This window comes from Mytilus trossulus, chromosome 12 (genome assembly GCF_036588685.1).
Source record: "Mytilus trossulus isolate FHL-02 chromosome 12, PNRI_Mtr1.1.1.hap1, whole genome shotgun sequence".
Taxonomy (NCBI): Eukaryota; Metazoa; Mollusca; class Bivalvia; order Mytilida; family Mytilidae; genus Mytilus; species Mytilus trossulus.
The window spans coordinates 53,193,455-53,265,543 of record NC_086384.1 but is presented as its reverse complement, the minus strand read 5'-3'; the positions used below and the strand labels follow the sequence as shown (position 1 = coordinate 53,265,543).

At 31.3% G+C, this 72,089-nt stretch overlaps 2 long non-coding RNA genes across 2 annotated transcripts; both read left to right on the top strand.

Annotated features, from left to right (window-relative positions):
• The first annotated feature begins 3,772 nt into the window (after positions 1-3,772).
• Positions 3,773-6,323, top strand: LOC134693369 (uncharacterized). Its single transcript, XR_010102393.1, has 4 exons — positions 3,773-3,874; positions 4,427-4,444; positions 5,138-5,161; positions 6,291-6,323. It is a non-coding gene; the product is annotated as an uncharacterized LOC134693369 (long non-coding RNA).
• A 40,257-nt stretch (positions 6,324-46,580) lies between these two features.
• LOC134693160 (uncharacterized) lies at positions 46,581-50,695 on the top strand. Its single transcript, XR_010102347.1, has 3 exons — positions 46,581-46,703; positions 48,964-48,987; positions 50,597-50,695. It is a non-coding gene; the product is annotated as an uncharacterized LOC134693160 (long non-coding RNA).
• The last annotated feature ends 21,394 nt before the right edge of the window (positions 50,696-72,089 follow it).

Below are 72,089 nucleotides of genomic sequence, written 5' to 3'. Positions count from 1 at the left end.
CTTTTTATTAAATATGTATATCAAAGCTTTTTAATAAGCTTTGAAAAAATCAATTCAGCACATGTTCTTGTGTTTCTACATATAGACTGCAGTCCTAATCCATGTGTTCGTGGTCAATGTTACAATTTATTAACCAAATTTGTTTGTACCTGTCCAACTGGATATATAGGGACGACATGTAATCAGGGTTTGTATATATCGACAGTTAACATGGTTAATTACAATATATTGGGATTGTTTTATTGATGAAAAAAACAATGGTAAATATTTGATCAGTTATTTACCGATAAAAGGATATAATAATTCATGACAAACAATCCTAGCACGTACATAGAGACAAACTTTCATTTCTGTTTACATAACAAATCCAAAGAAATTTGAGAATCCTTGTATTAATCCCCCACCTATCTGCATGCCCAAAATGTTTAAGAAGATGGTTCGAGTGGAAATAATAACGGATACAGATAAATAAATAAAGGATAAAACACGAAAAAATAAATAAAGTAGAGAATAAAATACAAAAAATAAATTTAATAAACAATAAAACACTATAAATTAAATAGAATAAATAACAAAAAAGTATATATTGATGCTGATGATACTGGTAATAAGTAGGATTAATTCTGCTGACTCATCATCTCTCATTCATATTCTTAATTAATAGATTTATTAAAAGCTTTTTTTTTCTATTTCAGTAAAAAGTCGTAAGTATAAGATCTGTTAGTTTTTATGACAATATACCTGGAACGTTGATTTTAAAATCCGGAGTAATATAAATTCATTTGACTTGCTAGATTTACTAGATTTTTCAGAAACAAGCATGACCACTCTCTTGCTTTGTTCAAAAAGGAATTGCATATTGAAATAAAATTATCACGCATCCTTTTGCTCTTGAAAAAGTCGTATTCTGTTTATATTCAATCAGGGTTGAATTATCATGCTCTGATTACTTTTAAATTAATTGCACCTCAACAAATTGATGTGAACGACATATTTTTTTCTGTAAATTGTCACACTATTGTCATAATGATAGTTTTAAAACACGTGGTCATTTCAGATTGCAGCCCTAATCCCTGTGTACGTGGTAGATGTGTCAATAGATTTTCTAGCTATAATTGTTACTGTGAAACAGGATATACAGGTCCAAAGTGTGATCAGCGTATGTTTTGTTTTTCATTTTTCTTCTTAATTAGGATTTGCTGGTATCCTTTTTCATTGTATTTATTCCTGAGTGTAATATTTAGTTTTATTCTGACAATTCAAATATCTTTAAAAAAATATTGATATTAAAACTGAGATTAGGAAGTATTCAGAGCCCCTATTTGGACCGAAAGCTACTATAAAACAATAAAACGGTGAAATGCTGTTTTCCTTATAAAGACATGGTATTGCTTCAAATGGATGTCTATAGTAACATTATGTAAACCCGTAAGAGCATACATTTAAGGTTTGAATTAAATTTGATGTCTCAAATTTAATGACATTAATATCTGACCTAAAGTAACAATTTCAATCAAAGCTTATGATTCAAGTTATTTATTCACGATTCAAGATTTTATTATCCAGTCATAAATCTTCAAGAGGTCAAATTCAGAAAAAAAAAAAACATTACATGAATATCAAATAAAGGATATGTCTGACAGTATTAAAATAATTTGATATACGACACATTTTTTCAAAACAAATTATAGAATTAGACTTACACATTTGACAATATTTGGAGTTTTGTATAACATAAAATAAGTTTCAAGAGAAAAACAAATGAAATAGTAAAGACAAAATTGAATAATGTAAATACTTATTTATAGTACATATCTTGTAACTTGTCAAACGTTGTGATATTTGAATGCAAGGGACAGAAAGGGACATATTGTTACATCCTTCTATCATTTTAATTGTAATAAGCTTCATCTATTCAATCAATACAACGAACAGATTCAATAGTAGTTGTAATCTAATAATTTATGTGTGTTCCAATCAAAAGAAAAAATACATCATCCATAATGATTATTATTGGTTAGGTAAATTGCAAAAAAAAAAATTTTGTATATCTAGTTATGATTATTTCATTAGATAAATAGTTTATAGAAATATTAATGTTTTTGTATTATCATTTGATTTTAGTGAGAGACTGTGAGTACTTTCCTTAATACTACGTTTCTCTCTTCAAATCGGTACCTCGCACATTATAATACATAATAATAACAATTATTATACCTCAGATTATTTTTTCTATATAAAAAGTAATTAAATAGTTGTGCTATTTCATTCAACAGAACCATTTGCCAGTCAATAGTTTTAAAGACTATTGCCCCGGTGAAGAGTTTCATAATCATCTTTCCCGTACTTTTTCATGCTTATTTTTCATTGGACGGTAATGTTATCGAAGCCATTGACTACTTTGCTTGGTTACACATGCTTTGCAACGTCAAACTCCCACTAATATGGTAAACAGTGGAATATGTGTGTGTTGATTGTAATTTAACTTACAAGAAGCAATTATAGAAATGAAAATAAATCGTCAAGGGATTTTTTTAAAGATCTAAAATATAGTACCTCATTCAAAATATGAGTTCTCTCTTTGTATATTAAAGGTGAATTTTCGTTCGGTAAACTTTAACTAAAATTTATTATAAGCACGGAAAGTTTAACACAAGTATTTCTAGTCTTGATTAAAATTAATGAAATATTTATAAATACAAAACGAATTATAAAAAAAGTATAGTTCATCATATGCATATAAATGTATGTTACATTTTTCATGTTTTTCAGATGATATATATATACTTTAATATAGAAAATTAGTTATTTGGTATATATATAAAACACTAAATGGCTGTGTTGTTCAGTATAATAAAACACCTTATTACTGGTTGTGCAGGGAATAGCAAATTTCTTGTCCCTTCGCACATCAACTATTGCTCTCGGATTTGCCTTGAGCAATAGTTGGTACCTCAGGGACAACAAACTTGTTATAACCCTCACACCCAGTCAATAGGTGTATAATACCTTATTTAAAGAGGGTAAAATCAGTTAGTACAATACAAAAGTCCCCTGATGCCCTCTGAATAATCAAAATATTACAATAACGTAATATATACATATACATACATACATACAGGTTTTTATGCGAAACAAATGTCATTCAATTTTATAAGTCAATTACCGAAACCATTCTGAATCGAATTATCTCATTTTATGGAAAATGTTTAAAAGGCTCAATAAAAAGTAAAACCACAAAAAAAACAGAACTCAGAGGAAAATTCCAAATGGAAATTCCCTAATCAAATGGCAAAATCAAAACTTCAAAAACTTCAAACGAATAGATAACAACTGTCATTTTTTTATGTAGAAAATGGTGGATTGAACTTGGTTTCATAGCTAGCTAAACGTCTCAATACATCAGTAAACCTATTTCAGATTGAAAAATCTCTATGCGAATTATGTAATTCTTTGAAAATTTAGTTGATATAAGAACCGTACAATTTCATCTGAATTCGTTGTGTGCTCTTTATAGACATATTGTGTAGAAGTTAAATATCTTTTAAAAAACACATTCGATAGAAATCAAATCACTTTTTACACTGTACCAATAAAGGGATTACAAATAGTTATTCAGACAATTGTGCTTTCTGGCTCTATATTGCTTGTATTTACGAACTATGTTATTAGTTTTTTATAAGAATGTGTACTGTGTTTTGGGGTTTGTAATGTGTCAAGTAGTACTTTTAATTATAACATCATATAAATAAGAATCAATGCATACTTTCAGACTGCAGTTCAAGTCCATGTGTTCATGGCAAATGTATCAATATGTTGAATGTCTTCGTTTGTGTATGTTCTACTGGATATACAGGGAAAACATGCACACAAGGTTAGTTCTACTACTATTATTTACATGTACCCGGGTCTATGTTTCCAAACTATTATCAATTTAACGCAATGGTAATCGAAATATTCAAGAATTGAATGCTTCTATTTGTAAATTTATTGGGGTGTAAAAGCGTTGACCGAAGTACATTTTGTATGAAGCGCGGAAGCGCTTCCTACTAAAAATGTGCGCACGGTCAACGCTTTTACAACCCAATAAAGTTACAAAAAAAAAGCATTCAATACTTATAATCCTTTTTTTTAGACATGATCATGAAAACACGATTTTTTTAATTTTTGTAATTTATTCACCTGTGCACTTTATTGTAGGACCACGTGTTTTCATGAATGAAAAGTGTTATTGAGTGACGCAATTGCTTACGGAATAACACGTGAAGTGCATTTAGCCAATCAAAATAAAGTATTATAATGAAACATGCATCTAATGTAATTATTTGAAGATATTCAATATATCATAATGGTTATCTCGGGTTTTAAATGTTTTTTTTAGATAGCATTGCGATAATTCTTTTTAGTGAAACGCTTCCTTTTTCAGCACTGACTACTACACACGGTAAGCTTCCTATGTGTTAATTAATGTAAATGTAATCATGTTACGAACATAGAAAGCCACTTAATTTTCATTTTTTTTTCATTTCGTAAGGATAAAATAGAAGTAAGAAATGTTGTTAATCGATATGCAATAATTCGTACAGGAGTAAATCCATATGCGTCTTCAGATAATATACACCAATTTCCAGAAGAAAAAGATACATGAATACAAAAAAAAAGTCTTGACAAAAAAAAGACTCATCAAAAATACTTTCTGTCTCATCATTTTGTTTACAGATGCGTAACGTGCGTTCATCGTTACAAGACACAGATATCATCACCAGTTGCGTTCCCACAAATACATTTTTTTTTCTCCAACATGATGATGTCGGAGAACTTTTATTGACACCTCAATGCGGTAACTTTCTTAAATCGGTTGATTGAAATTATGTCTTTGTTCTAACTCACAAGAAATATTTTTCGAGACAGACATCTTGACGGAAAATTACCGATGTATACTATGCAGTCAACAATTCAACGATAGACGTTCTTATAGTGATTTTGGATTTTAAAAATGAATATAAGAGCTTTTGAATATCGGTTACTTTTGATAACTTTTCTTTTTAAAATAAAGGTCGATAACTCGCCCACTTGTCACAAAGATGTTTTATCTTGTTACTTGGTTACTAAGGTTATGTATTTACACGTTTTACAGCAGCATTAACGACTGGAGCTGGACGTAAGTTTTTCATTTCTTAATATTTGCAATGCTCAACAAACTAAGTTATTGAGTTTCGTCCCCTAGGGTATCATCAGCCCAGTATTCAGCACTTCGGTGTTGACATAAATATCAATCATATGGTCATTTTTATAAATTTCCTGTTACAAATCTTTGAAACTTTGGAAAAACTAATGATTCTCTTACCCCAGGAATAGATTGCTTTGGTCGTATTTGGCACAACTTTTAAGAACTTTGTGGTTCTCATCAACCTGCATTGCTTTATATGTTTTGCTTATGTATACAAAATGCGCGTCTGGCGTATGAAATTATAATCCTGGTACGTTTGATGACTACTAATAAACCAAGACATTACCTTCATAAAATAAATTAACCTGTTACACACATACTAGAGCTAAAATTCACATTTCTTAAGTTAAATAAAAGTTGCATGTCGATATATCGAGAAACGAAAAATGTTTGTTGCTTCGTCACGATAATTAAAAGTGCAGTTATTCACAAAAATGCAATTAATGTATGATTGTACATTCAAATATAGCATGAATAAAGAAAAGAAATCAGATTCCATAGGGGATATTTAAGATCAGAATGCGAAAGAAAACGAAATAACACATCAATTAGAAAAGATAAAAAACTACAAAATGACGATTTAAGAAAAGTTTAACATTAATAATAATATTAACCTATTTAAAAACTTTAAAATGTATTTGACGCATCCCAATTGTTAATACTCCAAATTCTAGTTTTGTTCAAACTTAATCTACCTTATTAAAATAAAATATGGTTGTTAAAAAGAAAGAATCGGTATTAAAACCATTACCGATTGAGAACAATTTCCAAGATATTTGAAAACCAGTTATGTTTCAGAATTGATGACCTGATGATAGATATGTTGCCATCAAATATGTGTTCGTCTTTATTTATAAATTGTTGACCTTTGCACAACAATAAATTTGAATTGCAATGTCTCAAAAGTTATTTTATTGGTTAATTAGAAATAGAAAAATATATTCTTAAATTGTTATCGAAAGTATTATATTTCATTTTAAATCCATCTTTTTCTTCATTCTCAATCTTGATTTGTTATCTTTTGACTATTTTATTATTATTATTTTCTTACTTCTTTCAGCATTGTTGCCCTTAAGACCTAATGCACAACCACCAAGTACGTAAACTTATAGAGAGTATCCAATCAGCCGATAGCCGCACGTTCAATTACGATATGTGTTATAAAAAAAACCTAGTGTAGTTTGAAAAGTTGAAAAAACAATGAAATCATCATTCAGTCAAAAAATCTAAATGATTAATGAGACAATCGATAAATGTACAGATTAGACAAATGTTCTGGTATATCGATGCCATTGGTTTGATTGGTTTTTTTTCAGTAGATAATTGTTAAATTGATAAATGTGCAATGATGTGTATGTCTGCGTTTTATGAATCATAAATTTACGTCGGTTGGTAAAATTTGCTTCCAACTTTCAAAATGATTTGAAGTAATCATAACCGCTAGTAGCACGATTTCAGTCTGAAACGGTCATTTTGGTCTGATCACATCTTGATTGACTGGATTTACCGCTAGAGGAAATCGTCGAGACTTTTTAGACCGTTTAAGACTCCGTTACGATCGATAGTCACATCAGGTAAATCAGTCCGTTAAGGCATGTCAAGATTATCAAGACTGAATCTCCTAGCGAGCTGTTAAGATCCGTTACGACAGTGTCAGACCGAAACAGACCATGGGTACAAAATTACGTTAAGATGTTGTCAGACCGTGTTAAGTCGTGTTCCGATTTTATTAATTTGGACAGAAAACGGGTAAAACTTTCCCAGTGTTTATCAGGGGTTGCTCCCCTTTTAAGAATAAAATTAAAATTAAAAAGAAGACGGTTTATGTTAACTGAAAGTCTGCCATGTTTTAATTAAATAAAGAAAATAATCAATTCTAATTCATACCTCTTCCTATTTTATTATTAAACATTTTCTATATTAAAAAAACATAAGTGGTTCAAAGTCATACTGCTGCGCAAACCGTCACGGGTGAATTGAGTTTAAAATCAACAGATTGCCGAAATTCTATTTAATAATTATTCATTGAATATACACATCAAAAACTTTATATTTAATGGTTTACAAGTGATTGTAAATAAATATTTATGCAATTACAGACTGGTGCCGTGGGGAAAATGTGTCAACTTGACGTTACAGATAATTTGTATACCCTTAAAAATTACGGATGTCGAGATTAACACTTGAAAACGTAATCTAAATATGTTTAATTTATTAAATTGTTGATGTAACTTTTCTTTAATATTGTAAATAATATGCATTATCATTTAACTTTTCATGTTTTCTATATAAATTTCATTTAAGTTATTGTAAACTTAAGACAGGGAAAACTATAACAGTACAGTACTATGTATGTCTTTTGTCGTTTTCTGTTTATTGTCATAGCATTGTCCGTTCATTTTTGTCAGACTTGTGCGTTTGATTTCCATAATTTTTTTATTGTGTCTATAATCCAAAAGCCATTTATAACTTTCTTACATACCAGATTTAGAGGCGTTCGTTAAAAAATAAAGGTTTAATATTATTACAAAAGTCTGTGAATTATTGAAAATAAGTAAGTAAGTAAAGTAAGTAAATTGTTTATTATAGTGACATGTGTAAGTCAGCATAAATATATAAATTTGTACAAAATATAGTTACATATATAATACACCCGGCCCAATGGACCAATAAGTCACCTTTTACTTTTAGTTCAATATAAATGTTCTAATATCACGTGTCAATTGCCAATTTAAATTTAAATACAGATAATTATAGATTGAGAATTAACGATTGTAATTATATGACGTTCCGAAAACACAAGTCGCTATATTAAATGCTTGTAAATCTCCATTACATGTGGTGCGCTTTTATTCAAATACCTTTCTGTTACATAAAAAAGTGTGAAAACAGTTATTGAAATCCAGCTGAAAAAAAGGGAAAACGAATAGTGTCTATCTAACTTATTTTTCAAATATCGAATACACAAATAAATCTCTAACCATCAACGCTTGCAATTTGTTTTTACTGACAGGTGTCTGCTGGCATTCGATTGGATTTCAGTTTTATGTAGGCGTCACAATTCATCACACTTATCCAATCAGCTGTCTTGTGTGCGATCTCATAAGGTCCACATAGTTTAGTTTTTTATACATGTAATGGTAGCGATAAAAAATATTCGTGCAGAATATACATATACTATGAAACAAACAATATCCTGTTCAAAAATGACTTACGTGACACCATATTATACCAAATAACTATTTAAAAAAAAAATAAGACAGCATACATACATGTATAAAATATTATCATTCATAACAATTACTATTTAAAAGTGAAATATTTTACTATTAGTATCATGGTCCTAGCAATTTTAAAAAAAATATCATAAAAGGACGTTGTTGCAATGGTGTGACAGGGACTTTACGGTGCGTCTAAAAACAACCTTGGTCGCCGTGGTGCACTAAGGTCTCGAAACTGCACTAAGACCATGATGGAACACTATAGCGAACTTTCTATACTAATGAAATGTCCATGTGTGGAAAAGAGATCTTACCAAACACTGTACGGACATTTAGACTTATTCACTAGCTGTGATATACAGTAAAAGATTTAGCAAGGATAGCAAGGATACAAAAATTACGATTTTAATAATGCTAGAAATTAAAAGGAAAGTGTACGGAATTCGCCAAAAAAAAAAACGCGTATTTTAGAATCACGAAATAATTGAAATCGAATTTAGATTAGATTTGTGATCGTTGGAATTTATTAAGACTGTTTAAAATATCGATCTCTTTATAATTTTCTTGTTTAATCGAAATTAATGAGGTTCATAATATCATATATATATATATATAAGTATATATTAGTATTAAATTGGTCTATACTCATGCAAATAACCCTTTCAATTATAAATACCTATAAACTGATTTTAAAGTAATCAAACGGAACACATACTACAGGAGATGTGGGATATATTTCAATTTGACAGCAACCAAACGACAAAAAAACATAGATGAATCAAGAGCGCATGTTAAGTCTTCAAAAAGAAACAGGTGTCTATGCAAAAGGTCACGAATGATCAATCGTCATAAGTTTGTATAAAATTTGTAAATAAAATAATTAAAAAAAATTATATGAAATAGTCTTAACAACTGAATATTCATTATTTACACAAGTTCGAATGATCTAAATAATCTACATTGTTTTTATCGTTAGAGACACGTTTGTAAAGCTCATTTTCTGTTCTCTTATTTTTTTTACGGTCTTCTCCTTTTTCATTTATAACCCACAAAAGTGGCTCAACCTTTCATTCTGACAGCGTGAAAGATCAGAACCAAGGTAACACACTAATATAAGTTTTCACAAACCTGTAATTTCTTCGCCCAGGGATATGAATTTGACATTTAAAGTCCCTCAACAGCTTTACAATACCCGGCCGTGTCACTTCCGCGTATATTGTAGATGGAACGGATAATATACACAATGAATTTCATACACCAGACATACTAATACAGGGGAATTTTACCTTTTTGGAGGACTCCGAAGAGGTGGTGTATTACATGTGCGCTAATTTTGAAAAAAAATCAAAATTTTTATTTGGGGTACGTCTGAACACCGCTAATGACCTCCTTAGTGCACTCAGGACATACAATGTGCACTCAGGATCCTTCATTTTCATCCTATTTGCACACGGGACGGGATGGGTGAATATATTCATTACACGCTGCTTATTTAAGAGTATAATAGATTTTTTTTAACATAAGATGACCGATAGTGCTGTCTCAATTCAGAGATTGAACATTAAAAAACATTATTAAGTTTGTATATAGTACAGAATAGTATAGAACGTGAAAGCGATTCGTTTGATATAAAATTTGCAGCAATTATCCAGTATAAAATGTCTGTCTATCTATAGCTACATCCAACGCTTTACATGTCATGATATAATGATATTCGTCAACTCTCAATCATTTTTACAGCCTTTTTTTTTTTTATCATAATATAACTTCTATAATAACTTTATGGAATTATACTGAATATAAAAGGGAATTTAACGTATGATTTTTTCAAATTGTTGAAGGCCGTACGTGACTATAGTTGTTTATTTCTGTTTCAGTAAAGTTAATCTCTTTTCATGCTTTTAGAGAGTTGTCTCTTTGGCAATCGTACCACATCTCGATCTTTTTTTTTTTTTTTATATATTTAAAGACTTCAACACCCACCCCCCCCCCCCCCCCCCCCCCATTTTTCATGAAACTCCTCATAGATTTATAATAGATAGCTTACATATAACATATGTTTCGATAGCTAATATAGATCTTATTTTAGTTTAAAAACTTTACGAATGCTCAGCAAAGATTAAACGTGTTGCCGCATGATTCGAAGTGATCAGACTATCGATAGGCCATTTCAACTCAAAATATATAAAAATATCGTTGCATCGGTAAAACTTTGAATCTTTTTTGACAAAACTATTAGAATTTAAGGCTGCCCTGCTTTTATAATAACTGTTAACTTGTTATCATTTTAATGAATATCAAGTAATATTTGTTGATGAACGGTTGTTGAGTTAATGCACGGTATTGTGATTTTTTTTCACAATTGAATTTATAGAACCTTTGTTAAGATTCATTGTCCTATGTATCAAATTAAAATAGCTTTCTATTATCAGTTCTTTGGCGTTGCAACACCACTACATGGTCATCCAATGAAAAAAGGAAAGTCATAATATTTATTTTATTAATAATATAATCTTTTATTCGTAAGCAATACAACTTACAGAAAACAATTATTACAAATATTCAATTACATCAGTGAAATATATTTACATTTAAACAATTAGTCAAATAATTATATAAGTAAGTATACCCATTTATATAACAGTACAGCACAGTATAATCAAATATAACACATTTTGAAATGAATTTAATTTTGAGCCTTCACAGTCAAAAATAAAAATTTCCCTTTAATTGTTAAGTTGCTTTACATAATGAACAGATACTGGTGAGCACCCTGCCACTTTAAAAGGGGGTCACAACCGAGCATCAAAAAAGGGACGAACTATATGTCCCTATACAAATGCATTGATCGTCTAAAAAGTCTAAGATTCGACGGTTTTCTTCAACAATATGGTTTGATAAATTTCTTTCGAAAACTCATTTTACTTTTCACATACTAAAATAAAATGATATTCATCTCCAAATACTTGTTTATCACACATATTACAAAATTTTGGATATCTCTCAATATTATAAAATCGACAAGTTTCTATATTCAAACGGTGAGCTGATGTATGCGGTATTTTCAAATAAAATGATTCTATAAATATAAAGTTTTAATACAGCATGATCTAAATAAAATTGTTGGGGTCAAATACATCTATGCAACAAACATTTAGGCGAGTCTTCAAAAAATTAGTTCATTTCACTATTAAAGCTACCGTCTTTGAATTCAATTAATAACAAATTCACATTTTTTACACCCTGATGTAACCGTACTTTAAAGCGTAGTCATCCGTATCAATAAATTGTTTAATATCAAAATTGAAGTGCATGAGTATTATTAACGTCTGGGATGAGACTGAGAAATCTCTGTTGATGGGAATAAACAAAATTTAGCTGAATTTGTATTATTCAAATTAATGAATAGGAAAAGTAGTGTGTGTTTAAAATGATATTGTTGGAATGGATTTATAACATGAAAAATGTGTGTAACCGATTTAACGTTGACTTGGGCTGCGAATTTGAAAATAATATATTTGTGAAATAACATTCTACAAGATGACATATTTTGTAAGTATTTTAACCTTTGATTCTAATAATTCTAACACTAGTATCGTTGACATGCATTTTATAGCTGACTATGCGGTATGGGTTTTGCTCAATGTTGATGGCCGTACGGTGACATATAGTTGTAAATGTCTGTGTAATTTTGGTCTCTTGTGGACAGTTGTCTCATTTGCAATCATACCACATCTTCTCTTTTATATTTATATAGCTATTACTTAAAACTGTCATGTGTACATGTTCCTGGCTCGTGCCGCTGAAAGAGGTCTCCTTTCAAGTTTGAAAATATGTTAATAGGTCGGAAAAACTATCAGAAATATATATGATAAAAAAATCAGTAAATTTCCCAATACTCTTTTTGTGAACTTTCTTTCTATTCCCGAGTGTGTTTTAATCGAAGAATTTTCTCTCTAATGACACTATGGTTATGTTAACCAGGATTGCAATTTAATATTTACGGAAGACTTGCGTTTCGTCTTTAAAAAAAAAGGCTCATTAGACTAGTGCGCTCGAATCAAAAATTTAAAAAAAGGCAAAATATAGTACGAAGTTGAAGAGAATTGAGGACCAACATACCTAAAAGTTTTCCCAATTTCATCCTCCGTAAGGTTATCTATTCCTGAGATAAAAAGCCTTAGTGTTTCAAAAATACAAAATTTTGTTAACTATAAATTTATAATTATGAACATATCAATGATAACTCTTCCATCCTACTGTTGAAAACCACATAAAACATAAACAATTCAAGTGCACTTATAAATTAAATGATGAAATGATGTAAAGCAAGACTTTAGTTAGCGTGCTTGCTTTGATTTTTTTTTATTGTACAATCATTATGATAACACCAAATTTAATTCAAATATAATAATTATATAAATACAGGTTAAACTATGCCGATACATATTGTTTAAAGATGTCAATCGCATTAACAAAGTTTGTATAAGCAATTATACAAACAAAGCAAGCAAGTAAACCAAAGTTTTGCTTTACATGCATTAGGAAACTAGCTGTAAATCCTTAATTTAGCCGACTTGCTCAAACAATATATAAAGTAAGAGACGGATTTGATAAAATTTAACATATGGAGGAAAGTTTGGGTTTAAAACACTCTAAATAAATTCAATAGAAATTTCATTTATTTCAAATGTATTCCATTTAATTTCTTATAAATCGTATATCCTTGGTTTTTTTTATCCATTTCCATATCCTTGTTTTTTTTTATCCATTTCCATGACACTTCACCACTAATTACGTACATCTTGATATAGATTGAATCGTTGGTTTTCCCGTTTAAAAGGTTTTACACTGGGGCCCTTTATAACTTGCTGTTCGGTGTCAGCCAAGACTCTATGTTGAAGACCGAATTTTGACCTATTTTTATTATATCACGGTGGGTATGGTTGTCCTGCGAGAGAACGTACTGTGCTGGTGATTCGGTCCTGACGGGTGCTGGTGATCAATGAAAAAATGTAAACAAAGACGAAAATGATGATTTTTGACGTTTTCACTCATAAAAAATGGAAAAAACAGTTGAGATTTTTCAATTTCGTTTCTTATGGGTTCATATATAAACCATTAAAAAAATGACCCTCTAAACTGTTTCAGTAAGCGTAACACAAAAATGCTCATTTTCAGAAAATCTCGAACTGAAAAAATAAAACAAAAATGCTCATAGAGTCCGCTTTCTATACCGCAATCCGCACGACAAAACAATTTTGTGAAAAAACATTGCAATTTATTAAAATTTAGCATTTTCACAATTTATTCATGTCCTGATACTGTGCTGGTGGGTCCTGTCATTGTGCTGGTGGGTCCTGATACGGTGCTGGTGATTTTGGATAAGAAGTTGGTCATATTTGAAACAAATGTTACAAAATCAATAAAATTAGCCAGATAATTGTTGCCAACAGGATCTATCATAATGACTCATATTTTAGCTCTTGTGCATCCATTTGGCTGTTTAATATGTGTTTTCAAATGATCTGAACTTGTATTACATAATAACATAAAAGGGCAACGTCTTTCGTCCAATATCAGATAACAATATATAGTATCTATAATAAGTTAAAAATTCCACACTACTATTTAATTCATTTTATGTGTCCATTTGTTCGAAAAAAAGTCAAAAAGAAGAGACTTTTTTTAATGTCATGATTATATGTCGCTTTCTAGATCTATGCTTAGCATTTATTTCAGATGACATGGACTCCTCACCCTGATGACCCTGCTGCCTTTCATAACTTTATCCGTATACATATATTAATAGATAAACAAAAGGCTGCAGCATGCAACACGTATTTTTGTATTTAAAATGATTCGTTGTAACGAGAATATTTGTGGTGAATGGAAACTGTGAGGGTCACAATCTTAAATTGTTTATAGATGTTGCTGGAACCAGTTTTGTTATCTGATCTGAAATGTGCAAGGTAGATAGACATTTTGATTTTTTTTACTCGGTAATGAACCATTGTGTTGATCCCATGCTAAACATAACAAAAATCTCTGTACAAAGGTCTGTGAATTTTCTACAAAAATAGTGATTTTATTTTCACTAAACTCTCTTTTTAATACTAAATACAATAATGAACTATAATTAATAATGCTTTGCCCTTGATATATGTACAAAATTATATCTCTATTATTCATTGTCTGTGCTGTTTTGATACTATTTCAGTTTGCACATTTCGGAATTAACAGGCCACAGGGGGGTCATAAACCGTACACGAAAAGATAAAATATTGATATAAGTACTTAATTTGCATCTTTGAACCCCCACCCCGGCTTGTTTTTTAGGAGCCTGGGTGTCTAGAAATGGTCGATTACAGACAGCCGAGTACGCATTTTACTTTCCAGGCGTGTTATTGTTGATTGTTAAAGTCCTGAAAACGGATAGATGGAAACAAAAATGTTTGATATATCTGGCTTTAGATTCAGTTTTTTTTTAAACATAAATTAAGGCTACATTTAAATATAATAATTCTATGAATTCACAATATAAAAAAACGCAGAAAAAAAATGAATGAAGTGAAATATAATATAGTAAGGAGTCATTACTACAGAGATGGTGGGTTTGACACACAAAACTTAAAAGCTTAGTGATATTACCAATATTAAAATAAAAGTGTATTTTAGTTGGGTATTTTTTCCATTTACTCATTTTCAATTATAATCAAGGCACATTTTATTTTTATTCATGAAAAATATTTATTTATAGAAAAGAAGGACACATTGTTCACTTCCTCCCCCGTAATTCTTTATCAAAAATATTTATTTTGAAATGAAAAAAAGCTAAGAAATCTTAATTTTATTAGTGTTCTCTAGGTTATCTCGTCTTCATTCTCTGACATATTCTAGCCTGCCCTTTCATAAAATAGTGATTTTTTTTAGTGTTCTATCGAACTTTCGATTTTTTTTTACCTAATAACCGTTTAGACAAAAACAATTGTTGGAAAAATCTTACAGCAAGTGATTCTTAATAGCTATAAGATACATTTTCTTTTACAATACAACTTTTAAATCTTACGGGAAACTATTCCAAGCTTTCAATGTAACCTCGCTTTAACTTATCGCCACCCCCCCCCCCCCCCCCCCAAAAAAAAACAAACCCAAAACACACCAAACAAACAAACCCGCAATACTATCGTCATTCTTATAGTCAGCACTCAATTGTTCACAAATAAATGTGTTTTAAGCTACTAAAGACATGATTCAAACGCTCAGAATGTTCTTTGTTCTATATTTTTGTTCTCCATTTTTATGCAAAACCTTTTACATTTTTATTTTATGGGTTATTGTTGAAGGTCGTACGATGACGTATGGTTGTTAACACATACTTCCTTTGGTTTGTTATGGAAATTTGTCCATTGACAACAAACATACCACATCATCTACTTTATATAAGTATTGTATAAATTACAACGTATTTTGGTGATCTTGCAAAATGATCGTAATCCCGAAAATCGTAAACATATTTTCTTATCTTAAAAGGGGGCAAGAAGGGTTCCATTAACAGGCCAATAAATAAGATTACAGTTAGTTTAAAAAAGAAATTAAAAAATAGGGGTATTTTTTCTCTCATAATAACAGTAAACAGATTCACAACAATGTCAATTTCAAGAAAGCAGACAACAGCTAATAGGTCAATAACAGTACAGCATCAATGATCTTGAATGTATGCCACTTTTTACTCAAATATAAAAGCACAGAACCAGGACATAGGAGCACAGAACCAGGACCGTTTTTCTTATCACCAGCACAGCGTCAGGACAATTCCGTTTAACGAACTTGCACGACTTTTGCAATATAATATTGTTGTAATATACTTTGCATGGTACTTATGACACATCAGAGAAAAATTAAGCAACAAAACAGTCGTTTTATTGCCGTTCTGATACAATGTAAACAAACCCACCAGCACAGAATCAGGACCCACCAGCACCCGTCAGGACCAAATCACCAGCACAGTACGTTCTCTCGCAGGACAACCATACCCACCGTGTATATACTATTATAAATTGTGACTCGGATGGAGAGTTGTCTCATTGTCACATACGACATCTTTTCTATCTATGGCTCAAACCGAAACGAAACGGGACAAAAAGGGATAAAAACACACTTTTTTTATATATTTATAATGGGCTTAATATGAGTCATATATCAAATATCCTCGAAAATAACTTTGAGTTTGAAAGCTTTTTTTTTATATATATTTTACACGTATATCGAAATGTGTTCATACCAATTGTACCGCTTAATACCGAACCCGCGTAACCTTAAAAATGTGGACATTACACGATCAAAACATTACAGTTTTGTTCATTACAGATAATTTATCATATTCACGGTTGAATGCACAATATCCCCACCAAGAGAACCGTCTACTGTTAGAGGAGGGACGACAGCCTAGATGTCGTGTGCAAAAATAATAATCACGGTTTTAGCTTGCATATTGCAATTTTGAATAGTATAGAACGATTCGTGTTTTAAAATCAAATAAACGCTAAGTACTGCATTCCTAGATATCAGAGATATGCAAATTCTGTAATGAGATTGAGGACGAAAAACACTTCTGTCTCAAATGCTCTAAATATAACTTTTATAGAAAAACAAATATTTTAACTTAACGAAAATCAATTCGGAGTGGAAAAACACTGCTAAAGATGACACATTTAAACTTAGAATATTACTAAACCCCTCATTTCACAGTCAAATCAAAAATACAGTTTCCTTAATATGAGCCATTAGAACTGAGGACGGGAGACCCAAAACAATAATTTGAACTGCTACATTTTGTATTTTAATATTGTACTGTATATTTTTGTATATATGTTATGTTTGTTAGAGATCAGGTTTTTTTTTATTTATTATTAGAATATTATTCATACACACAAGTCATTATATTAATATTGAAAATGGAAATGGGGAATGTGTCAAAGAGACAACAACCTGACAATAGAGAAGATGTATATATTTTATGTTTGTCAGAGATCATTTTTTTTATTTATATGACAATAAAAGTATTTGATTATAAAAATACAAGGCAAACGTTTTGTTAATATTTCGTTAGAAATCATTGAAATATAGAACAATTATAAAGAATATTATTCATACACACAAAAGTCTATGAAAATGAGTGTTATTTGTGCAAAGGTCGACTTCGTTCTCTATTTCTTTTTTTTTGTGTGTGAAGAATTAGTACAATACAACTGATTTTGTGTCAAATACAGGTGGGTATGCAATAATAGCTTAAAACCTTTCAAACTATTCTAGTAATCTCTCCTTGTCGTATGGCATAGGTTATGATTAGCCCTCGGGAAAAAACAGTCAAATGTAGGGATAACTATGACAAGTACGTGTATTCCCGACAAACAATGAAACTTACCACATTCGTTTATTACGTGTACATGAATGCATTTTGTATAACCATTAAATATGTATCTATATATATATACAACTCGTCTAAACATCAACCCAACAATGTTAGATCTGTAAATTTGCTTTCGCAAATTTTTGGTTCTTCCCTCACCGGGATTCGAACCCATGCTACTGTCTATATATATATATATATATATTTAGCTGATCTGTAACAATAACATCTTCATGCCTTATATATCATGTACTGTAGTACGCCGCTAGATTAAAACTGACGTGGAAAGGTAACATATGCCCACCGAAAGCTCTTTTTTTGAGAGCCCAGGTGGTCGTGTGGTCTAGCGGGACGGCTGCAGTGCAGGCGATTTGGTGTCACGATATCACAGTAGCATGGGTTCGAATCCCGGCGAGGGAAGAACCAAAAATTTGCGAAAGCAAATTTACAGATCTAACATTGTTTGGTTGATGTTTAGACGAGTTATATATATATATATATATAACTGTATAAATCACCCATGCAGGAACATATTTATAAATAGTTAGATTAACTGTTACCAGATTTACCTTTTATATTTCTTGACACGTGTGTTTTGAGGTGGATTTATTTTGAATAACTAAATAGATAAAAAAAAATTAACGAATACATATTACATAATTGTAGATAATACAAAACTTGGCTGTATGACATTATAAGTAATAACACGGGCAATGCTTTTAAAAACTGTGTGATAGTGGTTAGTTCGTATAATAAGTCAATGTTCGGTATAAGACAGGGACTCACTGTTTTACACCAGGAATGGTGAAAACTAAAGACATCCGAAACCTTTGATTTCAAAAACATGAAACTATTTTATTGCCAATCAGCCAACTATTGTACAACTAAATAATATTTTTGACTCATTGGCACTCATACCACAAAGTAAAACTTCTTATAAGCGTGATTTTTTAATCAGCGTGCGCCACTCGGCACGTGATCAACGGCTTAATGCAAATTCCCAATCATCACAATAAAAAGGGTGAAACAGCTTGTATACTTTGAGCTTTCGAACTAAATGGTAACCCCAACCTCCAACATAGAATGGTTCAAATTTTGAGTTGGAGCCGTTAGACTGCTCTATAATTTGATATAATTGTCTCGGTGGATCCAGGGGTTGGAACCCCTTTTTTTAGCCGATCAATGCATTTGAATAGAGCATATACTTGGACCCCCACCTTTACTCTGGGCTGGGACCCCCTTTTTTAAAATGGCTGGATCCGCGCCTGATTGCAGTACACTGCACTGTGAGTATTTGTAAGATAATCACGCGTGATTTTCTCATTTAAAGGAAATGCTTCACGAAATAACTAAGATCAGTTTATGTGTACTCGTAACAAAAAGAAGAAAAGATTGGGCTGACTCTCTTCAATTGTGTCTAGTTACCAAAGTAAAATCACAATTTATAATTCTCTGACAATGCACCTGGTGATATATTGTATATGTCATTCCAACACTTACACTTGTTCTTTTATTTGTGTGGCTATTTAATGACCATTTTAATTCAAAGCTTGGTCAGTTGGATTTGCATCCTTTATTTTCCGGTACTCCAGAATTTCTACATACATATCACAGTAAGTAATTAAAGTTGTGTGTTAAACGTCAATGCGAAAGCAAAAAATCCATAAAAAATTTTAGAGGACACATATATGTTTCTTTCGTCTGACAGCAGGTATACACCACAGTTATCGTAAATTATAAAAACATATTTAAAAAAAAATCGAAAAGAAAACAATATTATTTTTTAACACAAAACAGAGAAAAGAACTGATTAGTGCGGGGAATCCATGCGCCTTTCCTCCCTGATGTTTCGATATTTTAAAAAAATAATTATTCTTTTATCCATGTTAACACGTGAAAACTACACCAGTGAGTTCCATATATGTCATAAACTTACGGCTGGTCCTGAATATGCATGAAGTATTTGCCACTGGACTTTAAACAACCAACAATCAATCACTCCACAACTTTTAGTATATATAGTTGTGAAATACAAAATGTATATTATAATTATACAATTAGCCAAATAAATAGAATACAATGATACACACTACTTTATATACTAAGTAACTGACATAATTTAAAAGAATAATCTCTAAACTATACAAGTAGAGAAGCGAAAAGTTTCTTTTGAATAGTAAACAAACTTCCGAACAGTACATGTTTTTTAATGATTTTCCCTGCGGCGCTCAAATATTTTGCATGGTCTTTTAGTGTGTAGACATATATGACATTGTAAGAACCTTTAACGTATAATACATTCAAATTCGTTATTTTGCTCAATATAAGAAAAACAAAGACATGTATATTAAAAACTGACGGTCAGACATCACTATTTAAATACGTGTATACACAAATTCATTAATTCTTTATTAACGTTTAGCCCTACGGCACCTTTTTATTAAGAATGATGATGAGAGTAATTGTAAAATATAATAGGCATGTTCTTTCTTACGTTATGGATCATTGATTTTGTTACCTGTTGACCCGTTTGATTACTAGCACGTGCCATTGAACTCGACCATTTTAACTAACACAGATTTTTTTGTAAATTAACGCCATACATATATACTAAGTACTATATACATATTATATGAATTAGAAAATAAATCTATAAGGATACAACATGGTTTGAATGAACATATTTATACGGTGATACTTTAACACGGTCCCGACAGAGACTGAATGCAGTATCATGATCAGCTTTCGGGATCCGGGAAGTCTTTTTTTTTTAATTTCCGGATGTCGAGAATATTTTTTTCCAAGTTTAATAGAGTAACTCGCACGAAAAAAACATAAAAAAAGCAACAGCTTCCACGGTAAACTATGACATATATCAACAGATAACGAATTAAAGTAACTGTAATACATAAAACAAAAATATGCATGTGTCAATTTGCCTCCGTTCCATTTCTGTGGATTGTCTCATTGGCAATCATACCACATTTCCTTAACTTTTTAAGGTAACGTTTAGGATTTTCCGTTACTTTTTAATCTTCAAATACGAAACACATTTTCACCGGTGTTCACATTTTAAGGTTAAATTGATGGCATACATTTTGGTGTGTATACAATAAACATACGTCCTTGCATTTAATTATCAATATATATATTCATATAAACTAACATTTATTAAAAAATAAACAATTATATAGACGAATAATTTAGTAGTTCCTCAACAAAACAAGAAAAGAAATAAAGAATCAACAGAAGATTAAATCTTTATTTATCTTTTTAATTAACCAAAATATACTTCAAATTATAATATTGAAATACATATATATATATTAATCTAAAATGCATTATCGAGTAGAAGGGGCGCAACTCGTGGTATCAAACCGATATACTGAACGGATCTAAACAGGGTCTGAAAATTTTGAACGTAATTTTGTATCCATGGTCTGTTTTGGTCTGACACTGTCTTAACGGGTCTAACCAGCCCGCTAGACGATTCAGTCTTTTCCGTCTGGACATGCCTTACCGAACTGATTTACCTGATGCGGCTATCGATCGTAACGCAGTCTAAACGGTCTAAAAAGTCTCGACGATTTCCTCTAGCGGTAAATCCAGTCAATCAAGATGTGATCAGACCAAAATGACCGTTTCAGACTGCAATCGTGCTACTAGTGAACGTGTTGGTAAAACAAATATGCATCCATAAATTCAAATTCAAAATCTAAGGGTCGATAACTCGTCTACTTGATAAAAAGGTAGTCTTATCTAGTTAACATAGTAAAGTTATGAATTTACACATTTTACAGCAGCATTAACGACTGGAGCTGGACGTAAGTCTTTCATTCTTAATATATTCAATGCTCAACAAAATAAATAATTGATTGTACTAAACAAAGACATTACAGATCATGAAAAAATCTACCTGTAGCACATACACAAGCTGTACATTTCTCAAGATACTTAATCAGAAAAGTATCGAGTCGATGTGTTATGAAACGGGAAAGGGCAGTTATTCACGAAAATGCGATGAATGTATGATTGTACCTTTAAATATAGGATGAGTAAAATAAAAAAATGTCATAAGGTTCTGTAGTGATAATTAAGATCAGAAAGTGAAAGAAACTGGTATAACATAGCAATAAAAAAACGACGAAATGACGTTTAAATAAAAATACAACAAATTATATGAGCAATTCGATTCGTGTTGCATTTGAACTAACATAGACTTTTAATGACCTGCAAATGTATAAATACTGTCCGTCGTCAATCTTATACATCCTAATAATATTTAATCATAAAACCTCAACTTTTTTTTACAATTTAAAATTTTTGACATTCGGGACATCCAATATTCCATAAGGATAATTAATATCAGAATGCAAAAGAAAACAAAATAAATGGCAATTTAGATTTAAAAAAACGACGAAATGACGGTTAGAAAAATACAACAAATGTATAAACTGGTCGGTACGATTAACATTAATAACAATATTTACCTATTAAATTTCAAAACGTATTTGACGCATTGAAATTTAAAAATCTCCGCAAACACAATCTTTTATTTCCGTTCACTGTCAAATCGTGACAATTATTCTAAAAAAAATGATTTTTTCTTTTGAGTTTTTTTTTTATTATTTTCTGCCTTTTGCAGCATTGTTGCCCTTCGGACCTAATGCACAACTACCAAGTACGTAACATTATACTTTCGAGAGTAGTCAATCAGGTGCACATTCATTAACATACGAAATCAGTATAATTTACTGTATTTGTTACATTCAACTTTACATGACTGAATTATACTGAAATGATTTGAGTATATTTATACGAGTTACCATAAAAACAGAGTGCATCGTTTTGTTTTTGATGATTTTTTTGTAGATGAGTTTTGCGTTTATTTGCGTATATTTGGTATTACAAACATGTATTGGAAACAGCGATCAATTATTAATAAGTGAAATGAGGTACACAATTATAGATAAGTAGCACTAATAGATTACCGATGTTTACTTCTTGTAAATTCATTGAGAAAATACTAATCACAGGGGAAAACCAGTAATGTTAACTGGCAAAGTGTCTCATGGTTAGAAAGTATCTATCACAGTTCAAATGGTCATTCAATAAGTCAAAATCAAAAAGGGAGACAATCGGTTTAATTACAGATCAGACGAACGTTATGGCATAAAAGGATAGACACAAGGTAAACATATCGCTGGATTTTTATTGATTTTTTTTTGTACTCCCACAATTAAAGAAGATATAATCATAATAGTTTTGTTTTGTTATTTCGTTAAATTCACACGACTAAAAACACACAAATATTGGCTCAAAAATGAAAATAACAACATTTTTTATTAATATCATGCGTCCCAAGCGACTTTTTATATTTACCTTTATCAGGAAAGCAGTTCAATAATCAAAATCCAAAGATGTATTAACACCAAAGCAGTTAAAGATATATATATACCAAAATTGACCTACAAAAAAATAGAAAAAGTGTCAATATTATTTGTAGATTAAAGTTAGTTCTGCGTGACCTCATTGCGACCTCACTTTAATGATTTTAAACTATATCAACCTCATCTGTAAAGTAATTGTCAACAAGATGATAAATAAATTCATCATAGATACCAGAAAATGAAATATTTACACAAGACGCACGTTTCGTCTACAACACGCTAGAATCAAAAAAGTTTAAAAGGCCAAATACTAAGTAAAGTACAAAACAGTTCGTTGGATTACCAAGATCGACGATTTTTCACATCTTTTTGAAAACATTTTTTTTAACGCTCAATGATATCAATATTTAGAAAAAAATATTCTTCCCTTAATAAAAAAGCAAATAATGATATAAGAATGAAGTTATTATCACTGTTGTATAATTACACAGCAACAACTGGAGCTGGACGTAAGTCTGTTATTTATGATTAAACAAAAGGATCAAATATAAATAAGTTAAGACTAGTTGTAAAATAAATAAAGGAAAACCATGTATATATCCATAAACAAAAGCAACAGTAGTAGACGGTTCATTAATTGATTAAGCGAAACCTGATCCGGGTTCCAAATCAAAACCGAAGAAACACATTAACTATAGTAGAAAAACAGCGAAACTATAGAAATACTGAAACAACAAAAAGAAACGACAACAAAAAAACAACTACAATATTTCATACTTGGTTGAGGACTTTTTAGAAAATGGCGATTGTACCTTATGTAATGTCTACCAAAACATCCCGCTTATATGTCAATAATGGAAATATCGCTATAATGAAAAGTTTCGTGACAGTAATACAGTACAAATAAACGTAAGAACACTAAGGACAGAGCACACAGAAACCAATAATATAATAGTTCATTACAACATGTAAATCACAGAATAAAAACCTCTAATGAATTTACAAACGTCCACCAGGACACTAATAAAAGACATAACACTGGAAAACAACCATAGAAGCATATTTACTACTTTAGGAACAATTGTAAAAGAGTAATCACAAAAAACTAACCTCCGAGTAGAATTTAAAACGACAAGTTTTAATCAACTGACAAAATATAAAAACTCAAACACATAAAAAGAATGGATAGCAACTAAAGACAACAAGAATGGTATACCTCAATAGTTTTGCAATATACTATTATCAGTCCCCTGCAAATAATAGTTATATTTCTAAAACTTTGATCAAAATGTAACTTTTTCATGAATGAATTGGAAACTGTCAATTCTTTTCGAAAATGTTTGAACGAAAGTTAGAGCTTTGTTATAGTATAATATTTGTCTAACAATTTCCCTTTCTAGACAAATATTCTAGAAATCATTTGACATGTGGTTTTCGATAAAATCAGATATAAGCAAAAGTCTGACAGCATCGGATACTTCATTAAAATAAGATAATGTCAATATAAAACAATGTCTTTTGACATAATCTTAATTCACTGTTTTAAAGGAGGACAAAAGATACCAGAGGCATAGTCATATTCATCGAACTAATCTGAGATATTACCTTACGGTTTATATTTCAACACTGTACACCATAGCCTAGTAATCGACTGATAACGACCTAAAATTTCATTGAAGCCAATAACATATTGGTATCTTGTATGTACAATCAAAACACTAACAATCAGTTTTATAACTGTGCCTTTTAAACAAAAATATTAAATCAGTAATACAACTGTAGTTGAAATGTCGAATTTAGCATTACATTTAGCTTTTGCTATACATTTTGTATTTTTTCTTTGTCAGATCTTCTTTTTTAAATACGTTTTGGGACATTTGAATACATTGGTGAAGAGACATGTATGGTCAAAATGCATATTGTAATCAAATGTACCAGGATTATAATTTAATACGCCAGACTCTCGTTTCCTACATAAGACTCGTTAGTGAGGCTCAGGTCAAAATTTGTTTATAAAACCAAAAAAAATACTGAAACAACAAAAAGAAACGACAACAAAAAAACAACTACAATATTTCATACTTGGTTGAGGACTTTTTAGAAAATGGCGATTGTACCTTATGTAATGTCTACCAAAACATCCCGCTTATATGTCAATAATGGAAATATCGCTATAATGAAAAGTTTCGTGACAGTAATACAGTACAAATAAACGTAAGAACACTAAGGACAGAGCACACAGAAACCAATAATATAATAGTTCATTACAACATGTAAATCACAGAATAAAAACCTCTAATGAATTTACAAACGTCCACCAGGACACTAATAAAAGACATAACACTGGAAAACAACCATAGAAGCATATTTACTACTTTAGGAACAATTGTAAAAGAGTAATCACAAAAAAACTAACCTCCGAGGAGAATTTAAAACGACAAGTTTTAATCAACTGACAAAATATAAAAACTCAAACACATAAAAAGAATGGATAGCAACTAAAGACAACAAGAATGGTATACCTCAATAGTTTTGCAATATACTATTATCAGTCCCCTGCAAATAATAGTTATATTTCTAAAACTTTGATCAAAATGTAACTTTTTCATGAATGAATTGGAAACTGTCAATTCTTTTCGAAAATGTTTGAACGAAAGTTAGAGCTTTGTTATAGTATAATATTTGTCTAACAATTTCCCTTTCTAGACAAATATTCTAGAAATCATTTGACATGTGGTTTTCGATAAAATCAGATATAAGCAAAAGTCTGACAGCATCGGATACTTCATTAAAATAAGATAATGTCAATATAAAACAATGTCTTTTGACATAATCTTAATTCACTGTTTTAAAGGAGGACAAAAGATACCAGAGGCATAGTCATATTCATCGAACTAATCTGAGATATTACCTTACGGTTTATATTTCAACACTGTACACCATAGCCTAGTAATCGACTGATAACGACCTAAAATTTCATTGAAGCCAATAACATATTGGTATCTTGTATGTACAATCAAAACACTAACAATCAGTTTTATAACTGTGCCTTTTAAACAAAAATATTAAATCAGTAATACAACTGTAGTTGAAATGTCGAATTTAGCATTACATTTAGCTTTTGCTATACATTTTGTATTTTTTCTTTGTCAGATCTTCTTTTTTAAATACGTTTTGGGACATTTGAATACATTGGTGAAGAGACATGTATGGTCAAAATGCATATTGTAATCAAATGTACCAGGATTATAATTTAATACGCCAGACTCTCGTTTCCTACATAAGACTCGTTAGTGAGGCTCAGGTCAAAATTTGTTTATAAAACCAAACAAGTAAGAGTTGAAGAGCATTAAGGAACCAAAATGCCAAAAATTGTTCCAAATATGGCTAAAGTAATCTATTCGTGGGATAAGAAAATCCTTAGTCTGTCGTATAATTTAGGGTTTTGTCAACAGAGAATTTACCAAAGTTACCATATACTTGAAATTTAAGTTCCATTAACGATATGAATAATAACAAAATTTTCTATTGATGTTCCGCTATAATGACCTAAAAAATATTTAATATTATATTCAAATTCCACTAATTTCAGCACTGTTACCTTCTGGACCTCACGGAAAACGATCCAGTACGTGTATGTCCTTTTGCAAAATTGTTCGCTTAGAAATTTAGAAGTTATAAACAAAGTTTCAAATCCCTTAAGAATAGATAAACTTGGATTGACATTGCTGTCATTTAAAAAAACCAGCACACTCAGCTTTTGCATGTTGCTTTGGGTTTTATAGCTCGTTATATCTTGCGGCTTTTAATACAGCAATAGCTTTCGAATATTATGAGCGCAACTGGTGAGATAATAGGCACCAAATAATTTTATCTATATTACGTTTTACTTCTGAGGGTCACATTATGAAAATACGTTTTCGATTTTAAACATAAAGATATTTGTTTTCGTGTTTATTTTACATTTTAACTTAAGGGGATTATTTGGTACATAAAATAGTATTTATCAAAGAAATGTAAAGACAGATGTTTCTTGGGGGGGGGGGCCTTAAATTAACAAAATATAGTCTAGATATAATCGGCATAAACATAAACTTGACTTCAACTATTATCCTATAAAAAAAATCTAGAAAAGGAGACAAACTGACATTTATATTGAAAGTCAGTGTCATTGAATGAATTTCTTTTGTAAAATCATCGTACTGTGGATTATATAGAGGAGATATATCATAAGTGAAGTTTTCTTATATAAAGAGTTATTCTGAAGTATCCTTACCAATAAAAGTTTTTTTATATCATTTTTCATTGTATTCTTGTATCATATAAGTTAGTTTAAACATATTTATTTATAGTGGATTAAGGGAACAAGTTTATTGCCACTTAGATTGACTTTTTTATTATTAAGGTGAATGGTACCAAAGTTGAACAAAGGTATACAGAAAACATATTAATCAACATTGAATTGCGTTGTTCATTTAAGGAAGCTTAAAATACGATCATATTATAACCGTATCAAGAGCAGCACATCTGACAGCTTAACATGAGAGACAATCCAGTTTGTCATTTATAATTCTTACAAATTGGCAAAATTTTCGAAGTTTGGATTTCTGTTTTTTATTCATAACAGCTTTAATTTTTTTTTATATCTTGTCAATAAGCAGTGCTTTATCTGCCAGTAGTTATCACATTCAGTTAAATAGTGTCACCGATATCAATTCTGCACAAAGGACACTTGCTCTGTTCTTGTCACAAAGAACCTAGCTATATAGAACAAAAAATCCGGCTTGATTTGGTTTTAATGAAGTTCATTGTAAAATAGTAAAAAGTAAATAAAATATGAACTGCAACCGAATTGAACAATTCAAATAGACTATTAAAATCACATAATTTATAAAAAAAAATGGATAGTTGTTTCATTTGAAATGATACCATAACTGTATTCATGGTACTCTCCCATAAGCGTATTGGTTGTCCAACGGACCAGCCCATAACAACACACAGTTCTGATGGCATGCTTATACTGATAATGTTGACTAAAAAAATATATATATATTATTGCACTCTTTAAAAAAACTACGACTGTTTTTATTCGGGTTTCTTTTACTTAGTTTGCAATAAAATTGAGAATGGAAATGGGGAATGCGTCAAAGAGACAACAACCCGACCAAAATAAAAAACAACAGCAGAAGGTCACCAACAAGTCTTCAATGTAGCGAGAAATGTATTTGTGTCTTCCATCGTTCTTAAATATAAGTAAGTGATGCTGAAGTGTAAACTGAGTTCGATGTTAAAATTGTTGTATGCGATTGATATGTTTGCAATCAGACCTTTGATTACGTTGTACTTTGTCCAAAATATGTTTGTTGTTATAAGAAAAAGTTGTAGCTATATTCCCCAGACCCATATTATGGCACTGCAGGTAAATAATCACGTTATGATTTGTTAAGTGCTGTCACGTGAAGACCCCTAATTGATCCGTAGGGGGCTAAACATTGCATAAACGGTTCATGGCGTCATGTCTTGGTAATGAAAACGTCATCTATTAATGTTGTTGTGTTTCATTGTTTCATTTTCTACAAAATAAAGCAGAATAAGTCCCGCGTGCTATATATTTGTTATACGATTCACTAATAACCCCCTACAGACAATACAGGGTGAATAATATCCATAAGATATTCGGCCTTCAGCCTCACCCCCTTTGGATTTTACTAAACCTCTAGAGGTCAGAAGCGAACCATATAACTCAATATATTGTTACTTATACCCGTTCAATCTAAAACAGCTTACAAAGTCCACAAGAATCCTCAAATTGCTCCTCGTTGTTTCTGTTCAGCTTTATATAATTGAAATAAGTATTATGTTTATATTATCTTGATTCTTGTTAATCAAACTTTTAAATTGCAACGGTCTGCGGAAGCAGTGTAGCTGGGCAATTTACCGAACAAATGCAAAATAAAACAACTCTTTAAAGAAGACATATATTAGGTCAAAGATGAAAACCTTTTACTCTACATAATTGGCCATAAGGTGCCGAGTTGTGCATTCATCTGTCTTTTATAGCGTTTATTGAGACGATTATAAAATAATTTGTTAGCATATTCACTAAGAAAACATTTTTCAAATAAAACTGTGCTTAGTGATAATAAAAAGAATCACAATATTAAGTACAGTGAAAACTGGGTAAACCGAACCCTGATAAAACCGAATTTCAGTTTTAACCGAACAATTTTCAAAGTCCCACAAAATTTCCCTATCATTTAACGTTAATCTAACCTGAAATAACCGAACCCTGTCAACACCGAATACCGAACGCCTTTTGAAGGCTCGTTAGTAAATTTTTATCTAAAAATTACCTGTCAATATCGATCGATAGCAATCAAAACAATAAAATATTATAATGATTTGCATGATTTAATTAAACAAACACAGGATGGCAGAGTATCCCCAAGGGTATTTGAGGTTTTATGAACTTACATGTGAGTTGTTATTACAAACTAATTAGCATGTCTGTGTCAATGTATAAAATGATTGTTTTGTAAAGAAACGATAAAAAATTGACCAGCTGTACCCCCACCGCCGATAATGACAAGAAAGGAACTTTCCCTCAGATCAATTAAATGCACCTTACTCAAATAATTACAGCCACAAAATCGCAACTGCCATTCTGTAACTAAACTGTTTAATTAAATAATAATTTTAAAGCCCTTCACTGGATTAAGAAATCGTGCAACACAGCAAGGTAAATGGATTTCGATTGCTGGATTCCCTTTAGATGCCCTATATATTTGATTTGAATGCTCCCGAAGACTTCCGTTAGCTATTTAGCAATGATAAAGTCCGAGAATAAACTGGATTCCTGCTGTTGTTTCACTGTTTTTGTGTCTCGAAGTATCAATCAGCGGGTGATCAGTTTAGTCCGAGAACTCGTGTGAACAATGACGTTCCCGATTCAGCTAAGGAATCGTCATTTGACAGTAACTGCGAGTCTGAATTGGTCAGTAAATTAACGGATGAGAAAATAGTTATAAAACGCAAATTCGCTCCCCGACGAGCGTGATTGTCGGAGTGGCGTTTGATTAATAAACAAAAATGTATCAAAACGTCTATCTTCATCTTCTTTTATTTTTAAATTTACATCTAAATCAACACAAAAATAAACTGTCGTCTGTTGTGTCACCTTTTATCCTTTGTCGGTAAATGCCAAAATTGTTTTGGTGTCGACTTCCGTTTACTTCTATAATCCGAACACCTGTGAAAACCGAACAAAACGCAAAGTCCCGTGGGTGTTCGGTTTGGACAGGTTTCACTGTACAATGATGTGGACAATCGAATATTTCTGGTTAAATTCAAAGAATTTCAACATACAACAATCATCCATTTTTAATATTTTAACAGGATGATGTTGTTAAATATTTCAGAACGTGTATGTAACAGAGTAGACCTTCTCATGGACCTAGCTTCTGGAAAAAGTGTAATGATGAATGCTGCGCGTGAGTGTTTCGGTAAATCTGCCAATGCACTCGTAATGAAACATTGTAAAGCTCCTTCTCGATCCGAATGGAAAAAAGGGATTCACGTAAGTGACATTTTCTTCGTACGGTTGTAAAAATATTGCATACGTCTGTCCTTTAACACAAAAAGTATCTGATACTTACTATAACATATCCCTATATTTTGAATGTTCCATTGTTGAACATTACTTATCAGGATATTCAATCAGTTCCGAAAATATAATAATACGAAAAGAAACGCTCAGTTAAAATAATCAATTATTCAATTCAGTCAATTATATTTTTTTGGCAAGCTGTGATAACATATGACAAAAATATGTTTTTGTTCGAGCTACCTATAAGATAATTTGCAATGAGATTAAAGACTTTCCGTTTCGAATTTTCTTCGGCATTCAGTATTTTTGTGATTTTACTTTTTTTTACGAAAGATGGGACACCTTTTCCAAATTATTCGTTGCCTTATTCTATATTGTCTGTAGTTTGCATGTAAGGGAAACTCACTTAAGACAGTTTTGGTTCGAGCTACCTATGTGTTTGCATAAATATATGCATGCGATTTTAATTCCCAATAGCAACATATCTTCTTCCCCTTTTTCAAGTGTATATGTATCTCTTACTTGAATAGGGCATCACTGTTCACTTATTGGTTGTCGTTTGTTTATGTGTTTAACAGATAACCCTCCGTTCAAGTCACATTTTATAAAAATAAATCATTAATTCAGTGGTTGTCGTTTGTTTATGTGTTTAACAGATAACCCTCCGTTCAAGTCACATTTTATAAAAATAAATCATTATAGGTAAAGGTAAGGTCTTACATGTATCGCTTTGTAATAAAAGTTTACGTGATTATGATAAACGCCCCACGACAATGTGTTTGCATAAATATATGCATGCGATTTTACTTCCCAATAGCAACATATCTTCTTCCCCTTTTTAAAGTGTATATGTATCTCTTACTTGAATAGGGCATCACTGTTCACTTATTTCAAGTGACTGTGCCAAAGTCAGGAATATGACAGTTGTTATTCATTCGTAAGATCTGTTTACGCATTACAGTGTTAACATTATTTCGTGTATTTTGACATTGTGTGTATGGAATGGGTAGAGATAGATGTTATTTGGATGTGGTTATTTACAAATGAACAGGATAGCTGAGATGGTTCGAATTTTCGTAGTTTATACTGTGTGTTTTGTATTCTGTGTAACGTTTGTATAGTACAAAGCAAAAGTAGTATACCGCTGTTCGAAATCAATAAATTTAATGAGAAAAAAAACGATTCCGGGTAACTTAAACTGGGGAAACGCATCAAATATAAGACACTAAAATTGTAATTCACACAGAAACAAACTATTATATAAGGAGTGTGAATAAATTGAGATATTTTATACAGAGAGGGTGTAAGTTATAAAGTATAAACGCTCGGAATTCTATGTTAACAACAATACTCTCAGTAATGAATTTGTTAGCATATTCTTTTTTATCATGTTGTTCATTTTTTAAAAACTATATAGATAAAAGACAATTGTCCTTCCATTGGGAATTATGTACCAGCCGCTCAGTGGATCAATGGTGATTTACAAAGTAAAGCTGGTGTTGTGGTGTCCTGTAGCAGTACTGGTATTAAGGTAACTAACACAACATACATTTCTTTGTGAATTTCTAAAGATCTCTGTCGTCTTCCTACCATAAATAGTAAAGCTATATGAATTTAAGATACCAAATTTCCTTAAATAACAGTATAAATATACATACAAAGGCTGAGTTTTCCATAAAAGCATTAACGTTTCCTTTATATGCTGCACTTTTCAAATGCAGTTTGTTTGAGTGTATAGGAGTTGTGTATCATAACGGATGATAAAGGGACTATGTATTTACAGTGTCATTGATTTTGTGCAAATCTTCTTATTTAAAACACTATAGAAGCCAATTGCATAGTAACATAGGCTTTCCATGGCTAGTTTTTGGTATAGTGTATAAACCACTATAAGTTATATTTCAAGTGTGTCTTGCATATGCGCTTGCTCTTTTGAGTGACGCATTTTTATCTCCAAAAAAAAGGAGACACTGCATCAAAAATATAACGAACTATCTACTCTTGAATATAAAACACATTGTTTTTTTTTTCTGCAAATAAAGTGCTTTAGTATCAATAAAAACAGATATTGTATTCACTCCAATCAGTCGGCAATCCAATGATTCTAAGTAGATAGCCAGACTCGGGTTTCGTCAGTCTACAAAAGCCTCATCATTGATACTCGACTCAAAACGTCAAAAGGCCAAATAAAGTACAGTTTTGAGATAATTTTCGATCCAAAGGGTTTTGCCAAACACAGTTATTGTGATGCGAATGTGTTTTTGTTTATTATAAATGTTTTACATTATATCATTTGTTGTAACTTTGTGTTATTTGATGGTGATAGTAAAGTGAAGAAGGAGTATCTAAACATTCTTTTAGTTTTATTCTATAGCAATGCGTCCCTTTTATATCATAAATTCAATATTAATTTGTTTAATGATTCGTGTTATGTTATTAATCTTTATTGAATTTAATTAAAAACTTTTCCTTTTTTCAGATGATTTCACAAGTTTGTGGAGGGCACATTTCCTTATCAAATATAACAAGTCCTTTGCTAGACACGCTTTATGTTGTAGACTGGAACTAGAATCGTATAAGCTGTGATCATTGCAAAAAATGTGTTATTACTTTTATAAATGAATAAACTGATGAATAGACAGTTTTTATTATTTATTCTAATATAATTTGTTCAAATAATTATAGAATTTGAAAAACTTCAAAATACTCTGGTAACTTACTACATGAAATTTAACGTAGTTATTTGAAATATTGCGAAATCGTTCTTGAGTTTCCTTACAAAATTTCCTTGAGTATGTACCACGTTGACAACGTTACGTGGTTTGTTATATATGAAATTATCAGTGATTGTATTGACGATTACCATTTAAGGAAGTTCATAATTAGTATCTCTTCAAAAAATGCAGTTAACATTAATGTTTAAAGTTTGACGAATACTATTAAAACTATCAGAGGAGAAGCAGAGTTAAAGTCCCTTTTGCATTTGCATTTTTCTGAAAAAATCAAAAGTTCTCCACTATCTTTATTGACTTCCCGTTACATGCGAACTACAGTCAATATAGCATTTGGCAAAGAAGAAATTGGAAAAATCGTCCTTATAAAAAAAAAAGAAATCATCTACATTTGACCTACTTGTAAAACGTTCCAGAGAGTTATCCTTTATTTTCGGAAGTGTATTTATATAATAGTGTTTTTCTGTAACACAACGTTACATTACAGTGACAATTGTGTAAAAGTTGCCAATGTTAAGAAGATGGACTTTATTCGACTGTTCATCAAGGCAAACTCAGAATTCAATTGGCGAAAACATCGACAATACCGTGTCAAAAAACGTGAAATATCGAAAAGAATACCAAACCTTCTCAAACCACATCATACCTACAGATTAGAGCAATAAAATCCCACAAAATGTCGATTAGTATAATTTGATGATAGACTATTAAGCATGTTGATGCCAATTTATGAATTTTGTGGGAAATGCAGTACGTTTAAGTGCTTTTCAAAGGTACCAGGCTTTTAATTTACAATTAACTATATTACAATAAAATCAAATTGCAATTTTTCGAGTAAAATGTAATATTTTTTTTTACTAAAAATTTAGTATTTTTGTTCATGTAATAACTGTTCTTGTCCAAATTGCTCAAACGATTAAAACTCGAGCCAATAACATTGAAATGAGAATCTTTGAAAGCTAAAAATTTAGCACTGAGTTTTGAATGTAAAATTTCAGTAGGCTAAAAATTTAGTAAATTGTATAATTTAAAATGTAAAATATAACTTACAAAAAGGAATGCTAAAATTTTAGTATGTATATTTTTCATTTCTTTTTTTTATTGCAGGATGCATTTGAAGGATGTTGAGAATTGCCTTTTTTTCTAAGATTGATATAAAGTTGTTAAAACTCCTAGATTTCAGGCAAAAAACCCTAGAATTTTAGCCAATTTGCAAAGATTCAAAACAATCCATTTTGAGAACGAATATTGCAGAGTATCAAAATTTATTGCAGTCCGTTCCTTATAAAAAAAAAGAAATCATCTACATTTTGACCTACTTGTAAAACGTTCCAGTGAGTTATCCTTTATTTTCGGAAGTGTATTTATAAATAGTGTTTTTCTGTAACACAACGTTACATTACAGTGACAATTATGTAAAAGTTGCCAATGTTAAGAAGATGGACTTTATTCGACTGTTCATCATGTCGTATTTGAATACACGATATATGCATGCGTTCATACTTTCGTTTCCATTGAAATAAAAAGATGATGTATGAGTGCTAATGTGACAACCTTAACAACTATGGTCGGACAATTAAACCTACCAGAAAACACGGTAAAGTATATGAAGGTACGGTGCTAAAGTCAGTTGAAAGATCTTAATGGTTTTCAGTTGCACAATGATAAACACGGGATAAACAGTCGGAATTGTATGATTCCTGGGACCAAGAACAAATTCACTGCGAAAGACTTTAAATTGTTGCGATTAAAATTCCTTATTGGTATAAGACTTTGGCGAAAGAAATTGAGCGGTTCGAATTTGTCAATCTTGTTAATTTTTCGCTGACCATACAATAGCGGGAATTCACCTTGAACTCGTACACTCAACGAGCTTTGATAGAAAATCAATAATCAGCCGAATGCATGTTATAGCTATCGGCAACATCGGGTTAATTAATACAGATGTTGATTGATATAGGAAGATGTGGTATGAGTGCCAATGAGACAACTCTCCATCCAAATAACAATTTGTAAGAGTAAACCATTGTAAGTCAATGAACGGCCTTCAACACATAGCCTTGACTCACACCGAACAACAAGCTATAAAGGGCCCAAAAATTACTAGACGTGTAAAACCATTCAAACGGGAAAACCAACGGTCTAATCTATATAAAAAAACGAGAAACGAGAAACACGTATAAATAACATAATCAAATGACAACTACTGTACATCAGATTCCTGACTTAGGACAGGTGCAAACATTTGCAGCGGGATTTTTAGTTGGTTTTCTTTTTTTTAAATAAAATTTTCAGTTGATTGTCTTTTTTTATGAAATTTGGTAGCTAAATAGTGTGATGTGTCATCTTAGTGGATACTTCACGTTAAGTAACACACGAGTTCATATTTGTGGCCAAGGAAATGAAAATGATCAAAAGTATCCTTCAATTTTGATAATGATAATTGTAAATAAATTTGAAATGGGTACTTCACAACAGTTCGCGACGCACTGATTTAAAGCATAGTCTGCCGTCTCATTTTGTTTCTTTTAGCGATGATCCTGAATAGAAAACAGCTTCTATTTAGACAATTGTTCAGAAGTAAAAAAAATCTCTGACATTATTCTAGATCCTAGAAAAAGAAGGTACGTATCCAATAAACTTTTTGAAGATGAATCCCATGTCCTTATATGTCAAATATTAGGATTTCATGATTCAATCATTTATATTGCAATTCTATAGTATCTTTGAAAGAAGTAAATGTTTGTTAGTATTGAGGGTTAATTTATGACAATGCAGATGAAACATATATATTTAGAATAATAATCATGATAAAAGATAACACAACAATGCTGCAAACTGAATTTATGTTTGTAAGAAAGAAGGAAAATTTACCGAAAAAGATGGCGAAAAGAAAATTTGATCATGGGGAAATGTAAATAAATAAAAAGTGGCGAAAAATATACAGTTATACCAAAAGAGGTAGCGAAAAGGAAATTTGATCAAGGGGAAAACCTGTAATTTTAAGTTCTCTTAAATCAGTATTTTGTCTTTAACGTATGAATAAATAAAGGGAAAAGTAGTATACCGCTGTTCGGAAGTCCAGTGAAAGAAAACAAATCCGGGTTTCAAACTAAAACTTAAACTGAGGGAAACACATCAAATATAAAATATAAAACAAAGAATCAACAGAAATACATAAGTGCCACATAAAACCAAACGACTATGCAACACACACAGAAACGAACTATAAGATAAAAACTGTCATTTTCCTGACTTGGTACAGGACATTTTATAAAAAATGATTTCACAGATTTTTCTTTCTTGTATTGTAAAAACATAGTCCCCGGTTAAAGAAGGATCAAAAGCTTCAAAACGAATTGAATGCCGCAATATATTATGTGTGTAACGTTCCCACTATAGAAGCCTGTAATTCAGTGGTTGGCTGATCGGGTCTATAAATATATGTTATCTGTTCTTTTTGTCATGATTAATAATCAGGTCTGTTTGAGGTCAAGTATAATGACGATATATATGAAATAGTGTCATACGCCGTTAGTATAACAGACACAAATCAGTTCACATGATCTAACATCATGCCTTATCTCTCTGGGTTACATCACTTAAGAAACACACCTCATAACGACAGTGCATCGAGTTTAGTGTTGTCTACAAGTATCATAATGGATATGTTGTTTTATTTGCTACTAGGAATAACTAGCGCATATGTATATGGTGGTGCAATAAACAGACAATGTAATTGATAAACAACATCTTTGATTTTATATTCTTCAATAACAACACTCATGGCCACAGATAATCCGTTGCAACAGTAGAAAGAATAAATGAATAAATAAATGAAAAGCTAACTTACAAAGAAGTTACAAAAGTTAAAGAAAATATAAAAATGTGTTTGTGAAAGTTAATACCTTATGTATAAAAAAGAAGACATGGTATGATTTCTAATGAAACAACTATCCACAAGAGACAAAATGACACAGAAATGAACAGCTACCGGTATAGGTCACCGTACGGTCTTCAACAATGAGCAAATCTAATACCACAGTATCAGCAATAAAAGGCCCCGAAATGACAAATGTAAAACAATTCAAATGAGAAAACTAATGGTCTAATTTGTCTACAAAAAAATAACGAAAAACTAATATCTTACACATCAACAAACGACATCCACTCCATTACAGGCTCCTGACTTGGGACAGACATTCACTTCTATTTATAGTATTTGTATTTATATCCATCTGATGAGTTAAGCCTTTTTCAACTGATTTTTATAGGTCGTTCTTACGTTGTATTGTTACACCACTGTCCCAGGTTAGGGGGTGGGGTGGGATCCCGCTAACTTGTCTAACCCCGCCACATTCTGTATGTATGTGCCTGTCCCAAGTCAGGAACCTGTTATTCAGTGGTTGTCGTTTGTATATGTGTTACATATTTGTTTTTCGTTCATTTTTTTTTTGTACATAGATAAGGCCGTTAGTTTTCTCGTTTGAATTGTTTTGCATTGTCATTTTGGGGCCTTTTATAGCTGACTATGCGGTATTGGTTTTGCTCATGGTAGAAGTCCGTAAAATGACCTATAGTTATTAATTTCTGTGTCATTTGGTCTCTTGTGGAGAGTTGTCTCTTTGGCAACCATACCACATCTTCTTTTTTATAGACACATACAGAATGTGGCGGGGTTAAACATGTAAGCGGTATCCAAACCCTTCCCCTAACCTAGGACAGTGGTGAAACAGTACAACATTTGAACGAACTATAAAAATCAGTTGAAAAATGCGCAACTCATCAGATGGATACAAATAGAAATACATCTAACAAAAACACAGAGTAGACGTGGATGTGCTATCCCGTTTGAAATAATTTCTACAGGTACAACCAAACTTCAAAACCAAATCTAAATATCGTTTGTAGAATTTAGTAAAGCTTTAAAGTATTTTGTGGTAATGAAATCCCTTGCTTAATAATTTACCAGCAATACATAGAGATTACGTTCGTTAAAATCAAACACTTCAAAACAGACACGGGCATAGCGAACTAGTCGTGAAATATAAACACCATAAAATGGTGCCAAAAGAACATCATCATCCAAAAAAAGAAAATTAACAATAGGGAAAAAAAATCGTAATTTTAGTGTGAAGTTTTCCGTGTAAAACCGAAATATCTGAATCTAAGAAAGGACACTTTTTACCGTTTACATTTGATTTATTTTCTTTGGGTAAATTTCGGCAGTATATTTAGAAAATTCTTGATTTTTTAACGTAAGAATATCATCAAGATAACGGTAGGTGTTGTTGAATTGATCAATTAATGCAATTTAGAACGGTCTTTACTGAGTTTGGTCATCAACTGTGACTATCTCTGTTGAAGGCACAAACCATGATGACTTTCACGTAACAGTAAAGACCCTTTGTGCAATGACGGGTCAACTGGCGTAAATCATTCATAGAACTGAAGATTGGTCTATTATTTATGTTGATTTTTCATGAATATTTGAATATTGTTTCGCTTACGATAATTTGATTACAGGTGTATATTTTATCCCAACATTAAATATTGTTCAATTTGTATGTTACATTTGTTCATTTATATATATCTCACCTTATTTTATTGGAAACTTTCAACCCACATGGAAGATTTATCACTTAATAAATTGGTGATTGTCAGGCATTTATACATACAGGAAACATTGCAGCTTTGTGACTTATAATCTGTTGTTATTTGTTATTGTAGAAATTTGTGTTATAATGATGTATAACGTTCATGCAGGTTTTTCATATCCATTCACACCAATATTCCTAGTGTTTTCGAACTGTAAGTAGCAATACAAAGAAAACGCCTTTCAAATACACTGATATTTGTTCATTTCAAACTGAAACACACAAAGTGAAAAAAGATGAAGTGGAACTATCGATATAGCATACTGAAATACAATTCGAAATTCAACAGAAAGCAGGAGCGGTATAAATAATCAATTGAATACATGGTTTGATTTTGTAGATCTATTGGAGTAATCGTCTAAAGGATATCAATACATATTCTGTTTGCGTTGCAAAATCTCAAAGTGAATGTCCCAATGAAATGTATTGTGACATAAAAACATGAGTTAATCCTGGAACAGATTTCTTGAAAACCTTTATAACTTTTCTTTCGACGATGACGTTAAGAACCAAAGTAACTTACTACTTCTATACAGATTCTTCTATATAAGTAAAATGCGGCTTGTTATAACTTCAGGATACATATTGCTAACATTTTCTGTACCAATCATATAAGTTGTGTGGTTTTAAGTTAATATCCCAATAGTACATGTGTAAAACAGACATAAAACGGATGCCAACACTTGGTGTAAAAAGTAAAAACATAAAAATACTGAACTCCGAGGAAAATTCAAAAAGGAAAATCCAAAATCAAATGGCAAAATCAAAAGTCCAAACACATCAAACGAATGGATAACAACTGTCATATCCCTGACTTGGTACAGGCATTCTTTTATGTAGAAAATGGTGGATTGAACCTGGTTTTATAGCTAGCTAAACCTCTCACTTGTATGACAGTCGCATCAAATTTCAATACATTGTCAACGATGCATGAACAACACAAACATACTCAAAGAGTAAAAAGGTCAAAAATAAGGGTACAGCAGTCAATATTGTGTTATCATCTTAATATCACTAAAAAAAGACAAATGTAACGAAGAGGCACAAAAAGGCATACATCAAATTTAACATACTCATTTTGTTTTTCTTATACGACTTTATTTATCTATGTAAAGTCTACCCGTAAAGGATAGAAGGTTTTCAGTACTGGTGTAAAATTGTAGCATGCATTTCAAACTGAGTAAGAACAACTCGAACCTGATAAAATGGTAAGGTTCAGTCATTGTAGTTAAGAAAGCATTGTCTGGATGTGAAATGAAGCCAGAATTTGATTTAACCATTTGTGACAACGCATATTTATATTTCAAACTCCAGGTGGCCGAGGAGGGCATATAGAACCATCACAACCACTGGGTCGATGCCACTGCTGGTGGAGTTTTAATTCCCCGAGGGTATCACCAGCCCAGTAGTCAGCACTTCTGTGCTGACATGAATTATCATTGATAAGGTCATATTCATAAATTAACTATTTATAAAACTGTTGAAATTTTGAAATACTAAGGCTTTTCTACCTCAGGAATAGATTACCTTAGCAGTATTTGGCAAAAATTTTAGGAATTATTGTCCTCAATGCTCTTCAACTTCGTACTTTATTTGGCCTTTTTAACTTTTTTGGATTCGAGCGTCACTGATGAGTCCTTTGTAGACGAAACGCGTGTCTGGCGTAAGTACAAAATTTAATCCTGGTATCTATAATGAGTTTATTTATCAACGGAAACACTATACAAAATTTTCCTGACTCTTGTATACCACCTCCAATGGGACTATGCTGCAATTGTGAGTTTTAGGTTTTATAACATAAACATATTTTTAGCATAAACAAATGATATCAAATACAATAATGATGAAGAAAAATGAAAAAAGATGATGACTAATATCTATAAATGCTATAAACAATCGTTTTTGTTTTGTTCCTGACTCGGTACTATGCACCACAAAAAAGAGGACTGTGGACTTAAAATCCCCGATTGTTGAATATTACTAACCTTCCACTGGGATTAAAATCATTTCATATCTCAAAATTGACGACTTTAAGTCTAAACCTCTTGGTTGCATCTGTGCTTGCTTTCTGTATCAATGATGTGTTATGATGTGTTACTTATATATAATCCTGTTAATCATATTATAACTGGTGACCTGAACATTGTCAATAACACTTATTTGCGAAATTTACATCCAAAATCCAACATAAATAATTAGAAAGACAACTTCAAAATAATGATGGGTTCAGTTCTGTATTATACCAGGCTAAACGCGAATAGGATGACGAAGACAATCTTTCTGAATGTAATAAGGCTGAAAGGTTGTTGATACAAATTAGAATAAAAAGATTGATCAGGTCCATGAACACACTTCATACTTCGATCTTCCAAGACCCAAATGTTACTTCGCACCTGTCCTACCTCCATGTCAAATATGTCAAAAATGTTGTCCCCGCAGATTAAGCCCGAAACTACATCGTTTTTGTGTGAAAATCACATTACATAAACTGCTTGATCAAGGAATTTGGTACTGAATGTTCACTGGGAAACTTATCATATACCCCACGACACTAACCAAGGAGGACATTCTGGATAATCATAGGTCTGTTCTATGTTCCTTTGGAATTTCGACCAAAGATGATAATTGCGGACAGTTGAATTCTGAAAGATTAGAAAAATTACAACTGGAAGCAGCACGTATTTTCACTGGTCTAACAAGCTATGCTAGCACTTAATCACTTTATTTAGAGACGGGATGGGAAACATTAAGGATTAGACGGGAAGTTAAGAAATTAACTTTATTTTACAAAATTATGAAAGAGGATGCCCCAGAATATTTATTAGATTTAATACCCCCTATAGTTGCAGAAACAAACAATTACAATCTACGAAGCAGTCAAAATATATACCAAACCTCTAGCAGACTGTCTCTTTATCAGGAATCATTTATTCCATCTAGTATCAAACTGTGGAATTCGCTTGATTTAAGTGTTAGAAATGAACTTTCTTTAAATATGTATAAATTGAAAATTAAACAGAAATATTATAAAAACAAATCACCCCTACATATTTCAATATTGGCGATAGATATGTAAATGTTTTACACGCAAGATTAAGGAACAAATGCAGTGCCCTGAACATGGATCTGTATCACGCTAATATTAAAACTAACGCAATGTGTAAATGTGGTTATTTGTACGAAAATGCCCAACATTATTTCCTCTCGTGTAAAAATTATACAGTGCAAAGAAATACCTTATTTTTTGAACTTAGAAAAGAAAATATACCTACCGACTTTGAAAATTTAATGAACGGCAATGCTTTGTTTACTTTTAACATAAACAGGCTAATTTTTATAAAAGTGCAGAATTATATTAAAGAGACCAATCGCTTTTCATAGTTTATAGACATTATGGTTAAATATATACCAATAACAATGTTATTACTTTTTGTTGACTTCGAATGAAATTGTTCATTTTTTCCTAAGACATGGATCATCAATTTGATTTTAGTATATAATTCATCAGTTGACAACAACAATTTAACTTATTTGTTTAAAATACAGTAAACACTTACCTTTTGAGGGAATATTTATTCCAAGATTAATACAACCTACCAGGTAGGTCTATCATAAAAATTTACGGTCAACTCGACTTTTACAAATAGATGAGTCATGTCGTTTAAATTCTCGTTAGTTTCATGTCTTCATATTAATATTGTTTATGATGTTATTATTATGTATTTCATTTTTGTTCGGTTATTTATTATTTGTATGTAATGGAGAAGACGTTCTAAGTTGCAAAACTTGTGTCTAATCCTATTGTCAATGTTTTTGGACAATAAAATATGTTTAAACTAAACTAGTACTTATACATCCTCGGCTTTCAAATTTTTGGCTTTGAGCGTTCCTGATGAAGGTAAATCCAGAAAACTGCTTCGGACGCATGCAATTATTTAACGTGTTGTTTTCATTTTACACAAGTGTCCTTACAATCAAAGTTATATTGCTGAGTTTTCCAACAGCTCCATGAAACATCATAGTTATAGTGGAACTGTCTTCTCTAGGGGCGGCGTGAATCAGATGTGGAAACTTAAAAATCCAAAGATCTGTTAGAGTACATAAAATCTAGATGTATTGCCTCCTGCAATAGTATTAAAACAATTGTCCCATTCCTTACTCAAAGACAAATTGAAAGAACTGGTCCTGCTTTGTTTCATAAAAAAATGAACGGCCAACAATGTCTTACGGAGAGATAACTCGTAATTGGTAAAAATAATGACTCTAATTGAAACAAAAAATCTCTGAAACTGACATTATCCAGATGCGTGATTTCTTGATTGACAACATATATATTTGTTTCATTTGGAGGACGTGTTTTTCAATAACTAATAGGCATTTTTATTTTAATTATATATAAGACTGACTTCAAACAGGAGCTTCTTATTAAAGAATGAAGAATGAAAAGAAGCTAGCATTATCCTTTAAGTTCACGTTCCACTATATAGATCATGTCCTCCCACTAAATAATTCAAACGTTTGGTGACTATGTTGAACGCATCTATCCAATCGAACTTGAAATATAGATTATAACAGATACAGTGTGCCTCATACCTTGACAATGAGGGTCGGTTGAGAACAAAATTTTACGACAAAAGAGTTGATTTCAGCTTCCCAATTTTGAAATTAACATTTCTATGTAGCAACATTGCAGAAGCGCCTACATATGGAGTATATATCTCCCAGTTGATACAATATTTTAGAGCTTGCATTTCCTATCATACTTAGAGGATTGCTTCTAAAACGGAAGGTATTGACCCAATAGTTCAAAGTGGTGAAGTTGAAATCATCTCTTAGAACATTGTATGTCGCCATAACGAGGTGGTTGACCGTTATGGAATATCTGTTTCATAGATGACTACTGATATGTTCGAATTGTCGTAACAACAATCCTCGAATGCGACCTACAGAATTAGACTTATCACCGGCATTTTACTTACATGAGCAATACGACGGGTGTTACATTTGAAGCAGGATATTTTTACCCTTACGGAACACCTTAGATCACCCCCAGTTTTTGATGGCGTTTGTGTTGCTCAGTCTTTAGTTTTCACTGCTATGCTTTGTGTGCTATTGTTGTATATAGTTTTTGCCATGGAATTTTCAGTTTGTCTTCGACTTATGAGTTTGAATATCCCATTGGTATCTTTCGTCTCTCTTCAACACCAAACCCACGTGCAGTGCCCAAAAAAATACGATATAAGTGATTTGTCAATACAGTGTCTTGTGTATTATTCTGCTTATCATGTACTTTAGATCATGTTTACTTGAATATTGTTTGATTTTGCATACGTTTTGAATTACATATTTTCATATTCCATTAATGCAATGGTTTAATTCATATAGTTTTTATTAATTGAACTTCTTTTTAAAATAGTAATATTAATTTTATTCGAGATATGTCTTTTTTTGAGATGGCATTTAAATGTTCATTAAATATAACAAAAAATAAATCATCAAAAAAAGATCTTGTTTCCGGAAGTAATTCGAGATATATTAGAAGTTGTGGGTAGCTTTCTTTCAAATTAATTTATCAGGTCGTTGGTTTTCATAATTTGTTTTCACATCTCCCCTTTTTATATTCCAAATAAAAAACCTTCTGACGCAAACATAACTGATATACAAAAAAAATGAGAATGGAAATAGGGGATGTGCCAAAGAGATAACAATCCGATCAAAGAGTAGAGAACAGCCGAAGGCCACCATTGAGTCTTTAACACAGCGAGAAAATCCCGCACGCGGAAGCGGGCTTCAGCTGGCCTCTAAATAAACATGTGTACTAGTTCAGTGAAAATGGACGTCATACTAAATATGTCTGTTCAGAACGCTAACAGACATATTTACATAATAACAGATTTTGAGCGGTGTTAAGAACCCATTGTTGGACATGGGCTGTTTCCACTGTTTGGTCGAGTTGTTGTCGCTTTGACACATTCCCCATTTCCATTATCAATTATATAGTTCAATTGCCATAACCACAATCCCGACCTCATTTCCTCGATTTGACATCACGTATCCGATTAGTCACCGAATTCGTACTTGCTAGTAGCCACATATTTGGTTCTTCTTGTGTGAGATTATCGGCTTACATTTTTATGGTGGGATTCGTGTTTCTCAGTCTTTAGTGGGTTTTTTTTTTTGTCAAGTGTTTAGTGGACTGTAAACTGTCCTTATAGTCAAAGTATCGTTTGGTGTTTTTTTTTCGACAAATGATTTTTAATTGTCCCTTGGTAAGTATCTTTTGCCTCTTTGATTGGTAAAATTATTTAACTATAAACATTTCCTGCTGCAGTTGTGCGGAATTTGATAAATTGATACAACAGTAGTTTACCACTGTTTAAATCTCAAAATTCGATTAATAAGACAAAGCAATGCAACACACAAACAGTGAAGGAATCGCATTTCAACCCCAAGAGGAGCAAGGCCGTTGCATCAACAAGATTTCTCCTGCCATGCTTATCAACACTCAGTCAAAATTTCACAAGCGGTTACAGGACACACAAGTGGTCATTGCTTAAACTCGAATGGATTAGAATCTTCTGTTTAATATCAGCATTGAAAATAGTAGGTTAGCGCAGGCTAAATGCAATCGGAAGAAATAAAAAAAGTGTTCATTAACCCAACATGTCACCAACAAAATAAGGGTCAAATTGTACAATCTTTAATTTAAATAAACTTATTTTAACTTTCAGACAGAGACTGTGAGTATATAAAACAACATGACTGTTGTTCTTCGTAAACTTTATTAGGTATATGTAGCTATCCTCTAAATATAATATCCACACATTTAAGGTTGTTCATTGAATCGTAAACAATTAACAAATTGAAAGGTTAAATTATGACAATATAAAAAAAATAAAGCATTATAGTTACATTGCAGACCAACCATAAAATATGATAATTGAAATGTACATCCAAATGCATTCTTCATAATACTGTTTGCGCTGTTAGAAATGCCCCAAAAAACGCAAAAAAATAGATAAAAAATCGCTATCGGTGCAGTTTTTGATTTATGGTGTATTTTTATTATTCGTTAAGAAATTAAAAATGGGAATCAGTAATAGACTTGATTTCATAAAGGCATGAAAGGGTTATTGCTTTCTTACCTGTTCGAGAGAGTACGTATTTTAGTATTTTTTGGTTTCTAGATATTGGTCACAAAATATGTTTGGACTTTTTCCTAATGACAGTTGAAATGAAAACGTGTCACGTGCTGAAAGAATAGGAGAACAATTATATCAAATAAGTCAACACGTTCGTACATCATGTCTTATCTCTCTTCGTGATTACGGTATACACATCACTAAGTCAGTATTTGAATTTAGTTGGACTTGTCAAAATTAATGAAAATGTTGTTTTATGTGCTACTAGCAATAACTTATTCATATGTACATGGTGGTGAAGTAAACAGAAACTGTGAGTAGTTTATGCGAAAATTAAATAAATGTATTTGCTACGTCAGGTATCTTTATTAAGCTTAGAGAGAAACAATAAGGACTTAAGGCTATAACAGTCGGGGAAGCATAAATACATGAGGAACACAAGTATTAACATAAATCTTCAAAAGTGAAGAAAAAGTCTTCTAGAGTTTAATCTGCCTGTTAGCACACATGTACATTATCTTGTGTAACCAAAAAAACATATACATTTCATACAAGAAATAATTAAAAACTTTTAAATATAGGAGGAATTTAGAGTATGTCTGTATATTTTCGAATACATTGACCGTACGCAACTGTACTTGTGTATTTATTTTGGATATTAATCATTGCTCTTAAATAACACATGGTACATGTATTTATATAATATTTCAAACATCGTACAATGCAAAAGCGAATCTTCATTTAAAAAAAACGGAAATAAATTAATTATAAGTTTTCTTTCCTTTTTCTTATTTATGTTTTCAAATGATAGTGAGTATAGTGAATCGGATTTGAAATTAATAAAACAGTGAATACAAGGGAAGCTGAATTTTGATTGAAAGCTTTTTTTTCGTAGTGCATAAGAATGTAAGTGCCATTAAAGATACAGATGCATTTTACGATTTCATGTAATTTTTTTTGTGAATGCAAACATGTTCTCTATTTTGATGGCAAGACATCTTCGAACAGCGCGAAAAAGTAACAGTATTGCTATTTATGCGCTACTAATTTTGAAAAATACTTCATTAATAATAATTCTATTTCTCCTCTTTTTTCTTAAACGGCATTAGTGCACAAAGTGTATAAATTCAATATTGCAGAAGGAAATATCATTGATTATCCAGAACTTGTTTTCCTTTAATTTCTTTTTATTTTATATTGCAACCAGTGTTATATTCTTACTTCGTCTATTTACAAACTTCAGCATGGACTTGTAAGAAAACGTAACAATTTTAGTTCAACAGAATTGTTATAGAAGAAATAGAGTTAAAATTAGATCTAAATTTATCCTCATATCTAAAACATGCATAATATATGCATATATTGATCTTAATATAGAATCCAAAATGTTTTGAAAATTGATAGTTGTTGTGTATAAGAATGATGATTTTTCCGACGTAGTCGGTATAGTTTCGGTTTGTGCCCTTTGAACTTAAGGACGCTTAACTATGGCAACAGAATACGCATGCTCAAAAATCTTTTCTGTGATTGGACAAATTGCTGTCACGATGGGTGATTTGGTGGTGTTTGTAAAAACGTCTCGTTAATTATATCGTGATGGAAAGCGAGTAAAAAACTATAAATATTTGAACTAGATCTTACAAAGATTTATATTTTTATTAAAATAATTGTTTCTCCAATAGCTCTTTGCATCCGTGACAGCTGTTTATTCGGGACAATTATATAATTTTTAATGTAAACTTTGTTGTACGAACGTACATGACTTTTAGAACGCATCTACGCATGTGAGATTTCCGCGGGGTTTTGGTGAATGTAAACAGAAAGATACGAGGACCGAGAATACTGAACACAAACAGAGAAAACGTTATTTAAATGGTATCTTTGTGCTTCTGAAGATTGTCGAAATGATAGTTTTAAACATATACTCAAATTTAAATACGTCGGATATCTTTTTTAAAGATAGTTCTTGTTAACAGTACCATTATGTTAATAAATATTAATGGTAATATTAAATTCCGCATTCTTTTATGGTGGATTTAAGAAATATATCTAATTTATCAGTTGAAACTATTCAAATATTTTATTAAAATGAAATGCAAGTTATTCATATAAACATGATAAAAGCAGGAACTCAACAACAAACACTGCGGTTTTGAACACTAGATAAATGACGGATCTCAGGTGTTGTAAAATGAAAAAGGAATTAAAAAGAAATTATATAAATAACTTACCAATTCTTACTTTGTTAGGAATATCAAAGCGATAAACATACATTGATATACAATATAATGTCAATTTGACACAGAAACTAAAAACTTATGGCATATATCTAGCATGATTGTAAAATTTCCTTATTTTTGAACAACTTCAAATGTTCAAAAGATATAAACATATAGTTAATTTGTTTGTAGTACTTTAAAATGAACAGTTATATAATATAGATAGAAAATAACGAAAGGGAAAATTTATGGACACGGTACACAGAATTGTATCTACACACATACCAGACAGAAAAACGTAGATCAAAATGACTTTTGTGTTTACTTTACTTTTTGTTTTATTTCCTTGTGCAGCCAGATTCTTAGTATCTCCGAACTGTGAGTAACATTACAAATAAAATAATATTCAAACAGACTAACAATTAATATTTCTGTTTGATCTCTCTTACTTTCAACCAGGACCACAACAGTATAAAAAAGGAATGAAATCATATAGAGTTAATCTTTCAGGCATACCATCAATTAACTTTATTTCTCAAGTTGTAGCTGAAAATCAGAAAGCGGTTTACTATATAGTAAAAATAATTATAAGATTGGTATATCAGAGAGATGGAGTAATTCTTAATCAGACATAAGGCAAAGACAGGTTCTACTGGTTCATTCTTTTAAAATTTATTGCGTACTTTAAATTGAGTTCAACCTCTAATTTATGCAGAATTCTTCATTATTTCATGCAGTGTTTAATGTAGATAAACTCATCATAGATTCAAGGACTAAATTTAGTATATACGCCAGACGCGCGTTTCGTCTACAAAAGACTCATCAGTGATGCTCGAATCCAAAGAAGTTAAAAATGCCAAAAAAGTACGAAGTTGAAGAGCATTGAGAACCAAAATTCCTAGAAGTTTTGCCAAATAGACTTGTTTTTCTTTTCTTTCTTCAATTTTTTGATTTGATTTTGTATTCAGTATCTTGTATTCCTTTGGTATATAACAATTAATCGGTTAGAGTATAAGTAAGTATACATATTTTTCATACAAATTATATTCTAATTCATAATTCTAACGAACATAAATTATTTACAAAAGAAACTGAACACCTTTGTATGGGATCAGCTCACCTGACAGTGTGCAGCAAAGCTTTAATTTTGTTTAAGACAAATGCAAAGAAAGTTCATCAGTTACTGCCTGTCTAGGCCGCTGCAGGTAACAAGCACAAACAAACAATCTACAAGAATAAAAACAATTTTCATTATGTTCGCATACACAAATATGAATCAAATTATAGATTTAATTTTTACACACATTAATAATCATATAAATAAAACATAACATTAGAAAAATACATTTCGTCGGCTGGGAGGGTGGGAAAACTGTGCTGCACCAAAAGCAAACCTCGAATGACAATACCTTAAATTCTCCCAATCGCCAAAAGTAAAGCATGAAATATTTGAATTAACCTTATTCAAATATCATGGTCAGTACTAACTAAAACATTAAACCTATTATACATTCAACACGTGTATCACGTATAAACCAAGACACGTGGTAATGTTTACATACCGGTGTTCATAACTTTAATAAATATATACACAATTCATGCAAGACAGCTCGATTAAATTTGCACAATAAACATAGAATGATGTAAAATCTAGAATAATCAAATACAAATATTCATTTCGACCATTCGTTCATAAGTTTATTGAAAAACCAGAAAGCAATCGTAAAAAGACGTCAAGTTCAAAGTTAGTTTTATCAATTTTCCATGCATTATACAAAATTATAAACAGTAGACTTTTATGATTTATATGTTGTGAATGTATGTTACTGAATTTAGGGTGATATCACAAAAGTTTAGATTTAAAAATGTGAAAATAATGGATAATAAACAATCACTTTCACGTAGGGTCTAACTAATAACATGTAGATTGCCTGCTTGGGAAATCTGGTACAAAAAGAAATAAAATAACATCTCTATTTCATCATAGGCGGCAATGGAGGGAACTCACAGGCATGTCTTAACCCATATACAGGACAATGGTATCCTGTGTGTTGTTTACCACCTTCGACGGGAATGTGCTGCAGATGTGAGTTTTTTTTTTCTTCTTCTGCTGTAAATTAGGGACAAAACCAAAAACATAAACACATAAAAAAACAAATATCATTAATAAAATAAAGAGAAAATACAAAATATACTGACTTATTTTGAAAGTGATTTGACCATTTTGCTATTGACTGTAATTTAATGACTGGATAACAACACTTAAAAAAGTACGGCATATAAAATCAGTAGTAACAGAATGAAAACAACACAATAAAAATGGCATGCCTCCGAAGTACTTTTCTTGATTTATCGAAGGCTAAGGATGAACACTAACCAACACACTTGAAGATTCACCATGCACTTTACTAGAATAACTTAGACTGCGTATTCATACATCACAAAGGAAAATCTTTGCAACACACTTTCATTCCGCGCTCAACGAGAGGTACTTATGGAAGCTCGAAAGCGTTATTGTTTCCTAGTGCATATTGCACGTGTATAGGTTTCAATAAAAAATCTGATCGTCTTCTCTGATTCTGCAAAGCTTACTTGGTAAATGCATTGAAAGACCAATATAAGAATCCTATTTGGTTTCTGTTTAAATGAATGTTAATTTCAATAGCAAAACAAAATCCATTTCAGTAAAAAGATCGGTAATTTCACATAAATATAACACTTTTTATCAAGAAATCATTACAATCAAGTTTATTTGAGATTAAGCATAGCACTGAAACTAGAAGATCTGCTTCATATTTTGACTTTTTTTTCGAAATTCACACATATAAACGACTTCAAACTAAAATCTATGTATGAACAGCAGGAGACGCTTATCATGTCGATGCACTTATCGCTTGGTTTTAGTTTATGCTATCACCATGTTTATTGGTGCAATTTTTTTCTACGAGTCGGCTAGCGAAGGAGACAATAAAACAAATAGTAAGGAAAAAAGTTCCTTCGGCGAACATGTAATAATAGTAGCACTTTATTTATATTTCTTTTGAAAGAACACTAAAAGTATATTAAACGTTTGTATAGTTAATTGTATTTAAAACATTTTTTTTTCAATTTTCAGACAGAGACTGTAAGTAGTTTTTACTGACAGATTTATCCGTTCTTCAAGAACTTTATTAAATATCTGAAGTTATAATAATAGTGCAGTTTTTCTATATTATAATAGTTTTCTTACTTTCACAAATAAACAAGTTCAGTTAGCTTTCCTTATAATTGAACAAGAAAAGGTGTGATAAACGTCATCTGGACGTAACAGAAAAGAGAAAAATATTAAACGGTAAGCTTGTGACATGTAGTTTCGACATAATTTATGACAACTTTTATTCATTCTTTATCTTCGAATTATCATCTGTTCGTGTATTTTGAGTATGCTTATTAAATGAAATTTCAGACCATAATTTGCTAACCCGCCCTGAGTACCTCCGGTAAATGAATAGCGCTCTTATCGATATTCTACACCTCAAAGCTCGCATGAGGCTAGTTACATTGAGCTAAAGCATACACCTTACTGCTAGTTCAAGAATGCCCCTAACAATATTTTGCTGCGGATTTCTAGAAATTGAGGATTTATCTTTAAAGTTATCGACAAAAGATCTTAATGTCAATTTTATACAAAAACCATTAAGAAGCACTTGCAACAGAAAATATATCCTCAAGCGGATATCAGGTCGTTGTTATTCCTATTATGCTCTCCTCAATGGAGACTAGTTGCTTTCAAGGATTTCTTTTAACAAAAGGAATTTGTTAAGTTTATATTTTTATGGCGCCATTATAATTTGGTTGCCCGGTATGGAATATATGTCTTCTTGTCGTAAGAATACAGGATGTTTGTTCTTATTTTTGATAGTTTAATAGGGTTCATGTTTCTTTATTGTTATTTTCTATAGAGTTTTAAGAATGGTGCTTTTAGTTGCGTCTTTTTCTTTTAGCTAGTTGATCATGGTTATTGTACTTGTATAAATAACAAACAATGACACAACCCAAAGAAATAAGCGAAAATGGTGGCCATTTAATCCATTTTAGACAATTCTTTGGTTTATTTTTATTCATGTGACAAAATTATAGACTTGGAAGAAAGATGATTCCAGAAAATGACAACATTTTAAAAGTTTTGCTATGCAATGATTCTCCTGCATCTCTTCTCGTTCATCATGGTTTCTTTAATGCATTAAATCTGTCTTAAAAATGGAAGCTTATCATAACTGATTTAAATGACTTAATATATTTTTATTATCTTATTGATATTTTTTCATTTATATTTTTGTTTGTTTCAGATTGTCTGTCAAAGCCTTGTGCGCATGGCAAATGTACAAATTCACAAAATACATTCAAATGTACATGTGATACCGGTTATACAGATACTAGATGCAATAGAGGTAATATTTATTTACATGTTCATGTTTAAATAATAACTCTCATACCAAATATTTTAAAGTTTGAATTTGAAATTGCTATTTCGTATACTAATATAACTGAGTTCAAATCCTATAACATCAACTCTAGAAAGAATCGTATGTTAACACGCTTCGTAACTACATGTAAACTGACAGTTGCTACTTAACTTATAGTCTTTGTCCTTTTTTGGTTTATAAGCTCGTCATCTTTTATAAAATGTTTTTGTTTCTTTAATATATCGGCCTCGAGCATCAGTAAAGATACATATGTTGTCAAAATACTCATCTGGGGCAGAACAATGGTATCGTTCATATTAATACTTCGTTTTTTAACCAATGGTGTAGTTTTTATTTGACTTATGATTTTGTATAGCCCACTCGGTATCTCATCATCTTATTTGACCTATGATTTTGTATAGCCCACTTGGTATCTCATCATTTTTTTTTTTTTTTTTTCAAAAGCCGTATTTTTGGCATTGTTTGTTATAGTCTTGGATATACTGCTTTTATGATAATTTTGTTCTTCTTGAAAGTTCTGATTTCTTTAATTTGAATACTACACTTCTCGAGACTCCGATAGTGCACTATCACATAATCTTATAGAGTATAACTTTTCCTTTTAGATAATATGGTGTAGGACTGCATGGTTTCACATCATTGGATATATGTTAAAAACATTACAGAATTTTGGGTTTTCTTATTTTGTTTATGTTATATATTGTAAATTTATACATCTTTCTTTAATATTTCAGTTATCAATCGTAAGTATATTTTGTAGATTAAAATGTATACTAATAAAGTCTAAATTTTATCAAGTTGAATTTCAAATTTAAAAATCACAGCTGTTTTTTTACTGCTTTTTATATACATAGTATATATTTCTTTTTATACGTTGTACATATCCATATCATCAACTTTTCGTTTCAAATTTTACATATTCTCTGTAAGTATGATCTGTACCAATTTCATGGTCACCAAGAAAGTGAATAACCTACATTAACTGCAAAAGTTGAGAAAAAGTAATGTCTACTATTTTTAACACTGCGTTTGTTGTAGACTGTTCTCCGAACCCATGTGTCCATGGTTCATGTACGAATAGTCCTTCTGGATATAGTTGTGTCTGTCAAACTGGGTACACAGGCACCAAATGTGAACAAGGTACGGAATAAAATGAAATACCATTTTTAAGAAATGTACAAACATTAAATTTAATGTCGATTTCATATACACATCTATGTAATGTTTAATTTGTTCACAATAAGATGAAAAGGTTAGCTTACACAATACAACGAACTTAAACTTACAGAGGAACAGAAAGACAAATAGTTATATTACTACGAATATTGAAACGAAGCCGGGTTACTGTCCATGGACCCTTTACAGGAGTTTGTTTCCATTAGACAGCCACAAAACAACCTTAAGATATTTGATCAAAAGTAAAAAGACTTTAGAAATTTGAAAAAGCGAGTCGATTATATAGCTAGCAAACATCAAATAATTGAGGGAAAAAAACACATATGATGATGCAAGATCAAGACAGTGCTTGCTAAAACAAAGGTTAGTTGACAATAAATTACACAAACACAAACATGGGAATAACTGAGCATTATATTCAATTTACTATTCAAAGCCATTATAAAATAACAACCATTGACTTTGGTGAACAATATTGTAGGTGTAATACCACCAAATCATAGTACGTCACATCCGGTTGCATAAGAAAAAGGGTCGAAAATAAATATTGCCTTGAATATGACAGTTGTAGGAAATTAATCCTACATTTCATTGCATTAAAAAAATATCTGTGTCATAGACATATATCATGGGTGTTTCAAAGCACCATTTTTTTTATTTGGTGTTTCTATAGAATATTTTGAAACTTGAGGTTACATGGTTACTAAAGCTTGTACACAGGTAAAAAAAAAAGGTGAAAATTTGATTGGTTAACTTCCAATGATGGTTATTTACTTAAATGCCATTAAAAATGTTATGTAAAATTTTGTTTATAGTACTGGACAGGATAAAACTTTACTCATGCCAAGTATTTCCTTATTTGAAACAAAGATAAATTCTGCACAATGTTTTTAAAAGTGCAAATTTAACAAAAACTAATAGGGGAAAATCAATGGTGGTATTACACCTGTATAATCGTGTGTTAGGGCTATCTAAATAAAAAATCGTAGAGACCAGACATTAAATTTTGAATACCAAACAGTAAACGATATATAACAAAATAGGCCACAACTAAGTATGTATCCAATCATGTGTGATGTCAAACCGTCAATCGATATTATTGCATTTAACTGAAAAGGGTCAAATCAATTTTCCAGCGGCTTCTTCCAAATTTTAATAACCGTAGACGACGAAACAAAAAAAAGTGATAAAAATACGATGTAAAAAATAAACATAAATAATGAAATATTTATTCACTAATTAAGACAGATTAGATTTTCTGTCAAAACCTTCAGAGGACAACTTATATAATGCATTGTTAGATAGAGATAGAAACTATTTGATGTCCTTTTATCATTTTTTACAGTTATAGATCGTAAGTACTTTCATTCATGACTTAACTTGTATTGAATTCATTGGTTGTGTAAGTTGTTTAATTTTGAATATTTATTTAATGGTTTTAGATATATAAAAAGTGTTTTCCAAGATTAAAAAGATTAAAAATGACATTCCGTAAATTTTAGGGACACAATCACGAATTGGTTGATCTATACGATGTGTCTGTGTCTAAACTAACTAATGACATTTTTGCCACGTCTTAGATTATGGTTTAACATATTGTCGTCTGTCTGCTAGGTACCGAACGTGACCTATTGCCGAATATGACTATTTTACCGAGTGTGAATTTGCATTGCTATACTCCGTGTCTCTCTATTTTATACATCCAGAATTCATGTATTTATTTTTGATGTTTCTGTTGTGATTTCGGTTTGATAATGTGTTATATCTTATGGTTTATAGTCCAAATAATTCTAAAATAGCCTTTCAATACCGACATTGTCATGATAATTGTTTGGACTGGTATTGTGAAAATAATTGTATGTAAGTCAAGATTACATATTCGTTCCATTAGTGCGTCACTGTTTGTGATGTCCTGTGCTGTCTGTCGTTGATGGAAGATGTTCATTGTTGTTCTGTGGTTTGCATGTTGTGTCCACTATTATATTATGTGTTTGTGCGTTTCTCTGTGATGAGTGTTCTTGCGTTTGTTTATGCTGTATTTCTGTCACGTAGTGTTGTCATTTTACCGATATTTTTAACTTTGCCATATAATCGGGAGGTTTGGCTAGCCATAAAACCAGGTTCAACCCACCATTTTTTTCTTAATATCCTGTACCAAGTCAGAAATATGGCAGTTGTCATCAAATAGTTCAATTCTATGTTTGATGGCGTTTGTTTTGGTTGAACTTCAGTGTTCCTGTTTTTACTTTGTTTCCTCTTATAGTTGATGTGTTTCCCTCGGTTTTAGTTTTTAACCCGGATTTGTTTTCTCAAAATCGATTTATAACTTTTGAACAGCGGTATACTACTGTTGCCTTTATTTTCCATACCAATATTAAAACTAAAATCATTTTAAAGGGCCCAACACACTTCCATTATTGATTCAAATTCTCTAATGTACAAACTGGTTACCATTTTTATGGACATTGCTAACCATATGCTATTCAAACGCGTAATAAGTAAAATTCACTTATATATCTCAATCTTAGCAATACTTTTCACAAAAGATCTGTACAGAAAACGACACCTGATTTCTTGAAAGGTAAAAGTACACATTCAATATCGTATGCCTACCGAACCCATGGGATCAAAATTGGTTTCAACAACAAGAGGGTGTTAGAAGCTTTGTCCATAGGATGTTAAATCAAAACCTATTCTTGTTCATTGCCAACATGCACATATTGTTCCGCTTAATGCAGGGTGATAAATAAACTCATCATAGATACCACGCTTAAAATAGTGTACGCCAGACGCGCGTTTCGTCTATAAAAGATTCATCAGTGATGTTTGCATGGAAAAAGTTTAGAAGGTGAAGTAAAGTTGAAGAGCATTGAGGACCAAAAATTCCGAAAGGTTTTTCCAAATACAGCTTTAGTTATCACCACTCCTGGGATAATAAAATCCTTTGTATTTCGAAAAATTCAAAGTTTTGTAAACAATTAATTTATGATTATAACCATAGCAATGATCATCTTTCCTGTCAACACAGAAGCGCTGACTACTGGGTTGGTGATACCCTCGGGGAGTAAACCTCCAACAGCAGTGGCATCGAGCCAATGGCTGTAAATATACTCATCATAAAGACCAGGCTTAAATTTTTATGCGGGAGATGCGCGTTTCGTCGACAAAAGACTGATCATTGACGCTCGAATAAAAAAAGTAAAAAAGGCGCAGTAAAATACGAAATTAAAGAGAACTGGGGACTCAAAAATCCGAAAGATGTTACCAAAAACAGCAAAGGTATTCTATTTTAGGGGTAGAAATCCTTGGTATTTCGAAAACATTTAAGTTTTGAAAACAGATCATTCATAGTTATGACCATATGAACACATTTGTAATATTTTATGTCAACACAATCAATAGAAGTCGGTTTTTATGATTTTCTACAATATCATCACATAAACGATTAAGGATATTTGTAATATTCCCAAATTTTTTTTAATGTTATTTTGTTACCAAATGGAAACATTAAGTCGTGCATAGAGTATCACGAATAAACGAACTAGGGCTAATTGAAAGTGTTAGTAAAGCGTGTACTTATGGTATGTTGTAGTTGGGAATGGAATTCTAAATGCATGACCCAAAAATTTTTGTTCCATCCAGATTTGTTTTATGTTTAGGATCATCTGGCTCGCTCGTAAATCCTTTTCTGGCATAGTTCTCCGCTGCACCAATCTAGAAACTAACGTTCTTCCAGTTGTTGGGATTATGAATACGAATTTTCCGGCTTTTGACTACCAACTCTTAAAGTTAATTTTGTTTCTATCCAAGACATAGACAACTTTAGCTGTATTGGCAAACATTTTCTGAATTTTGATTACACAATTCTCTTCCACTTCGTTATTTACCTAACCTTTTTTACTTGTTTTTATTCGAGCTACACTGATGAGTCTTTTGTACTCGAAACTTGCGTTTGACGTACAGAATTATAAACCTATGAGGAGTGTGATTATCTAGTTGTTACCTTCGTCTTTTGTACTGGGATGAAATATAATAGGTGCAGTCATTCTTTATAAATTTACAATTTTACAATTCTAAAGTATTTAAAAAAATAAGTTTTTTCAACCAAAAGGCAAATACGACGCTTACCAGATTTTGAACAATATTTTTATCATGTTTAATAGCACAAATAGTTCTGCACCAGATGCACATTTTGACATTTAAAGTATTGAGGTCGAAATATTTTGAAATTTTGAAAATTTAGGTTTTCACTTTCGTAATTGATTTGTTTTTCGGCTTTTTTGTTTCGACTGCCAGTGAAGAAACTCATGTAGACGAAACACGTCTGGTGTACCAAATTGAAAGCTTTAGTTTCTTGATAGATTTAAGGAAGTGTTCAAACATACTGCATTAGCAAATTCTGATCTTCTAGTTTTCGTAGTAAAAAAAATCTCATTTAATATAATTGCATTGAGAAGATAATATGCATAGCCATTTATATGTTTGTTCCATTGTACCTGTATCCATACAAAAAAAAAATCTTTTTCGTTTAAGCAAGTGTAAAGTAATGATTATATTATGAATTAAATGGAATAAAACACACTTGCATTTTTTCTTGAAAGATATTTCAGCGCCATTATAACATAATCATTTTTAGATTGTAAACCAAACATATGTGGAATGTATGGTACATGTGTCAACAACCTGACAGGGTATACATGTAGCTGTAACACAGGATATACAGGATCAGCGTGTGAGAATGGTAAGTTTATATCTGGAGGGTTTAAAACTTTGACTTCTCCGAAAACGCATATGTTATTAATTGTCTTTTAATTTCAAACCACGATTTAGTGACAGTAGTTTTGAAAAAAGAGACAAAAAATACCAAAGGGAAAGTCTAAACTCTTTGTAAAGGAATTATATACAAAACATTGACAAAACGGGTAAAAAAAACTACTACAGAAGTGGCATCCAACGTAGAAATTCGGTGATAATTTGTATTCAGTGTTCTTATAATCGTGGAAAAGAGGACGGGAATGTGGCTACAGCATATGGAACTGAACTGATTTCATCTAGGTACATTTTAGAGGAACAAATGAAATATTCTTACATGTGTAATCATGGCGATTTAAGTGGCAATTGTATCAGTTTCTGAAATGACCTTCAAAAGGTACGCTTCAAAAGCAATAAAGAAGCAACTCAATTCAAAAGAACTGTAATGTTTCGTTAACCAAATCATATACAAACTCATCAAAGATATCGTGCTTATAATTTGGCTAAGATTAATGGTTATAAACTGTAGCAGTAAAACACACAGTGAACCAATCGAGTGAGGTATTATGTGAACGTATGCATTACAGTATGTATCACTGTAGTGTTAGACTGTGTACTTTGATAATTACTTTAATAACTCATTACTACAAATCTAAGAGTTTCACATTTAAAAACACTTCCATTTCTCTTCACAAATAAACTTGTCATTTTCATATTGTGTAGTGGAATATAAAAGAAGATGTGATATCATTGCAATGAGACAACTCTTCACAGGAGACCAAATGATACAGAAATTAACAACTATAGGTCAACGTACGGCCTTCATCAGTGAACAAAGCCCATAACTCCTAGTCAGCTATAAAAGGCCCCGAAATGACAAATGCAAAACAATTTAAACAAGAAAACTAACGGCTTAATTTATGTACAAAAAAAATTAACGAAAAACAAATATGTAACACATCAACAAACGAGAACCACTGAATTACAGGCTCCTGACTTGGGACAGGCAAATTCATGTAGCGGGGTTGAATTATTATTTTTCCCATCTGTACTTTTCCCATTGTACTTTTAATCAAAAGCAAAAGTGGACTGTATACCGATGTTCAAAACTGGTAAATCCATTTTCAAAAATGAAATCAAAATATAAAAAAAACTTGGGAATCACAAAGGAGCTAGTGCTGGGTGTGTCGACAGGGTAAACGTCTCCAGTTATGCATGCATCACATCCCACGTAATGTGAATACAAACTCAATTATATTACAATAGGGAATATGACTTAATTGGTAAATTTACATGTGACTGTTCTGGCATATTAAGACATAAAACCTCGAAAACAATGTCTCTAGTAGGTTTAGTTAATTTGTTAAACACATTTGTAATGGTTGAACTTGTGCAGTGTCGATTTCAGTCGTTCGTCATCATAGCAATCGTTAAGTAGGTATAATGTGAACACACACATGGGCAATGTACTGATTAAGAAATGCCATATGATAGGGTACAGGGTGTGTTTCTTCTGCAAAATGAGAAATGCACAATTGGAAAACTGAAATCGTCTCGTTGGTCATAGATCCTAGATTAAAGTCGTCCACCTGTGTCAATATTAACAATTAAGAAACTCATGTATAGATACCAGGATTGTAGTTTTTGTACACCATATGCGCGTTTCGTTTACAAAAGACTCATCAGTGACGCTCGAATCAAAAAGTTAAAAAGGCCAAATGAAGTACAAAGTTGGTGAGCATTTATGACCCAAAATTCCTAACAGTTTTCCTAAATAGAGTTAAGGTAATCAGATCAAGATTAAAAGCATTTTTTTTAGTTTCGGTTGTATCCTTAATGTCAAGTTCAGCTGGATACCAGAGAAATATTTCTGATTGAATGCCAAGTATAATCAATATACCAGAAAGGGAAATTAAAGAACTTGGCAGTAATATTCCTCTCATTATTCGGTAAAAACAAGCTCGCAGGAAAATGACAATAGTATTTGGTAACTTTACAATGTCATTTTACTGAGTATGTCTGCACAATTTTATTGAAAATAATGCAGCTTCATTAATTCTTAAGTTTTAATACTATAGTAAGTGCCATAGTAAGTAAATCAATTCTAATTTTGATATTTATAAAACTAAAATAAATGCGTTACAGGGCTCTAGGTGGATCATTGTTATATATTTCCTCAGATAGAATTTTCTTATACTTTGCAAAAATGTCGATTTTTCCATGCTTTTTTAAATAAAACGATATAAAAAATATGGTTTACCGTGCTATTTTTCCAGCTTTCAAGCCGTGCAAAATTGCAAAATTTGAATAGAGTGTTCATGAAAAAAACAAACTTTTTTGTGAACAAAACGAAATGTATGCGATAGAATTTTGAAAAAAAATTGAAAAGATCGGTTTTTGAATATGCTTTAAGAAAATAAAATAAAAATGGTGTCACCGACCTTGTTTTCTTGCAACAAGTAAAACTGGAAAATTTCTCTATTATTTTCTTCATAAAAAGTTTACTATTTGAGTTATCTCTCCTTAAACATGTTAAATGGCTAAGTTGACAACTTGATTCAACAAACACAAAGATTTTGTATTTGTTAAATCAGTCTGTATAATGCAATAAAGCACTTAATTTTCTTTATTCCAATAAACATGATAAACGTTCTAACACATAATTCATGCAATAGCTTTCTAAAATTTGCAGATTTAAGCAAAGAAGTAGACCAAGTGTGATCTGCTATTTTACAATCAAAGATTGCGGTATACAGTTAATCGACCTTAAACTAATGTTTGGTTGACATTTTCCAATTCATCAGAATCTTTATAAAACGAATTTATAATATTAACAAACGACCCATATCTTACTTTTAAGTAGTTTTAGTCTCTGGTGGAATGTTGTCTTATTGGCAATCAAAAAACACCGCCTTATTTGTATTCTCAACTGGAAAATAGAACACATATTATGAGAAAATATGTAGTAGTTATAACTCTTTGCAGCGAAAACAAAAACGTGCTGACCAAGAACTCAGAAATTAGAACACTTGTTCTGGTCGCAAATTATTTACAATATCTATGCTATTTGCACTTCACCTACATTAAATGGACGTGCCAATATATGAATCGTTTGAACTGAAATATTCCTTTATTGCAAAGGAGATATATAATATGACATAGATATCACTTCAGATGCAGATTAGATGCTGTTGGTCTCCTTAAATAATTTCCAATGATACAACCAAATATTAATTGTCAAATTATCAATAACAGTAAATGGAGTGCTCGTTCACCTTCTTGGATTTTAAAAATGTAGACAATAATCGGTCTAGATTTTCAATAAATGAAAATGTTGACAGAAGTAATGTGTTCATTAGTAAGTCTTTTCGATAAAATGATGAACAAAATAATGCGAAAAAAAACAGTACAATATCCCGTTCGGATTTTCGTATGATTGCCTTTTCAATGACATTGAATCTCATTTTTTTATAATATTGTTTAGAGGTAATATGATACAAAACAGTTGGAGTATCTGTGAATATTGCACATGCCAAAGGGTTAGGAATTAAAATTCAATGAAGTATAATGATATAAATATGTACCTTTTTCTCTTACATTTCAGTTATAGATCGTAAGTACTTGTTTATACAATATTTGTGTTGCTATAGGTTTATAGTTTTCTATCCGATTATATCTATAGATATAAATATCATAAGTGCTCTTCAAAACATATAAATTATATAATTTTTTTTATTTTTGTGTTTTCTTATGTATGGACATCATTTGTTTTAAGCAGAAATAAACATAAATAAAGTGAGACAAAAGATAACTAATTTTCTTTTCATAACTGCAATGATTTTAGATTGGCAACTGCTTCTCTTGTAGACTGTTCGCCGAATCCTTGTATCCATGGTGCGTGTAGAAACAGTCCCTCAGGATATAGTTGTTCCTGTCAAACTGGATACGAAGGCTCCACATGTGAACAAGGTATGGAATACACACTGAGTAATTATACAATGAAATCTACTAATACATTGATCCTTATGTATATCATCTTTGCAACTTTCGTTGTTGTCTGAGGGGCTGGACAGGGGGTAAGTTTCTCCCTGCTCTCGCCCCTCTTTTCCCTTCTCCTGCTCTCCTTCTACCTTTTCCTCCCTTTTCTCTTACCTTACCCTTTCCGACATACATTTCATTAAAATGCATAAAACATTCAGGAAGAGTTTCGCTCAAAAGAGTAGTAATGCCATACTATTAAAGTGACGATTATTTCCCCTTAACATTTAAAACTTTCTCATGTAAATATTTCTTCAATATCCATTCAGTTGATCATGTCTTATGATTAGTTTTTGTGGTATTTGGTTGCTTCGTCGTTACGTTCATGTATACCATTCATCGTCATAAATTTGTAGACAGGACCATCAGGTTATTACTATGACGAAAACCAGGAAAATTACAAGTGAAAACAGCGAGACTTATACAAAAGCGGTCATCGAAAATTAAGTCTAATAAAAATATAAATCAATTGCTTTAAAAAAGCAATTGTAGGGGGTCTTTCCCCCTGTAAAATTAATTGTATTGGGGGGTGTTTGTTTGTTTGTTTGTTTCTTTCTTTCTGTATGGGGTCTATATTATTGTAACCGGAGAAGTTTCATGTTTAGTTTGGAAAGTTTTTGTTTTATTTTAGGTACAGCGCGCGCGCCACATCACGTGACACGGGTTTATAATAACGAAAAGATAGTCTTTTTATTTCTTTTTAGGTGGGGACGTTAAACAGACAACATCTATAGAGATGGAATGTACACAATGTAATTTCTTTTGTCATTGTAGGAAATTGACAACTTGATGACAGTTCACAAGAAGTGCATGTTTTGGATTTAATTGATCCGGTGTAACTTTAAAACACATTTATTGATTATTTTCTGATAATGTATATTTTTCAGCACCTGTTTGTAACACAGATTAGTATTTCAAACTCGGAGCGGACATTTTATTGTAGGTTTTTACTGAGATTTACGGACCTAGCAAGCTATTTTTACGGCATTGCCATTTCTTTTCTCTAGGAAAAGCTTTGAGAGATATCTGCACCAAGTTTTTTTATAAACGTTTAGTACATGTATGCCCTGCTGACTGCAAATTTTGAGGTCGATTGTACTTGTAGTTTCAGAGAACATGTGGATTTTTTTTTCAGAAGTGACGTAAGAACAATATTAAATTTCAATTTTTCTTGAATAATTGGTTCCTTCAATAAACTGTCATGATTAAACAGTCATACAGATTGATTGACTGATTGATTGATTCATTGATTGATTGATAAGTTGGTTAGTTGGTTGGTTGGTTGGTTGGTTAAACACGTTGGATAGGGTCAATTGAAACACGGAAAAAGAAACAAAGAAGATCTTGGACCCTATATTAAACACATGAGACGGAAACATGATTGATTAATCATGATCATGATTGATTGATTGATTGATTGATTGATTAGTTGGTTGGTAGGTTGGTTGGTTGGTTGGTTGGTTGGTTGGTTGGTTGGTTGGTTGGTTGGTTGGTTAAACACATTGGATAGGGTCAATTGAAACACGGAAAAAGACACAAAGAAATTCTTTGACCCTATATTAAACACATGAGACGGAAACATGATTGGTTGATCATGATCATGCATGATTGATTGATTGATTGATTGATTGGTTGGTTGGTTGGTTGGTTGGTTGGTTGGTTGGTTGGTTGGTTGGTTGAACCCTATAAGAAACACATGAGACGGAAACATGATTGATTGATTGAACATGATCATTATTGGTTGATTGATCATTATCATGATTGATTGATTGATTGATTGATTGATTGGTTGGTTGGTTGGTTGGTTGGTTGGTTGGTTGGTTGGTATGTTGGTTGGTTGGTTGGTTGAAATTCAAACACACATAAAACTGTTTAAATAGTGCCAAAACCACATAATTTGATGACCTTGACCTTTGACCTTGTAACCTTCGTCAAGGTCATTGCTCCACAAGGTCATTGCAAAAGACCCTATGGGTCAAGGACCTTTTGTTTAAGAGTTTTGCCTAAAAATGGCCTTTTAAAAACCATCGATGGGAGTTATGTCCCTTACATGATGGTAAAATCAATATAGTCATAATGTAAAAAAAGTTGCCCCTTGAAGTACCAAGCATTTTTCACTGCTTAATTTTTTTGTATCTATAACCGTTCAAGAGTTATAGGGAAATCAAAGACATATGAAAATCTAAAATATGACCTTGACCTTTGACCTTGACCTAATTTGCTAAGTTAGGAATCAGGGGACTCAAATAAAATCATTCCAGGGTTATACGGTTAACGGTTTATAAGTTAAAAAAACATACCGACAAATTTATTCCGAAAAGATAGATAACTCCTATAAAATTTCTTCGAATCGCATCGATCCAAATACGCCAAAAATTACTGAGGATGTAACGAGCAATTTTGTAAAATAAATTTGTCATAATCTTTAACGGTTGCGAAGGAGATGCCATAACAAGGAAAACAGTGTTTGGGGAGATAACTCCTACAAAGAAAAGTATTCGTTTACGCAGGGTAAATTTCAAAAGCGCATAAACTGTTCGATATCATATACAAAATATCTAAGCGACATATTGCGAAACAAATGTTTATCGCAAGAACAAAATTAGGCGGAAGAAAAAAAAAATAATCAGAAGAAAAACAATAGGTCTTTCCACAGAAAAGTGGAAAGACCTAATAAACAGACAAGACAATGGCAACAAAATAATATAACAACTCAAGATCAACTGTAAGAAAGAATTTAATGAAATACGGAAAACGACTTCCATATTGATTTGTGATACATAATTTGTATATGTGTCTTTGCTATTTGAAGGCCAATGTAATGAAGTTAAGCAAAATGGTGATATTAATGGAGAGATATTGTAAATAATTGAATATTTTTAAAAATGACCCACAATGTGTATAGCATCAATATTGAAAATGTAAAAAAAGCATAATGCATGTACAATAGTTTAGAAATTTTAAACAACTCAATGATTATATCGAAAAAAACTGGCAAGCCATACGCTAAGAAAATGTTGGTTATTATAAGTTTATTGCAGTAAAAAACATTTCCATGCCAAAAAAGAGCTTTTTACAAACATTTTACAGAACGTTTGATAAAAAGTACCAATTGCCTTGACTAGATGGAAATAGTCGATATTTGTAAACCGGTCCATACGAATATCGATTATTTCCATTTAGTCAGTTATTTGTTATACTAAAACCATGTTGACGCAAATTGAGTTAACCTAGCGACACGTTGTACGTTGACTACGATTTGAAATGGAATAACAATTGATCTACTAAAGCATATATTGTATCTGTGCTATTTGGGCAGTCAAATTGAATTGACCGTATGATTGATAATGTGTTTCTCTAGATTTTTACAAATGCCATCAATGAAGAAAAAAGTTGGTTAAAAAAAATACCGAACTCCGGGTAAAATTCAAAACAGAAACTCCCTAATCATTGCTAATCCTTTAAGGTTATTTTACGTCGTGCGATTCAAATTCAAAATTCATGGTATTTACCTGAAATATTTCATTTAAAACAGTTGTAAGTGTTGTTGCAGAATACAGACAAAAGTCATACATTTATATATAAATTATTTTCCAAAAGCGAATTTAATTTGTACTCGGCTCGAAACAGAATAAAAATTATCGACAAAGCTTTGCATTTTACCTGTTTCCAAATTAAGACAATGCTAGTTTAACGAAGTTTAAATCTCGCAAATCGATTAAGAAGAGACAAATCATGGAAACAAATAAAATCTGAGATAATGGCTTGAATTCCAAAAAGATCGATACACGATGTATTGATACAAATGTAGGATAAGCGCCTCCTTTAAAGCCTTGTATAAATAAAGTTTATTTTCTGAGACAATGTATATCTAGGTCTTTCCACTTTTCTGTGGAAAGACCTATTGTTTTTCTTCTGATTATTTTTTTTTTTTTTTTTTTTTTCTTCCGCCTAATTTTGTTCTTGCGATAAACATTTGTTTCGCAATATGTCGCTTAGATATTTGGTATATGATATCGAACAGTTTATGCGCTTTTGAAATTTACCCTGCGTAAACGAATACTTTTCTTTGTAGGAGTTATCTCCCCTAACACTGTTTTCCTTGTTAGCGCATCTCCTTCGCAACCGTAAAAGATTATGACAAATTTATTTTACAAAATTGCTCGTTACATCCTTTGCATGATTTGTCCTATTTTGACCGAAGCGATATGACCGCTCCATATGAGAGTTATTTCCCCTTATGCATCTGATATAAGTGATATGAATTTCTATCTTATAAATCATAAGTGATAGAGACCTATGATCTTTTGATTTGAGGTCCTTGGTCCCAAAAAATGAAAATTAGGCCAAGGTCAAAGGTCAAGGTCATATTCTAATATTTGAATTTGGCTTATTTTCACTTATATCCAAAGACTGTATAAGATATCAACAAATTATTTTTACTAAATTGTTAGTTGCGACATGTCGTAAGATGTAAATTTTGATTGCAAGCGTATGTTGAATGTAAAAGGGAGTTTTCTCCCCTCTTGTATTTAAAAATACGCGTTTGGTGATATAACTCATTAACTAAATATAATAAAGACCTATGGTCTTTTGATTTGAGGTCCTTGGTTTATGACCTTGAAATTGATCTCAAGGTCATAGCTTAATTTGACGTTCTAGATTTTGACCTTTGCTTTTATTCTATATGTATACATGATAAAGATATACAACTTTTAGAAAAAGGTATCAAACCATTTAACCTTGTAAAAAACAACCGGAAGTGACCTTTTGTAAACCGGAAATAGCTATTTTTTTGTACTTTATTAATATAAAAATATAAAAGTATATAGAACCAGATATTTTTGGAATCAGTGTCAAGTAAATATTCAAATATAATCGGAAGTAACATTTTTCAAACCGGAAGTAACAAATTATCTCCCTTATTTTAAAAAAATGTATGGAAACAATATATTTTTGGAATCAGCTTACTAGGAGCTATCATTTGACGATTGAAATGACATTTTAAACTTAGTTTCACAACTTTTCATATCAAAATACATTGTTTTGATGGAAAGACCTTCAATTGTTCTCTGAACAATTGGTTTTTAATTATGTTAAAGATTGTTATTATATTAAGTTCATTTTCACATGGTTTCTTTAATTTTCAGTTATAAATCGTAAGTACTTTTGCCATATTGAAATTATTCTATTAACATAATTAAAGTCTTGTTTCTTCCCTGTTCAATTTTCAATATAAGCCTTTTAGTACAAACACAAAATGTTTGATAAATTAAAGTTTTTTGGTTTGATAATCGGAAATCATTATTTTTTTTTGTTCTAAATGAGAAATAATGAAAGTTTAAATATATTTGTCCTCTACACATTAACTTCAACCGACCTACAAAAGAAAATTGAACCGATTATTACATTTAAATACTTTTACTATATTGATGACTGTTTTTCTTTTAGACTGTTCTCCGAATCCATGTACCCATGGAACCTGTAAAAACAACCTCTTAGGATATAGTTGTGTATGTCAAACTGGGTACGAAGGCACCAAATGTGATCAAGGTATACAATGCAAGATAAAGAATAACGCTAAGTCAAGAAGCAAATAGTATACTTAATATGGTTGATTAGACATTGGTTTTTGCTTATGTCCAAAACAGCAAATTTTAAAAACACAATATCCGTATTGTGTACTGGCAACTGGGCTGTTGAGACCCTTGGGAACTTCCAGCAGAGGTATCGACCCAGAGTAAACTTCATAACTTCTGTGGACTGAAACGTTTGAGATTCTTGTATTACACTTGTGGTGATATGTTTTATATACTTGATTTCTATATCGATAGTTTTTACTTTTGTTTATTGTCCACCTATATCGAATATAATGTTATCTGTTTTTCTAGCTATTTTCATTTTTTTTTCACAGAACAAATTGATCAAAATTAAGATTATAAATTCACACTTCCAATTCTACCGTTTATTTAGGCTATTAATTTAAATACGGTCCATGTAAACAAATCGATCCTTTAACAGAACTGGTTTAAAGGATTAAAATGATAATTAGAAGCAAGCTGTGGCAAGATATCAGAGTAGAATTGGTACGACGGACTTGATTTACGTCTTTACTCACAAGTGGTGCTCAAATAAACACATATATACGGCCAACTTATACTCAGAGTAAAATATCACTGAGAAACAGTCTAAGGCTTGAACAATATTTTTTCGAATAATTCAACACTTTATTAAACAGGGAATTTTGCAGTAAATGACCGTATCAATGATGGCAGTGCAGGAGTCTTTTCTTCTGACTGTTGATACCCTAAGTTGTTTTAATATTTGTCATACTTACTTACAAGTTACCAGGCTTTTAATTTGTAACGCCAAAAGTGCGTGATGCCTTTATAAGACTAATTAATTTAGATACGGTCCATGTAAACAAATCGATCCTTTAACAGAACTGGTTTAAAAGATTAACAATTTAAGTCTGTAATAAGATATTGAAATATTATTTTTATCAATACCAATATTGCTTTTGTTATAAATGATATAACACATAACTAAATATAAATTCTTTTACAGCCTTGAACACTTAAGTTCCTACATTATGTCTATACTTATAGTTTGGCATTGGATAGGATCGTGTTTTATTGTATACTGTTTAACATGTTTAAGATGGCTTTACTTTCAATTCATTTGATGTGTTCTAATAAAAGTACTCTAAAATTGGTATTTTGTGAGTCTTTTTGTTAATTGTTTTTGTGCTTCCTGTCTATCTGACGAGTCATACCTTTTAAAATGATTATTATAGTGGATTTTTTTTGTTTTTGTCCTTATTTAGATTCAGGTTAGGTTAGGGATTTCTAATATGTTTTAATCCCGCCAATTCTTCATGGGTCGGTCCCAAATCAGGAGCATGTTATTTAGTGGTTTTTGTTAGAAGCTGTTATCATATTTCTTTTTGTATATTGTAATGGTGAAAATCAGGTCTTTTTTTGTTGGAATGTTTTACATTTGGTCATTTCCGCCACTTTCATAGCTTTCTATATTGAATGTGTTTTGCTTACGGTCGTGCGGTGACCTATAGTTACTGTTATCTCCGTCACTTGGTCGATAGCTGTCTAATTGGCAATTATGCCACAGCTCGCTTCTAATTATCATCAAAACGTTCACCAACCAAGCCAACAATTTAATTTAAGACAATAAGAAGTAGAAGATGAACTAAAATTATGGGAACGTCAAAAATGTTTTTATATACATTTTGCAAAGTAGCTATTACATTATATCGTGAAGAAAATGACGGCTGTGTGCAAGCAGGTGTCAGACATATATTTTAGTTAAAATATCACAACTTGATTGAAATGACGGCAAATCTTATTATTTTGAAAATGTTCTATTTGATCAATTTAAATTGACTTTTATCAATTGTTGCAGTTATACAACGTAAGTACTATATCTATCACTTTATAACTAATATCAAATAATGTATTGTTGTTAGAACGTATCAGAGTAGAATTGGTACGACGGATGCGATTTACGTCTTTATCAAACTCACAGGTGGTGCTCAAATAAAGTCAAATATACGGCCAACTTAAACTCAGAGTAAAATATCTCTGAGAAACAGTCTAAGGCTAAAACAATTTTCTTTTGAATAATTCAACACTTCATTTAAGAGGGAATTTTGCAGTAAATGGCCGTATCAATGATATTCGGTGGCAGTGCATGAGTCTTTTCTTCTGATTGTTGATACCTACGTTGTTTTAATACTTGTCATACTTACTTACCAAGCTCTTAATTTGGAACGCCAAAAGTGCGTTATGCCTTTATAAGACTAATCAGTGGCGCTGGCCTTGATCAAAAACAACTCTAAGAGCACTAAAAACTTATTAATCCTTTTATGATCAAAAATATCTCATTGGCATTATAAAAACAGAATTTGGCTAAACTTTTTCTTTAAATACTTACCTGGCTCAGTTATATATATTTGAATTAAGGTAGTTTTCACAGAAATTAGACATTAATCTGATTTAAAGATTTTATGTAGTTCTGCATAACACAAAAACTAAACAACATATGTAAAAATTTCTTTAATACCTGATACAACTGGGAGAAGATACATATTAATAATAAAAAAAAAAACGAAATATTCTATACCAAATTAATATATCAGTAAACACTTGCGATAATTGATGAGTATTTATTAACGACGACGAAAGATGGCCGCGATATATGAGTCTAAGTAGATTTACATTCAAAACTTACCACAGAAACAACAAAGACAGACAGTAAATACCAATAGACATTCAGATAATATAATTCGTAAAAAAAACAGACAAAACCATGCCAAATAAAACAAAACATCAACAAAGCTCTACACGGAAAATTAAAGACTTAGAAATACGACCTCCATCCTAAATCTAAGGTTATTACTGGTGACACCAATCGTGTTCAACATGTCATGTAAAAATTCGGTGATCAATCGTATTATATAATGTCAAAAAAGAAAAGAGGCGACGGGATAGACGACAAATTTAGTATGTTCACTAAAGTGTGTCAAACGTTATGTTCGTGTTATGTGTCAATTGTACAATCAACTAATGGCAAATTAAAACAGACTTTTTTTAGTTATTCATTACAAGAATTACACAATGTTAATTTACCGTTTTGAGTATACATATACCTTTGGTTAATTAACCTTGTAGTTAGTTTTAAACAAATTTTATCTCCATTAGACTGTAGTCCTTCACCGTGTGTGCATGGAACCTGTAGCAATAGCTTGCAAGGATTTCTGTGTACATGTCAACAAGGGTACAATGGAACCCGTTGTGATCAAGGTAAATTTTATATAATAGGCTTACAAATGTTTACACCAGAGGCGTGTTTCGTCTACAGTAGACACATCAGTGACGCTCGAATTAAAAAAAGTTAAAAAGGTCAAAGATTTATATCTGTTTGTCGTATAAATGTTAACTGGACAAAATGCATTTATCTCAGATGTTTTCGGTTGGTTCATGGCTTGTGACAATTTATTCACATCGCTTCAAAACATTTCATTTAGCTTCT